The 72,089-nt window shown below is 38.0% G+C and overlaps 1 protein-coding gene and 2 long non-coding RNA genes across 3 annotated transcripts; 2 read left to right on the forward strand and 1 right to left on the reverse strand.

The window, feature by feature from the left end:
* The first annotated feature begins 8,612 nt into the window (after window positions 1-8,612).
* Window positions 8,613-18,432, forward strand: LOC127503751 (uncharacterized). Its single transcript, XR_007927193.1, has 2 exons — window positions 8,613-9,631; window positions 14,878-18,432. It is a non-coding gene; the product is annotated as an uncharacterized LOC127503751 (long non-coding RNA).
* Window positions 18,433-25,524: 7,092 nt separating this feature from the next.
* LOC127503741 (uncharacterized) lies at window positions 25,525-28,705 on the forward strand. The gene is made up of 3 exons (XR_007927191.1): window positions 25,525-25,608; window positions 27,727-27,761; window positions 28,059-28,705. It is a non-coding gene; the product is annotated as an uncharacterized LOC127503741 (long non-coding RNA).
* A 6,182-nt stretch (window positions 28,706-34,887) lies between these two features.
* LOC127503617 (uncharacterized) lies at window positions 34,888-42,885 on the reverse strand. The gene is made up of 2 exons (XM_051877651.1): window positions 36,627-42,885; window positions 34,888-36,523 (listed from the first exon to the last, which is right to left on the reverse strand). Exon 1 carries the CDS (start codon window positions 38,132-38,134, stop codon window positions 37,205-37,207), a length of 930 nt encoding a protein of 309 aa, XP_051733611.1. The 5' UTR covers window positions 38,135-42,885; the 3' UTR covers window positions 34,888-36,523; window positions 36,627-37,204.
* Between the last annotated feature and the right edge of the window lie 29,204 nt (window positions 42,886-72,089).

A 72,089-nucleotide genomic window follows, 5' to 3' on the forward strand; every position in this document is an offset into this window, starting at 1 on the left:
GTCTTCTTATAATATTACCAAGTGGCAGCATGTATATTGAAAATAGCAGAGGGCCTAACACAGATCCTTGAGGCACTCCATAATTTACTATCGTTATCTTAGATTTTTCCCCGTTTAAATAAACAAAATTGTGACGGTCTGATAGATACGACCTAAACCACCGTAATGCCTGTCCCTGGATACCAGTGTAATTCTGTAATCGATCTAGGAGTATTTTATGATCTATAGTGTCGAACGCAGCACTGAGATCAAGTAACACTAGTATTGAGATACAGCCTTGGTCAGAAGCTAGAAGTAAGTCATTTGTAATTTTAACGAGCGCAGTTTCTGTGCTATGATGAGGCCTGAATCCTGATTGAAATTTTTCATAGATAGAATTTTTTTGCAAGAAGGAGCACAATTGGACCGACACCACTTTTTCTAGTATTTTAGATATAAATGGAAGATTTGAAATGGGTCTGTAATTTGCCAATACATTTGGATCTAATTGTGGTTTCTTAATGAGAGGCTTAATAACTGCTAACTTGAACGGTCTTGGAACATGACCTAGAGATAAAGACGAGTTAATAATATTGAGAAGAGGCTCTTCTGCTACAGGTAACAGTTCTTTCAGTAGTTTAGTGGGTATTGGATCTAATAAACATGTTGTTGGTTTAGACGCTGTGATAAGTTTATTTAGCTCTTCCTGTCCTATAGTTGTAAAGCACTGCAACTGTTCTTGAGGGACGATAATTGAGGCTGAATCATAAAACTCTGTCAAGGGTTGTACATTTACAACTGTATTTCTGATGCTTTCGATTTTTTCAGTAAAGAAATTCATAAAGTCATCGCTACTAAACTGTAATGAAATGTTTTGTTCTGGTGATGTCTGTTTATTTGTTAATCTAGCCACTGTACTAAATAAGAACCTTGGATTGTTTTGGTTATTTTCTATGAGTTTGCGGAGATGCTCGGCCCTGGCTGCTTTTAGAGTCTTTCTATAACGGGACGAGCTGTCTTTCCACGCGATTCTAAAGACCTCTAAACGAGTTTGTCTCCATTTGCGTTCTAGATTACAAGTTTCTCTTTTGATAGCGTGAGTAATATTGTTGTATCATGGTACAGTATTTTTCTCTCTAAACTTTTTTAATCTCATCGGTGCAACAGTATCTAATGTACTAGTGAAAGTGGTGCACATACTGCTAGTAATTTTCTCAAGATCATTTGTGTGTTTGGGTACAATGAGCAGGTGAGACAGATCAGGCAGTTTATTTGTGAATTTATCTTTAGTTGTCGGAAGAATTGTTCTACCTAGTCGATATCGTGGCGCAATTTGACAAATATCAGCAGTATGCAGTACGCATGTTACAAGGTAATGATCAGTGATATCATCACTTTGCGGTAGAATTTCTATATCAGTAGGATTGATTCCATGTGATATAATTAAATCTAGTGTATGATTAAGACGGTGAGTGGGTCCAGTGACATTTTGTTTGACTCCAAACAAGTTTAGTAAATCTGTAAACGCAGCCCCTAACGCATCATTTGTATTATCTACATGAATATTAAAATCTCCAACAATCAGCGCTTTATCAACGTTGACCAATAGGTCTGAGAGAAAGTCTGCAAACTCTTTTAGGAAATCAGCATAAGGCCCTGGAGGTCTATAAACAGTAGCCAAAGCAAGAGATAGTAGCGACTTTTTACTTATATCTGAGAGTGTAACGGTTAGCACGAGAATTTCAAATGAATTAAACCTGTAGTTTGTTTTCTGGGTAACGTTAAGAATCTCTCTATAGATTGTTGCAACACCACCGCCACGGCCAACCGGACGGCATTTATTTTTATAACAGTAGCCAGGTGGACAAGACTCATTAAGACCGAAATAATCATTTGGTTTAAGCCATGTTTCAGTAAGGCAAATTACATCAAGACTATTATCTGTGATCATTTCATTTATAATAACCGCCTTAGGTGTCAGCGATCTAATGTTTAGTAGCCCTGGCTTTAGAAATTGTTTTTGTTCAGTAATTTTGCGAATTTCTGGTTTGATCACGATCAGATTTTTTCTAGATCCTTTATTTTTATTGTTAAACCTCACTATTCGGGGAATAGACACAGTTTCTATAGACTGTATTACACTCACATTTCTATCAATTAAGTGGGTAGAACACAGACTGTGATTTGAGGTTTGACTTACTAGTCATACGGCGCGAAGCGTCTTGGAGATGTTGTCCGACAGAAGATCAGCTCTGATTCTGCTGGGGTGCAGGCCATCAGCACGGAAGAGCCTAGGTCGCTCCCAGAAAAGATTCCAATTATTTATAAAGAGCAGCTTCTGTTCAGTACACCAAGACATTAACCATTCATTTAAAGCAAATAATCTACTGAACCTTTCATGTCCACGTCGGTACGTCGGAAGCGGTCCGGACACGATGATCCTCGTCGCGGGCGATGTGGCTCGTACCGTCTCGATCAGGCTCCTGAAGTCCTGCTTCAGCACCTCCGTCTGCCGCAGCCTGGTGTCGTTCACCCCCACGTGCAAAACAACAGCTCCGATGCTCTCAGCGCCATTCAGGATCGCGGGAACCTGCGCAGAGACATCGAGAACACGAGCACCAGGAAAACAGTGACTGCGCACCTTACCTTTGGTTGTGGTAGTGTGGACGTGACAGACGATGGAGTCTCCGATGACCACGGCGTCGCGTTCTGCCTCGCGAAGAGGGGAGAAGCGGTTCCTCGTCGAGACCTCGAAGACCGGGGGCGGCGGAGGGGGAGAGGACCTGGTCCGAGGCCTGGCTCGCGCCTTCCGTTGCTGAAGAACCCAAGGTCCCTGGTGTGACGGCGCCGGAGTGAACGAGGGCTGGGATGAACGCGTTCTGGGTGCTCGGGCCCTGTGCAGAGAAGCACACGGCGTAGAGGAAGCAGGAATGTTAATATCGCGCTGCAAACTTACCGAGGATTGGTGAGCGTTAGCACGGGATGTTTCCAGCACTGTTCGCCGCTCCCGTAGCTCGGCCTGCTTCTCCAGAAGGGTCCGGATCTGTCGTTCCACGGCCTCCAGCTCCAACTGCACCGCATGCAGCTCGAACGTGTCCTCACCTGCACTCAAAGATAGAGACACATTCGATACACTCGCCATTAGTATAGATGAACAATAATATTGTGAGTGAGAAGAGTACAAACGCTAGTGTGACCACGCCGCTATTGCTAACGGGCTAAAGCTAGTAGCGAATGTTCGAGAAGTCGGATAAAACTAGCGATATCAAGGCAATCGGAGTGTTTTTTATATAAAATAGTGTCGGGGATGTGTTCCCCCGCCGTAAAAGAGAGAATGATAGGTTATAAATTTGATTTTAAGAGAGAAAAAAAAAAACAAGCAATTAGGAATCAACTCGACGGAGCTCTAACTCAAACAGCGCGGCAGCAACAAACAGGAAGTGACGTCCAAGTGACGATATGTGGCTTGGAAATTAGCCCGCTCACATATCTCACAAGAATCTCACGATTGGCAAATACAATCAAAACTCTTAGTTGAGTCATTCAGTAGATCCCACACCTTCTGTAGCTGTTCTTTTGCAATGCTGGCATAATTTCTTTCCTCTGATTCATTACCTTCATCAGACTGATCTACAGGAGGAGGCCTGGGGCGGGATATCATGGTCCTGTTAATGGGTGGTTTAGGAAATCCAAATCTGCAGTGCTTCTTGTTTTTTCTACAGGATTTCAAGTGGTTACGACTGTGCATCTGTACTTCACTTACAATTTTATGTAGTTCTGGGTCTTCGTTTGGGTCTGATAATTTGCATGAGATATATTTATCTATGAAATCACACACATCCTGATCTTGATCTTTTTCAAACTCTGGAGCATCTTTCACCCAAAATAAGCAGTGAATGTGTGGAGAGCCACGTAGTTGGAATTCCACTCTCTAAAAAAAGTCAATTACCTCACCAATAGGTCGAGCAGGTGAGTTAATCAAATCTCTCATTAAGGCTTCAACTCGTTTTTTAAACATCCGCATGGCTGTGACTGGGTTGCTTCTCAGGATTTCACATTTTTGTGACCAGTCTAAATCAGCGAAGTTCACAGATTCACCTTGTTGTGCTTTAATAGCAGTAATCACATCAGGCCATCTCATCTCAGCAGCGCTAAATGTACAGAAAAATGTAGGAGTGCCCAGCTGTCACAGCATAGCAAACAAATCACGGAGAGTTTTCTCCCAGTAAGCTGGTGTCCCTCTTAATGGTTGCATGAAACGTGTAGCTTCCTTATCTATTAGAAGATTTTGTAATTCCTGTTTGTCCTGCAGCAGTGAACAGTTTATTCGGCGTCCATCACGTGTCAAGGGTTTTGACTTTCTGAGCTGAATACTCATACTAGAGGTGGCTAAGTTAACTTCAGTAGTGAACTGAGCAAAGAAGAGATAGTTGGTATCCTTTGCACAACGATTGTCAATAGAGAACAGCCTTGTGTTAAAGTATCGGCTGGGCGAAACATATTTTTCTCGACCAGGCTCATCAAAGGTGTTCTTGCCATCTGGAAACTGCACTGGAAATGCCATAGACTCAAGTTTAGAAATTTTGAAAGTGTTTACAGGACTGTTTCTATCTGCTGGGGCTGCTGCTGCTGGCCAAGATCTGGGGGCTGAAGACATGTATCCAAAGGAAAGCCTCTCGATTGCTCTTCTTCAGTATTGTCATCATTTGAATCATTGTTTTCATTCTCATTACTCTGTTCTTCAGTGTTCTCACTTTGGCTCTGGCTGCTGGTCTCAATATCCATTTCCTCATCAGGAGCACTGATGTCATTTTCACACTGTTCATGTTCATTAAACATTTCTTCTTCAAAGAGTGCTGCATTAATGAAGATATCTTTATATTCTGAATGGATTTCTTTTAGCTTTCTTAAAGCAGACAAAACCTTTTGCATGTTCAAAGTTTGGAATTGATAGTGGCCTTTGTAATGCAGACGTCTTTTCAGTTTCACTGTAAGCAGTTGTGATTCGGTTCTTGGTCTGGGTAAACAATTTACTGTTGTTTCTACTTCAGATGCAACTGAAATCACGGCGCCTTTTATTGCTCTTTGTTGGCCTTTTGGAAGTGTTAAAATTTTAGCAAAGGGAATGTACTTTGCAATAATGTGTCTTTCAAGAACATTCAAATCGCAGAGCTCTGGAGGAATGGGAGTGAACTGAAGCTTATTGGCAACAGCAATGTCTGGCATTAGACCTCTTAATAGTGTTGTATGGCAGCAGTGACAGATCCACTCTGTTTTCCTGTGCTCCAAGGGACATTGATCAAGGCAGTCAAAGCAGATGTGAACATAGTTTCCAGTCAAGCATACTGAAGCAACTGTCGGGTTCTTCTGATAGCGCTCACAATCACATGATTTGACTTGATTTGAGAAGAGAGCTCTGGCACAGCATGTACATACATAAGTTGGGCCTTGTTTTATAACATCTCTGAAAATATTTAAGGCTCTTAACACAACTGGATCTTGTACTACGTCGGGTTGACTATTTTGTAACGTGTCTATCTGCTGGTGCATCAGATACATTTTTTTGTATTTGTGCTGTATGTGTTGTGCACAACGTACTTTGTGAAGTGCCTTGTGTGCAGATATTTTGTCTTTAGATTTGAATAAATAATATTCTTTCTGACGAACCATAAAATGTACATCACAGTGATAATGTTGTTTATAAATGTTCTTCCTGTTTTCATAGAAGTTAGGATCATTTTTGCATCGGTTTGTATAATGGTCTTTTGTCATTGCCTAAAAATTGGATCTTTTAAATATCTATCAACAAGTTATTGCATATGCTTTTCCTTATATTTAGAATTGTTCCTGTAATTCTGAATTACATATTGTTTTTTTCTCTCCCTGAATTGTTCATCATTCCTGTAATTTTGAATTGTATATTGTTTTTGTCTCTCCCTGAATTGTTAATCATTCCTGTAATTAAAAGTTATTTTACTCTTTTTTTCTCCTCTGAATTGTTCACTATTTCTGTACTTGTTGGTTGCATAGCTTTTTTGTTCCTGTCTGTATTGTTCACTATTTCTGTACTTGCTAATTGCATAAGCTTTTTTTCTCTCTCTGCATTCATAAATATTTTTATAATTGTTTTTCATTGCTTGCTTGTGTTTTTCTCTGTAAATCTTATTATTCCAATACTTGTTCTACATGGCTCGTTTACTTGTTTTATAATCATATACTTTACGTACAGCCTGTTTTTTGTCATAAACTCCTTGCCTCTGGACTAATTCTTTGTGCCATTTTTTACAGTAAGCCTTTCGTTTTTGAGTCTTGTTCAGTTTTTCTGTCTGCTTCATTGTCGATTGTGCATATTGGTGATTTGGAGCTGACAATGCCAATTGATCCTGTGACAGCATGCCATGAGAAATTTTACTGAATGGTACTGATTCTGAGTCTTGATTCTGAGGGACGGTAGTTAGAACTTCCATTTTATCTTGATAAGTCAAGAGGGCTTGTTCATTAGTTGATGTAGCTCCAATAACAGTAGTCTCAGATGGTTGTTGAACTGGATCTTGGACTTGAACATACTGTTGTGTGACATCAGCAGACCTGCACTGTTCCTTGTTTGACAGAGCTTTGTTCTCAAAAGAGGCAGACGATTGCACATCATGTTAAAGCTCACAGCAGTTAAGGGAGACTTCAGAACATACACTGCTTGCAGTTGTTCTTTTTATGAATGATACTGGCAGCAGATCAAACTGTTGCTCGTCTCTTGCTTGGAAACACCATTGTAGCAGCCTTTCTACCATGTCTTCTAAATGGAAAAAGGTTAGCATCACGGCCGTTCCTGTGCTTTCATCAGTAAACAAGCCATCTGTTGTTCTGCAGTGAGAATCAAAGTAACCAAACCTCCCTGAACGATCTCTGAATACAGCGATACACCAGTCCTTGCACAATAGTAACGCATCAGTTACATCAGCTCTGAGACATTGCAGAGTACTCTCAAGATTTTCATACTCGCCTAGAGCAGATAAATCTCTCAGAAATCCAAACCTCTGAGGATGTTTCAGGACGCTGTACCAGTCTGAGTCTGTCTTAATTGTGTTTGGTAGTTCGTCAAAATTTAAAAAATTACTCACAAATCTTTTTTTGCGGAGCAGGGTTTTTTTTGACAGTAGTGTAAAGTGCATCACCTTTCTGCAAAATGCGATCTAAATCGAAAGTGTGTAGCTCATTATGTTCATTATGGACAGCTAGAAACATTAAGGAATTGCAAGTACACTGGCGGCCTCTGGAGTTAAGGCTGTACGTAGGATCGCTTTGACAGTGGGATGCTGCAACAGACAGAACATACGCGTTTGGATCATTCATACCTGATACAGAGTTGGTACCACTACTGGTGCCACCTGAAGCTTCTAGATTTCTGCGCTGTTTCTGAGATTCACTCCTCTTTCCTTTCCTTGGCATGGTGATGTTTCAAAACTGGGAAGTAAATGTAGTAAATATAAGAATAATGTATTTAATTATTCAATACTGATTATTGAATATATACTTATAAATTAAATGGAACTCAAAGTTAATATATCTTATCAAGTCAAAAAGTTGATGCAGTCGTCAAATGAATGGTCCTTCAAGAATGTGAAAACAGTGTAGAAGTAAATTTAACTGTCTCTCTTACTATATCTGAAGATGCAGCACAGTTTTCTTGCCTGTGGTTGGAGACTATTATTTTTCAGGGTGTGAGTTGGGTGTAAATCTTTGTGGTATTGAGTATGTAATAGAGTGTATCAAGTTGTGTCAAGAATCATAGATTCAATCATAGATCAAAAATCATGGGTTCTGGCCTTTTTTAAAAAAAAAGATGCGTTGGCAAGCTAAGCTAAGGTGCATAAGGGGTTAGAAGCAGATCTGAATTTGCATTGTGCAGTTTATAGTGCGAGCAAGCAAAGCAGCAAGCGGTGCAGCAGCATTTGATGTGGCAGGCCAGTTATCAGTTTGGAAGAAAGGATGGAAGAGGCATTTGTTTGAATTAGAAAGCAGAATAAATGTTTAAGAAAAGAATATAAAGGTATGGACAGGAAAGGATAGAACAGGTCAGGACAGACACACACAGAAAGAAATCAAGTTAGTTACATTGTTAAATGCAAATTGGCAAGTATAATGTATATAAATAACAGTATCAATAAAAAAATCCACTGGTAATATAATTTGAACTAAAATTACATGTAAGAAAGTTACTTACGCAATTAAGGGCGGAAAGAGATTTTTTTCAATTTTTTTGTCATAAACTGTTAAATCATTGTTTCTAGCTCTGGATCACCCCTTACAGTCTGATAAATGTTACAATTTGTTTTAAATTAACAAAATGAGACATCCAATCTACTAGGGAGAAAAACATTTTTTAAATAACAATATTGCGATATTCACAGCTCCAACAATTCTAGCTATACATTCAAGCTGTGATGTGTCTGTCATCACACAATACTACATTATTAGGTTGAAGTGACAGTGTAATGTTTTTATGAATGAAACCTTGTTAATAAAGACAACATCCATGCAGAGGGAATACTTGACTAATGACTCTGATTAACATGAGTTTAAAGGGTTACTTACATAGACACTCAAAGCAGCAATGCCACTTCTGAAAAAAATGAAAAGAAACGACGGTAACACTTTCTATGAAGATCATGCTTATAATGAATTATAGCTCCATTTATACTTATTTATAAGCAAGTATTACTATTTTATAAACATATTTATAAAGACTTATTAAGACCTATACCACATTATAAGAAAAGTTATAGTTACATTTATATTATTTATATAATTAATCATAAGTCATGCATTTGCTTTTTTAATGCTCATGCTCATAATCCATTATACACTGATTTATAAGTATTAATCAGTCAGTCGTATGGTTCCATGAATGTATTTATAAAGATGCAACCTGCATTGTTATTATATTATAGTTACAATTACATTTAGTAATTCAGATTTATTTCTGTCAAATAAGTGAATATATTGTTATTAATAGCCCTGTTTTGTGAGTAATAATTGTTACTACTCTCTATAAATGCATCATTGTTGGCTTTAAGTGAAGTGAAAACATAGGAGCCAATTTTCCTAAAGCAAATGTTAAGAAATCATGAGGATCTGCTCATTATACATTTTAAGTTGCTTACTTGTAAATGTAACTAATGAAAAATAATACCTGTAATAATAATTTTAAAAAATCAGAAATCATTAATACAAACAGTTGGAAAAAAGGCATCTTTTTTAATGTTACATACTTGCAAAACACTGCAACAATATTTTTAAAGTATAATTCCAAATTATTAGCGTAACGCGAGACTCTACAGAGAGGGCGAGATTCATCATGGCGACGTGTTGTCACTGAAAGAGTTGTACTAACTGTAACAACTGTACTAACTGTACTAACTGTACAAAGTGTAACAATACTGTGGAGTATTATCACATCAACAACTACTGGATCAAAACTGCATTCTGGATAAAAAAAACGGATTTAGAGGCATACATTGATTACCGCTACAACTGCGGCAAAATGGACAATACCGTCACAACTCAGCAAAGCACCCCGAAACCAAACAAACGGAAAAAGACTTCATCTACTGACACTAGCGATCTACAGACTACAGAGACTACAGAGGTGGAGGTCAGTTTTCTTGCATCCATTAATAACAGGCTAGAACTACTGATCACGCTACACAATGAAATAAAAGAACTCTGGTCAAGTCTGGAATTTGCATACAATCACATCGACAAACTGGAACAATCTAATAACTCTCTCCAAACTACTGTCAAAACACTAAGCGAAAGGATGGATGAAGTCACAAAAGAAAACAAAATCATGAAAGAAACCATACTGGACATTCAAACTAGAAGTATGCGTGATAACCTGATTTTTTCTGGTATCCCTGAACACCCATCCGACGATCCTGAAGCGGTGATCAGAGATTTCATGAAAACACAACTCAAACTCCCACCGGACACCATAAACCAAATCGCCTTCCACAGAGCTCATCGTCTCGGATCAGGTTAAAAAAAATCACCCCGACCCATCATTGTAAAACTGGAACACTACAAACACAAAGAGCTTATTAAAAGTAAAGGTAAAGAACTGAAAGGAACACACCACGGAATAAATGATCAATTTCCACGTGAAATTAACGACCGACGCAGAATTCTTTATCCTATCATGAAAAAACATAGACTGAACAATACGCGCGCAAATATAATTGTGGACAAGCTTTTCATTGAAGGACAGCTCTACCGGGATTCCAAAGTTACTCCGTGGCTCTTCTAACTCAATATGCTACATTCTACATCCTACAATCAGTGACTATCATATATATCACACATTAATTTTACACACCTCCCTCTCTTCCTGCCCATAAATACATACATGGATCTCACTCCATTCATAATTTCTATGTTTTTGTTTGTCTTGTCTTATTATAGTACACAGTTTTTGTATATGTCCATATGTATCACTTTACACGCTATACATGTACACATATTTTTACATCAAACACCTACTCTACCTAGACTATTATACCATTCTGTAAATATGCATACTTATCATTTAACCACTCCTCTCAAGATGTTACCTAATAATTATGCAATCGCTTAAATTTGTGTCCTGGAATGTGCGTGGCTTCCGGTCTCAGGCGAAAAGAATTACAATAAATAACCACTTAAAAAAATTGGGGGCAGATATAGCTTTCTTACAGGAGACTCACATCTCAAACTCAGATCATGGAACTCTTACATTAAATAATTCTTATAACGTATATTCATCAACATACAATAGTAAACAACGAGGAGCTTCAATATTAAAAAAAAAAAAAGAAAATCCCTCTTACTGTTAATACATCCATTACTGATCCAAATGGGAGATTTATCATTATCAATGCTTCCATATACAATAACACATATACACTAGCTAATATCTATGGTCCAAACAATGATGACCCATCCTTCTTTCATAACTTCTTCTCATTATTACGTGACACAAATAATATTATTATTGCTGGAGATTTTAACACCGTCATTAACCCACAAATGGATCGATCAAAATTAACTAACTGTTCAAGAGTCTCCCATTCTACCGAAATAATAAAACAATACATGAATAATCTTGGTCTTGGTGATAGTTGGAGAATAAACAACCCTTCTCTTAGAAAATGCACCTACTTTTCTCCTCTTCATCAGTCCTATTCCCGAATTGATCTTTTTCTCATCAGTAATTCATTTACCCAACATGTAAAAGAAACTGCAATCCATCCAATTATAATTAGTGATCACGCTCCAATCTCCCTTACGCTAAACTCTCCATCTTGCATTAAGTCTTCTAGCAGATGGCGCTTCAATACTTCATTACTTCATGACCCTGACTTTGACAGTTTGATAAGGAGAGAGTGGGCCTTCTTTCTAGATATGAACGAATCTCCAGAGATCTCACCATTACTATTATGGGAAACAGGTAAAGCAGTGATTACAGGTAAAATAATATCATACTCATCATACAAGAAAAAGCAACAACAACAATTTGAAATTAATGTGGAACAGAGAATCAGACACCTTACTGATATTTATTCTTCTAACCACAGTGAAACAATACTAAGTGAAATGAATAATCTTAAAGCAGAACTTAACAGCATTATGAATAAAAAAACTCAATTTATTATCCAACAACTTAAATATCAACAATATCAATACAGCAATAAAATTGGTAAATATCTAGCAAATCAGTTAAAGCGGAAAAAAGAAAAAGCAATTATCCCATCCATATTCACTGAATCAGGTAAAACAACTCAGAACCCACAAGAAATTAATAATGTATTTCGAACTTTTTATTATAAATTATATTCTTCTGATTATAAACCTGACAAAACAGAAATAGATAATTTCTTAAAAGAAATACAACTGCCAACACTGTCAAAAGAACAGGCAAATGTATTAGATGCACCTCTCACACTAGATGAACTCTGTAAAGCCTTAGACAATATGCCTAATAATAAATCACCCGGACCCGACGGTTTACCAGCTGAATTTTATAAACACTTCTGGCAAATTTTATCTCCACTATTTCTCAAAGTAGTCGCAGAAATAAAGAGTACATCTACAATACAGACACATATGAATACAGCCGCTATGACCCTTTTGTTAAAACCAAATAAAGATCCAATGCATCCTTCTAGTTATCGCCCGCTTTCTTTAATAAACACAGATTTAAAAATCATCACTAAAGCGCTAGCTACAAGAATTGAGTCAGTCATTCCGACATTAATTCATCATGATCAAACTGGTTTTATTAAACACAGGAATGCTTCAGACCACATCCGTAGATTATTCAACTTGATTAACCTTGCCCAACAAAAACAAACCAAAACTATAATTGTATCACTCGATGCTGAAAAAGCATTTGATAAAGTTAATTGGACATTCTTATTCAACACTCTACATAGATTTGGCTTTGGAGATTCGTTCATTCAATGGATAAAAATATTATACACTTCACCCAGGGCCACAATCACCACAAATGGTATCACGTCCAAAAATGTCACACTTCATCGCGGGACCAGACAGGGGTGCCCACTCTCTCCTTCTTTATTTGCTATCTTCATAGAACCACTGGCAGCAGCAATAAGACAAAATAATAACATTAAAGGAATACAAGATTTAAACACACAACATAAAATATGTCTTTATGCAGACGATCTATTATTATGTTTACAAGAACCGCACACCTCATTAGAAGAAACCTTTAAAATTATTAATACCTTCTCCAAAATTTCTGATTATACAATTAACTGGAACAAATCAACCATACTACCCCTCTCCGAAGACGCCTGGGATTCTACAGCCCATAATACGTCTCTTCCACTTCGCACTGGCAACATTACATATTTGGGTATCAACATTTCCTCCAGACTGTCAGAGTTATTTAATCTTAATTATTCACCCCTTTTAAAGAAAATTACAGATGATCTCAAGCGCTGGACTAACCTTCCATTATCACTCATTGGCCACATTGCTACAGTCAAAATGAAGATTTTACCACAAATTAACTACCTGTTCTCAATGCTCCCAATAACACCCACAGATAAATGGTTTAAATCATTAGATACATTAACTTCTCATTTTTACTGGAAAAACAAAACACCTAAAATATCTTTAGTAAAATTTCAGAGAACAAAACCACAAGGAGGCCTAGAAGCTCCAAATTTTCAACATTACTTTTTAGCAAACCAATTACAATATATGATTAAATGGATTAACAAAAACAATTACACTAAATTATGGATAGATCTGGAACAAAATCAGTGTAATAGCACATCAATAGCAGACCTTCCCTTTTTACCTACTTCAATTAAAAAAATGTATTATTTTAAAAATATTACAATCACTTCGACTCTGACAGCCTGGTGGAAAATAAATAAAATTACTAATTCATCACTAGCACCATGTAGACACACCCCATTTCTCAAGCACAATCCTGACTTCCAACTAAGTAGTAAACCTATATATTTTCCTTTATGGCAACAAAAAGGAATCACTCATCTCAATCACTTGTTTCAAGAAAATAAATTGGTACCATTTAAAATATTAGCCCAGAGATACGGTCTTGGGGGGGAACAGTTCTTTCAATACCAACAAATTAAATCCATAATTAAATCAAAGATCAATATAACTAATAATCCACTTAATTCCTCTCAGTTAATGGAAGACATATTAAAAATCACAACATTCAAAAAATTAATATCCAAACTCTATAAACTTATTATCAAACAATAATGACATAATAGTAACACCGATGGCAAAATGGGAAAAAGATTTAGATTTCGCCCCCAATACCGATCTCTGGAAAGAAATCTGTAATAACACTTTTTCTATGACTACCAATACAAATCTCCAACTTATACAATACAAGATTCTTCACAGGACACATATCACTGAAAGAAAACTGTTTAACATGGGTTTGAGGGACACTGATATTTGCTCACAGTGCACGTCGGGAAGCACAGATGACTACCTTCATGCCACATGGTCCTGTCAACCTGTTCATTCATTCTGGATATCTGTCATTAACAAACTCTCTACTATTTTGGGCTATAGAATCCCTCTATCTCCATCACTCTGTTTACTTGGCAATAGTACAGAAATCGATAACTTCCCAAGCAAATATAAAAATACTCTTCTTATTGCTCTAACTATCGCCAAGAAAATAATTCTAATAAATTGGAAATCTAAAAATTGCTTACATATTAACCATTGGATCAACACCCTTATAGAATACATCACAATAGAAAAAATCACATCCACCAGTAAAAAAAAAACTACGCCCTCATTTACCAACATCTGGAACCCATGGGGGTTATTATATATTATAAAATATTGGATATATTATATTATAAAATATTGGAACAAATGGAAAGAAACGGAAGTATGAATCTATATATGTCTGGATATATATGATATATTATGTCTATATATGTATATAATGATATTGTCAATACATTAGTGTATAAATATATGATCATAATTTAAATTGTTAATTATTTAACTATTATTATTACCATTATCATTATTATTATTATTTATTGGAATCTATACACATCCTTATACTCTCCTCACTCATCTAGTTATTTAATTGTTTATTTTGGAATATATAAAAGACTACTACTATTATTATTATTATAAATTGCATTTATTTTGTTTGTTTTTTTGTTTTTTTTGTTTTTTTTCTTGACTATCTTTTTTCCCCCATCTTATGTATATATGTATATCTTTTTTTTTCTCTCCTTTTTCTCTGTCCCTCCTCTCCTTCCGTCCCCCTCCCCTCTTCCCCTCCCTTCTTCCCCTCCCCTCTTCCCCTTCCCCTTCCCCCCGAGCCAGGACTTACCATGGGACTCCCTGCGAATGGACAGCCTTGATTGATCAGGCTGAACATGTAGCACTACATGGAACTCCTTGATGGACTGACTCCCCCCGGGGCTTGAGTGAGGCTTTGTGGGAGTTCGTTGGGCCGCCACCTGTGTGGGGCTCACTGGGGGTGGACAGTGTGGATGAACTGGGCTAAATGAATATTACTTTATCAAACTCCGTAATAGACTGAATTCCCCCCTCATGGCTTGGGAGAGGTTTTGTAGGAGTACCTTAGCCTTGGAATATGCCCTAGTGATACCTCCTGAGCAATGGACAGATTGATCTGTGCCGCCTGAGCATCGAATAGCCCCATGTAAGCCCCCATCGGATTTGTGCCATCCCCCCCCCCCCCCTCCTCCTTTTTCCTCCCTTTTTTTTCTTTGTTTTTTTTTCTTCTTGAAGTATGAAGTGCATGAGTTATATACATAACTTATGCACTTCATATAATAACATGTAAGTTGTGTTTTTGTTGTGTACTTGTGTTGATCTCCAAGTTATCTGTACTGCGCTGTTAATGTCTATCTTTTTATGTTATGTTTTCGTTGTGTGTCTCATTGTCTTGCTCTATTAAAAAAAAAAAAAAAGTATAATTCCAAACTGCTATTAGCAATACCCTGCATATGGCTGAGGATATATAGATTTTAACAAATCAAAATCCATGACCTCTAATGCTAGCCATTAAAGACATAATAACTAATTGGTACAGCAAACTATGGAACTATTTGATATATGATCATTTATAAATCAGTGTATAATGGATTATGAACATGCACATTGAAAAAGCAAATGCATGGCTTATAAGTAATTATAAAAATAATATAAATGTATCTATAACTGTTCTTATAATGCAGTATAGGTCTTAATGAGTCTTTATAAATATATTTATAGAATGGCTAATTACTTATAAATAGGCCTATAAATCAATATAAGCATGGTCTTCATAGAAAGTGTTACCGAAATGACAAGTGATTTGTACACATTTGTTGATTTGAAATATGGTGAATATGAATATAAATTACCTTGAAATGAAGGTGCTGTTGGCCACACTTGGCAGCAGGGAGACGACAGCGGTAGTAGACAGTGGTGACAAAATCTAATAAGTAAAAGAAATAAATGATCTTGAGCTACCACTCTCAAAACAAAAGGGAATATTACATGCTGTATAAAATGGCGATTTAGATTGCTAGACAGTCAGTTGAAAAGAATACGTACCACAAAGGATGCAATGACCTCGCAAGATTTTACAGATATAGATTTACATAAAAGGGAGAAAAAATAAGAAATAACATTTGATTCACTGCAAAATAGGCTAACACATAGGTCTGTATGAATGGATGTACAGAAGAATGTGAACATGTTAAAAAGAATATTATTGACTAATCAGAATCTTATGAATATGTAAATCTGAAATAGCCAAATTGATGTAAAATTTATTTACCGCAAACATTATTAGATGGCAACAAATTTAAGGTGAATGTGAGAGTGAGAAGAAAGAAAACACATTACAAATATAGCTGCAAGCAGCGATGGCGGGCCCAAGCCCGGTGGCTTCAGGGCAACTGTGCACGGCGGGCAATAGGCATTTAAAACGGTTAAACATAAAAGGACTATGTCAAAATCATTTGAATACACCACATTTACTGCAGCAGTTGGTGCCCATATGATTACACACACACACACACACACACACACACACACATACAAACAGAGACCCACACACACACAGAGAGAGAGAGAGAAAGAGTGAGACTGAGGGGGGAGGGGGGGGGGAGGACAGAGAGAGAGAGTGTGTGTGTGAAAAATCCACATTCAAACCAAAATATCTGACTTCCTGTTGGTCGGAGCTAATGACTGTAAATTAGAAAGTTGTCCGGCTTAATGAGACCAATATGTGTACCGAGTTTGGTGACTGTAGGTAAAAATAACGCCCCCACTTTTGTCAAAAGGTGGCGCTACTGAGCCCCTCCACCACGCCCGTTTCTAAGGCTTTGTCCATGTCTACTGGTCGACAATATTGATGTGTGTGTCGAGTTTCATGCAATTTGATGTATGTTAAGAGCCTCAAAAACACTCAAGAATATTATTAAAGTTTGACATGTTGCCATGGCAACAATATTTAAGATATCACAAATACATTCACAGGTTTACATCTGCCATGTTTTGACATTATTGTGATGAAGATTGAAGCAAATCGGGTAAAAAAAAAAGAGGGTGATCTCAAAGCATTTTGAAAGTGACACACTTCCTGCTGCCAGTTGGTGGCACTATAACTTTGACTCACAATAGTCACATCCATGTAATCAGACTCCTACAACGAACACACAGCTGAAGTTTCATAAAAATCAATCAATGTATGCAGAAGTTATAACACATTTCGTGTTTCCCTTTTCTCGCCATAAATCCGTTGCCTCGCCACGGCCAAACCGTTCGAGATATCAAAAATCTGCTGACAATTTTTCATCATCAATGTCTTGACTTCATGCTGACCGAGTTTGGTGGTGATCAGATTAATCGCCTAGGAGGAGTATATCAAATTCCAGAGCATGCGTTTTTCAAACAACCCATAATAACTGACTTCCTGTTGAGCTGGCGTATAACTTAGAGCACGAAAGTTGTTATGCCCGATGAGGTATATATGTGTACTGAGTTTCATACTAATACATGCAAGCATGTTTGATATATGGCCAAGTTTTTGGATCCCATTCAAGAGGGCGCTGTTAAGCCCCCATGCCACGCCCAGGTCCCAGCCTCTGCGGCGTCCTAATGGCTGCAGATTCCAATGTGTGTGCCAATTTTCAATAGTTTTTGAACACATTAAGTACACTGACTGGACTCTGACTCACTATTATTCTGCACCCTGACATTCTGTTTGCACTAATTCATGCTGTACTGCACTGCAAAGGTAAAAGTATACTGTGATAATTGTGTTTATTATTGTTTTCGTTTTGTGTTCTCTGTATAGAATATTGTACCATATATTGTTCTCTACCTGTACTGAGCCCCTTTTGAATACTGTGTATACTGTTAATACTTTGTTGCGAATATATTCAACACTTGTCATTAGTCACCCACACTGTCATGCTGCAGAGTTTGCACAAAATAATTTCATCACCTGTACACTTTCGTTCGTGTTATTGTGACAAAGTGATGTGATTTGAATTGGTCACATCTTTTGTTAATCATTTGTGCTGTACAGTGCCGGATAACAATTTTTAATTGTTTAGAGACATGGAAGATTATGGTAGGGAGATGGATAAGCAAGCAAGAGGAAGAAAACCAGGGGAGCTCTGATGATGAGAAGGAAACTGGACGTGATTCTGTGGTGTTCAAGACATTTCACAATGCATGCATTTGTGTGGCTTCATCAGTTGTGAACTGATTAATGTCATGTGGTTTTAACATAACCCATTTATATTTCTCTTGAATATAATTTGTCTTTATATGCTACTTTAGCTGTCTTTATGCTATATTCTCAAGTAAAGTGTTGTACATGGTGTTGGATAATAAAGTTTGGTGAATATTCTATATTAAGGATGGTGTTTGATGAATACACAATTTGATTTTGTAAAAAAAAAAAAAATACATATAATCACCATGATTGTTTTAATTGAGACATGAACATTTAGCCATATTAATGACATTTGGGACAACAATTTGCTAGAATGCTATCATTGCATATGCTTAGTGACAAAGTAGATGCTGTGTCAAATACAATAGATATGCCAAATTTCAGATACATGCATATATTAATTATGGCTATATTACTAAAGGCACTTCATGCACAACTGAGGGCGATGTACCAGGGAAAGATCAACATGGACCCTGTACAAGATGAGCATGCACAATACTGATGTCCAACACTTGAGGAGGACAAAGATGAGAACATTTTGGCACAGAGTTTTACAAATGAGGTCTTTTATATTATGATTAGATAACTTTTATGACTTTAGCACCATATAAAGAACACACTGTCTGTACCTTGTCATACTGAATCTGAATGGCACATTGGCTTTGTTGAATAGTACAATTAAGTGTCACAATGTTTATTGGTTGTTTAAATTGATGTATTTGTTTACTGTCAACACCCTTGTTCTTATTCTAATGAAATAAATGCAGAAGCCCATTCCAAATGGGCATTTTTGTTGATTTTTGGGGGTCTATTCTTGTTCTGTTATCTTAACTATGACTGGATGAACATGCAACAACTTAAATAATGGCAAGCTGTTGAAAAGACAATATAAATGTGACTCAACACACTTTGTTGTCCATGATGAGAATACACTGTCTGTTTTACTGCCCTACCACCTTCATGGGCCCAGTAGAGTCCCCTGGAAGAGCAAGAAAATGCACATTTCAAATGGCTATAAATCAATGTCTGTTTATAGTATTAAAGAAAAAACTGGTATGACAACTACTTGTCATACTATGTTTACTAAATCACGTTGGACACATTTTTCAATTATATACGTATATAACATTTCAGCCTGCCTCTCAAATATGTCATTTTGACAATGACAGATTATCAGTTAAAGATATTTTTGTTCCCATTAAATATTAGACTAAAATGACAGATTGCATTGTGGGGTTATCCTGATGCAGAAATAGATTTGTTAATTACAGTGAAACATTTTTTTCCTAATGGTTTCCATTGTATACATTAATATTCATTAATGTACAACATTTAAGCAAAAAAAAGTTGCCGCTGTATACTGAATGACAAATAAATATTAAAATAATATTTCCTTTGCTTACAAAAAAACTACTCTGATAATTATTCAACCATGCAGTATTGATCAAAGATAAGTGCAGCTACTATTCAAAAGAACCGCTTCTGTAACATTTACAGGGTATTTATAGTGTATTAAAGGTATACATTTAATCACTTCTGTGTTTCCTGGAAATGGACCTCTTGCCATTCTTAGATCTACCAGTTGAACTATAGGAATAAAAAATTTAATAAAATATAATAATAAATAATAAATGCACACATTTATATATAATTATCAAAAAAAAGTTGATAAGGGCGGAGCCACTTTTACTAAAATGGCTATAACTCAAGAACGAAATGAGACATTTGCAAGAAACTTGGTACACACGTGTGTAGGGGCTCAATCTTTGGTCACGATAAAAAAATCGCGTCGAATGGACACTAGGTGGCGCTATAATTTGAAAAAACTTGAAAACAGCTGTAACTATGCAACCGTTAGTCCAATTGACTTGAAATTTGGCATGCAGTGTCTTGGTCCAAGGGGAGCTCTGTTCACGAACCCCAGTAAATTTCAGTCTATGAGGCGTATCTCAAAAAACATGGCCACCATCCGCCAATGAAGTTTGAGCACCTATTAGACAAGGTTAACGGAGGCCGATCGGAACCAAACTCGGTGGGCATGTTCGACTCGTGGTCCTAGAGGTCTGTAAGAATTTTGAAATAAATCGGCCACTAGTTGGCGCTAATGAGTTTACGCCTCTGTAATCATGTGGCGTTTCACACATACAGACAGTATGCATATCATTTGGTACATCTCATTCTGAACAACTTTGCCTCAAGAACCAATGCTGTCAATCAAATCGTTCATATATTCGCAAATATGTGAAAAACCTACTTTTGTGAACTAGTCCTAGGTTTTTTGCCCAATCGGAACAAAACCAGTGCAGGACAATTCTCTGGACTCTCTAGATCAATAATTATTTTAAAAAAAGTTGAACTTTATCATTTGGGTCGCTATAACAGGGTCATTTAGAAAATGGGTGTGGCAAAATATACTCAAAAGCCTATAAATCCTAAACGAAAACTCTGAACTTCACGAAAATAGGTGAGCATATGCCACATATGATTCTAGATAAGCATGAAAAATTTCGTGGAGATTGGGCAACAGTTATAGAAATTATAAGTTAGAATGATGAAAAATGACAATGTCCCAGCAAACACAATAACGTTGCAAAAACGTTTTTTTCACGTTGTGAAAAGGTCGTGATAACGTTTTAATCTGACGTATTTAATACGACAGATGTCGGGTTTTTTTCTTACGTTATAAATACATTTTTTCACGTTGCTGAAACGTCTTTATAACGTTTTTATCACGTCTGAATGTCTCCTTGCAACGTTTTAAAAACGTACCTACCACGTCCAAACTGGTACTTCACATGCTGCCATCAAAATGTTTTCTTTACAGTGTTCTTTCCAAATAAAATGACTAAAACCATATAAAACAAATATATAAAACATATAGTAAGATAAATACATTAAGTGGTGTATTTTATATTTCTTTATAATTCGTCATAAGCTATTATGTCAGTTTACAACATTTCTGTAAATCTGAATATTCAGCAGCACGTTTTTTACATTTCACCACCTTACCTGTAGCACGGACCTCTGGTTGTCCATTGTATAAGCCTACATTATCATATATGTAGGCCTAATAATTTATACTACACACAAATTTTGTCACTCATATTTATTCACAAAAAAGTAACATGATATGAAAAAATTTAAATATGTAAATAAATAAAACACATGAAAATTATGCAATGACTGGCGAATTTAAATATGGCATCATTAACAAATTCCAAGAAATTTCAGAGCACAGATGTTATAACAAAAGAAAAAAACAACATTTCATTTGTAAATTGAATTTTAACTAGATACAATTTATTTTATTGCGATTATTATAATAATTATATTTTATAATAATATTTTAATCTTATTACTTGTTTGCACTAAAACTAATGCTTATATTTTAAGGATTTTTTTTCAACACAAATTACAGATATATAGGCATCGGAACTTAAATAGTATATATTATATAATATATAAGAAGTTTATAATGGCTATTATTGTTCAATAAATACCTGATTTTGAGAAAATGTATGTTTGCATTTCTCGATTTTTCAGCACTTTCATTGCAGGTTACACTGTTGTGCCAGTAGGTGGCAGCTAGGAACTGTCTTAATGAGATAGTAAACCCAAAAATGAAAATTATGTCATTATTATTACTCACCCTCATGCCGTTCTACAATATTAAGACCCAATACTAATATTAGTAGACCCACTGTACTGTTTTAAACATGTTTTAGTACCTTGGGCACTGAAAGTGTAAATTAAAGAATTAGTTCACTTCAGAATTTCCTGATAATTTATTTAGCCCCATGTCATCCAAGATGTTCATGTCTTTCTTTCTTCGGTCGAAAAGAACTTAAGGTTTTTGATGAAAACATTCCAGGATTATTCTCCTTATAGTGGACTTCAATGGCCTCCAGTTGAAGGTCAAAATTACAGTTTCAGTGCAGCTTTAAACGATACCAGACGAGAAATAAGGGTCTTATCTAGCAAAACGATCGGTCATTTTTTTAAAAATACAACTGTATATGCTTTATAAACACAAATGATCGCCTTTCGAGTGTTTCTGTGTTCTGTATTCTTCAAAAAGCTTACTCTGTATGTCCTACGCCTTCCCAATTCTACTTACGGAAACGAACGCAGCGCCAGTTCCGTTTTTTTTTTTTTGTAAGTAGAATAGGGAAGGCGTAGGAGCAAGCTTTTTGAAGAATACGGAACACGGAAACACTCGCAAGGCGATCATTTGTGTTTATAAAGCATATAGAGTTGTATTTTTAAAAAAATGACAGATCGTTTCCCTAGATAAGACCCTTATTCCTCGTCTGGTATAGTTTAAAGCTGCACTGAAACTGTAATTTTGACCTTCAACCATCTGGAGTCCACTGAAGTCCACTATAAGGAGAAAAATCCTGGAATGTTTTCATCAAAAACCTTCATTTCTTTTCTAACGAAGAAAGAAAGACATGAACATCTTGGATGACATGGGGGTGAGTAAATTATCAGGACATTGTCATTCAAAAAGTGAACTAATTCTTTAGCTTGCTGGCAATGGAGGCCTCACTGAGCCATCGGATTTCAGCAAAAATATTTTAATTTGTGTTCCGAAGATCAATGAAGGTCTTACAGGTGTAGACTGACACGAGGGTGAGTAATTAATGATATTATTTTCATTTTTGGGTAAACTAACTCTTTAAGTGCTGATCCAAACAGTTATAATGCCGAATTCTGTAACCCACTAAATTATGTGACCCTATAACCTATAAGGGTAGGTTATGGAAATTAACCATGGTTTTACCATGATTAAAAGCAAAAAAATATAGTCATTGTAGTAATTCCATGGTTACCACAAATGAACCATGGTTTTGCTACAAAAACAGTTTTAACTATGGTATTTGTGTGATTATACAAATGGTAATCAATACGCCCAAAAAAAAAAAAAAAAAAAACACATGGTTTTACTATAAATATATAAAACCATGGTTAATTATCAAAAGGGTAGGATTAGGGTTGGGTTTAGTAAAAGGTCAGATTAGGTCAATGCAATGCCTATAGTCATATGATTTGGTGGGTCACAGAATTCGACACAACACCAGAAAGAAATAAGGTTATAAACAATTGTCTGCATGCACCTAATTCTGAAGCGAACAAATAATATGCTAGTAGACAGCAATCCATATGAGAAGTCTGGTGTTGAAGGTGGATCTGGAACCGATTTCTGTCCAGGTTGTCACAGCATCTCTTGTCTTCACAAACTGCCCTGAAATGCAATTCAAACATCAACAATTAATATTAATTAACAGTAATTAATATAACGTGAGGCTCTTACATTCACAATGCTCAGTACTTTTTTCATTATCATCTGTGTCTCATTTTGAATTATGTTGGACCTCGCTGTAGATTGCTGACTGTATACCAAGTGTCCTCAATGCAGAGTTAAACAAGATGGCCATAGAGGACTCAAAAAATATTTGATGAATTTTTTGAATACTTGATAAACTTTTGATCAAACTTTAACATGGAAGAATCTAAGAACATAAACAATTTGTCACAGGGCCAACAAAATGTAGTATTCAATGTCAGGTTTATTAAAATAAAAAAAATAGAATAGAGGTGAAATGCAGAAAAGAGAAAGAATAATATACAAAACATAAATAAATTATATATATATATATATATATATATATATGTGTGTGTGTGTGTGAGTGTGTGTGTGTAAAAAAAAGTCTTAAGATGCCAGAATTTACATTTGTAGCTTTACTTATTTAGTATTCCTCATACAATGTCACTTAATTATGTTTGGACGCAATAAATATAAATTATACATACATCTGACGCTCCTGAAATCACAGTGCAATTTTAATCATTATTTACCATGAAATATAAAATAACGTTATATAAATATTTGAAATAACGTTAGTTTCACCCCATTTTCAGGCTCCATATAAGTGACGTCACCGATTAACAGTACACCGCATACTTTTAAGTTATATTTCTAATCATCTATTGACAAATTGCCAGCAAATCATTTACAAAACTATCAAAACCTCTAATCTACACATAATATGTGATTAAAAGCCCAAACTTTCACAAATAAGAGCTCAAGTCAATTGTTAGCCTACATCTTATAGTTAGCCTAACGGTTGAGATGCTAACGATCTTTTTCCAAAGACAACAAACATTTTCTATAAAGAAAATATTCAACAGAAGCTTGTCAATTACATGTATGAAAGTGTCAGGAACAGTTGTATGAACTATTTGTGTAATTTTAGGGCCTAAACTTACCTGAAAGCAGTGAAAATAACAGTGACAGACCATGCTCCTGCTTGTCACTTGTCAGTTGGTTGAGTTGCCGCCCCGTTTCCATGGTGACTCCAATCCGATCGCTCACGCGACTCGAATGTTAAACGCGCACGCCGATTAAAACATGTCAAAAGTTAAGCAGCTAGTGTTTACATATGCATGTAAAGTTAAAACATTACATACTGATGGAGTCAATTACCAGAAAAAGGTCCTGAAACTTGATAACGTATTGTAGGCCTATAGTAGACCTATGTTGGACTACTATCAAACTGGAATGAGAATATGAAAGCTGTATTGAGATTGTAAAACAATGTTTGAAGTCAGTTTATATCAGGCTATAGTAATATAATATAGGCATAATATAATATAATATAATATAATATAATATAATATAATAGCTTTAGAATACTTACGTTTACTTTAGACGTTTTGACATGGTTGTATTTTGGTACTGTCATGACGTTTTTTAAACGTCGTATTCCCCAGCCGGCATATGACCGACCTTCAACGTTGAAATGTGGTTGAAATAAGGTCAGTTGATGTTTCAACGGTGAAACAACGTTGATACAACATTGAATGCTAAACGGTTGAAGCCCAGTCAACACATGACCGAAATTCAACGTTGAAATATGGTTGAAGTAATGTCAGTTGATGTTTCAACAGTGAAACAATTATTAAATGTAAAATGGTTGAAATATGTTAAGAAAATCACTTATAAATCAATGCTGAAATAAGCTCAGACCATACCTTAAAAAAAACAAGTATTTAACCATATATAATAATAATAATAATAATAATAATAATAGGAATAATGTATATGAAATAAAAATGTGTCGATTCAGGCCTATTTTGCCACTTCAGTTTGTTGGTACGTCGATATTTCAGAAAATAGAAATAGAAATTATGCTCATTTTCATTTTTTGCGGTCTGAAGAGATATCGCGAGATTACACGAGACTACCAAGATAGCAAACGCCAGAACCTGGAGCGGATCTGAGTTACCATGGAAACGGGGAAACGTCAAGCAGCAAGACTCCGTCTCGCTGTTGTTTTCACTGATTTTAGGTAAGTTTAGTCCATAAAATCACACAAATAATATATATAACTGTTCCTGATTCCTTTCTGACGTGTAATTGATACACTTCTGTTGAATATTTACTTCAAAGAAATTATTTAGTGTCTTCGAAAAAGTTAGCATCTCAACCGTTTTCAGAAGCGGCTGGCTAACTAACTCTGTATTTTGAGCTCTTATTTAATGAAAGTTTGGGCTTTTAATCGCATCTTTGTGTAGATGAGATGCTATAATAGTTTTGTAAAGGTTTTGCTGGCAAATTGTTAATGGTTGATAGTAAACATTTAATGCATTTAATGTTAAAGTTGCTGAAACCTTGCAGTATCAATAAGCTTGGACATTTATTATTGCTTAGGGCCGGGCGATATAACGTTATATATCGTTACCATGAAATAAAATGTCTATCGTTAGAGACTTTCAGTGGTAGAAAGAGGACTGAAAATTTGTACTTAAGTACAAGTACTTTTACATTGCTGAAATAATACTCAATTACAAGAGTACTGGTGTCAAAAAGTACTTGAGTAAAAGTACAAATTACTCTTCTCAAAAACTACTCAAATTACAAATTACTAATTACTTTTTAGCCGGCGATATTTAATGAATTACCAAACAATATTCAATCAAATCATAGATCTAAGTAGAAAATTGCTACTTTCAATAAAGCACTTTCACCTTATTTATGAAGTGCATGAATTATAGTATAATAATCAATTTGAATGGAGCGGTTTAATTCAAGTCTTCTGAAGAGACACGTCCGCTATATATGATGAACAGATTTTAATATAGGCTTTTGTTTACATATTTAAACATAGCTCAATTACAATTACCATTCTCACTTAAATATTTGCTCACTCTGTATTTCTGTCTTTACAATAGGGTAACTTTGTTGCAATAGCTCACATGCAGCACAAGAAAGCTTGATTTCAAACTGAATTGAATTTACAAAAAAGACAAGTAAACACTCAGTAATAAAATAAGAACAAATAAAACAAATGACCTCAATTCCGTTGAGGTATATGAAATATACCACTGATTTTTTTTATGCCGTGTATCTTAAAGGGTTAGTTTCACCCAAAAATGAAATTTGTCATTAATTACTCACTCTCATGTTGTTCCAAACTCATAAGACCTTCGTTCATCTTCGGAACACAAATGAAGAAATTTTTGATGAAATCTGAGCGCTTTCTAACACTCCATAGACTGCAACGTTATTACCTATTTATGGCCCAGAAAGGTAGTAAAGACTTCGTTAAAATAGTCTACGTGACTACAGGGGTTCAACCTTAATGTTATGAAGCGATGAGAATACTTTTTGTGTGCAGAAAAAAAAACAGCTTTATTTTTTGCACACAAAAAGTATTGTGGTCGCTTTATAACATTAAGGTTGAACCACTGTAGTCACATGGGCTATTTTAACAATGTCTTTACTATCTTTCTGGGCCTGCAAAAATATCTTCATTTGTGTTCTGTAGATGAACTTATTATATGAACTTACTTAATGTCTTATGGGTTTGGAATGACATGAGGGTGAGTAATTAATGACAGAAATTTCATTTTTGGGTGCACTAACCCTTTAAGAGTCATATAATATGTTGTTTATTTAGATAAAAAGAACATCAGAATGGTTTGACCTGTAATGTCTGTATATAGTGATGCAGTTAGACAGACTAGGTTATTTATATGTACAAATCATACAAATGCCCCATTCTGAAACATACATTTACATTATAAAGAAATTAAAGATCCACCTTTGTTTGTTGAAAGACTTTCTAGTGTATTTCACTTATAGCCAATACGATTTCCTGTAGCAGCTATGGGAGTGACGGTAAAGTTGACATCTTTCTCTCTACTGACTGCCGTTATCAATCTCTCTCTATTTTTTCATCTTTTTGAAAGTTGTGAAAACACTGTTTAGTTTTTCTTTTGCTATTTGAGAAAACTGGAACACAAAAAATATATTTAATTTATTCCCTCATTCACCACCATAGACTTTTACCCAAATATAACGACTTCCGCTTCTGAGAAACCCGAAAATATGAAAAGGTCTATAGTAAAAATTAAATTCCTGATTTTAAGGACTTTTCAGTGAACCATTTCTTTCCTTTTTGTAGATTCACCAAACATCTGTCTGATTACTGGCAATTTGGTAAGAGATTGTTGTCTGTCACTGTCACTTCTTTTTCTAATTGATTTATTAACATTTTGTGATTTTCGATTACTTAATTGAATATAAATGTACTTAGGTTGATTTTAATTAGTTTACTTAATACAAAGTATAGATAGGATTCTGTTGTGTAATGTTTCTCCATATGATTAGTAATATATGGAGCCCCCAGAGGAAACAATATAAACCTGCATTGGTAGATGCAACTGAATGAACTGTAAAGTGTAAGTATTAAAATGATAATATGTTGTGATGTATGTTTGTTTTTAATATACACAGCAGTAAAGACAGTGGACAAGTGAAGAGAGTGGAGGGGACGGCATCAGAAAGGACCTTGAGCTACGACTGTCTTGGATCACCCAAACCACAACTACACTATGTGTCCAAGCACTGAACAAGGCTTTTCTCCTTAAATATTAAATGTATTTAATTTAAGGCAGGGTTTATTTTTCCTGCATAGTGAATTACTAGGTGGCTGCCTCTGTCAAATCTGATGCTGTCTCCAGCTATTAACAAAACTCAGGCAGGCAGTCACATGCTCCGATACCCCTTTTCCACCAACACGGTTCTGTTGCAGGCTCCCGGCCCGTGTCCATTCTCAAACTGTTCCACGCACCTCCACTGCACAAAAGGCAGTTCCAGGTCAGAAATATCGGTACCCTCCCTCTTCGACATCCTTCGCCAGTCATCACATTCACAACCACCACAGTCAACGCAAGTCAAGGTCCCTGGTCCACAGCATCAACCATCTTTGTAGGAAGATGAATACTGCATTTTTTGATTTATCTTTAAAATGTACAGTTTTCTTATGAAGTGCAATCCCTCTCTAGACAGACTGAGGTCTATTGGTCTTACAAAATACTGTCAGACACTGCATATGATGTTCTCAAAATAAAATAAAAAAATAATTAAAATATTTAAGAATTTGTGCTTGTAAAGAGTTTTTTTTTTTTTTTTTTTTTTAAATCTAGTTGAAGGTATAGTACACATGAATGTGGGTACATAATACAGATTTTACTTCTGCATCATTTTGAGCTAGAAAAGCCTTGATTTAAGGTTTGTGCTGTAATTGTAGAAGAATAACCCTTTCATTTTCATATTGTATGCTACAGGTTTTTAATATTACCTCTAAACATTGCAAAGTTGAGATGTTTATTTGTTTTATACAGTATTTTTAGTATTAGTACATGTACAGTAATTATTTAGTATTGTCATGTTAGTACAAACGCAAACTAGATTGTAATTTAATGTAAAATAGTGTATTCATCCATGTTGAAGGTAAGAGGGTGAAACAACGTCGCATTTTCAACGTTGATCCAATTTGCAAAATCGAAAGGTAATCCAACATTAATTCAACCATAAGACGGTGAAAGCACGACGCAATATCAACGGTGAAACAACGTCGTAATTTCAACGATGAAACAACGTCACAATATTAACATTGATCCAATTTGCAAAACCGAAAGGTAATCCAACGTTGATTCAACCATGGTACCCGACGTTGATTCACCGGTGAATCAACGTTGAAATGCCGGCTTATTTTAACACCTGAATAAAACGTCTCCCAAAAGTTGCAATTTGGTATAGTTTCGTTTTCGTAGTAGACAAACGTGATATTAACGTTTTTTTGACTACTTAAAGAAAACATACCAGCTTGGTATTTTCACAACGTTTTTATTTTGGTTACATTATTTTTTTTATTTTAAAATACGTTTTTAAAACGTTGTACTACAACATTACCTAATTGCAACCAAAATATAACGTTGTAAAAAGTTGTAAATACGTTTTGTGTTTGCTGGGGTTCTTATGATTATAAATGAAATCTCCACCAATCCAGGCAGCACCAGGCTCATTCAAACCGTCTAGATGAACTCTGTCCACACTATGAATTTCAGGCATTTTTGATGAATTTTCGCCGAGATATTACCCAAAAACAACCGGGCGCCATTTAAAATGGCGGCCGCCAATGACGTCACAATCCCGGTACATTTTTGCCTATAACTCAGGAACCGAAAGTCCCCGCGAGCTCAAACTCGGATGGCAAGGTCCCCTCCTAGCCCTTGAGCGGCAACATCAGTCGCGGGCCTCGGGGACGCCCCCTCGCGGATCACTAGTTCGCGGGACCCCCGAATTTAAGCGGCCGTAACTCCCGAGCCCAACCTCCAAGGACCTTGGGGAAGGGCTCGTTGGAAAGGCCTTATTCCCGACTAGATTCGATTCAAGTTTGGTGCCATTAGCGGCCTGGGCGTTCTTGAGATATAAGCACAAAAAGATATGCATTTGATCAGGCGTAACTCCCGACCCCCACCACTCACTACCCCCGCGATGGTCTCGTTTCACAGGGCTCGTTAAACACTATCTACCCTCTGAGTTTCAGAATTTTTTGACATCCTGTTCCCGAGATATAAGCGAAAAACCAAATTCCCATTCATTTTCATTCATTCAATATGAAACCAGAAATGGTGTTAGAAAGAGAAGACTTGCACTGAGCATTTTCTTACCTATCATGTATTTCAAATATCTACAACAAAATGTGTGTGTGTGTGTGTAAGCATGTTTAACATGGAAAATGTAATTTAAACAAAAAACAGACCATTTTTAAAATGAAAGTCCTTTGCTGCCACCTGCTGGTTAAAGTAGTCTTTTTGTCATATTAATATTGTTCTATAATGCATATTTAGACTTGATAAAATCACTATTATAATGATTACAATCACATTTTGTCAAAATTCGTCACTTAATTTCTGTTGAAGTATTAATGACAATTGTGCCACAGCATGAGTAATGTGAAACTTTAAGAAGACCTTCAGTAAACATTTCGTTACCCATCATATATTTTGTCAATCAAATCCTTTATTCAAGAATATTTTAAAAACCTACTTTTGCATACTAGTCATAGGTTTTTTGCTCAATCTGAATAAAACCAATGCAGTACAATTCTCTGGACTCTGTTGTTTAATAATGGTCAAAAAAAGTTAAACTTTTCCATTAGCGGATATAAAAGGGTCATTTCAAAATGTGGCTTTGACCAAGTGTCCCTGAAAGCCTATATCTCTTCAAGGAATGCTCAGATCTTTCTGAAAATGAGCAAGCACGTGTGACATGACTCTAAACAAGCAATTTCATGGAGATCGGGACAATAGCTACCTCTAACAGTTAAAAATGTGTTGAATGACAATGTTCTTATGTTTGTAATGGCAATTTCCTGAATTTGTCATTTGCCACCAGATGGCAGTAGAAGGCCACTAATAGATCAAGGTTTCAAGGTTTTTTTTCAAGGTTTTGTCATTTAATACCCCTTTTAAACTATATAAATTCTTATAATATCATTACAAATCACATTTTGTCAAGGTTTACCACTTCATTTGTTCATCTGACATATGTTTTTGCAATAATATAACATTACAATGACATTGAGACCTGAAAATGATGATTTTTAAAGTGGAAACCTGGAATAACCATTTTCTTACCTCATTATTGATTTCAAATATCCTTATCTGCAACAAAATGTGTGTGTGTAAGCATGTTTAATTAATGGAGTGAACATGGAAAATGTACTTTAAACACAAAACAGACACTGTTTTGACACAGAATGAAAGTGAACCAGTAAGTGGTGTGTGTGTATGTGTAAGCATGCGTATTATTGTTTAAACCTTTTCTTTCTGTTTTTGGTTTAGCATATATCTTAGCTGTTCATCTGTGATTTAAGTGGTGACATGCTTGCTAAATAAAGCTTAATATTTTTTTACGCATATGTGTTTATTAAAGGCCTTAAATGCTTGAACCCCGGTAAATGCTGCTTGCAGCTTTAATTATTATTATTATTTTATTTCTTCTTCACTAAAACTGATCGGGCAGCCCAAACCGTAAGGCCTAGAGACTTGAAACTTTGTCAAATGATAGTAGTCTTGCTCGCTACTCAGATACCTGGAATCACCAAAATCGGTCAATAGGTGGCGCTACAGCGATCAAATGCACGAAATGGCTCATAACTCCTAGACCGTTTGTCCCAGACTCAAGTCTCTTATATCATTGGAAAGCTGAGTCCATGTTGAACAAAACTTGAGACTTGAAACCAATTTCATCTCCGGTATGCAAATTTTTCCGCCATTTTGAATTTTGTCAAAAAACTACTTTTGCGAACTAGTCCTAGGTTTTTCGCCTGATCGGAACCAAAACAGTGCAGAAATGTTCTCTGGAGTCTGAATATCAATAATTATCAAAAAAAGTTGAAATTTTGATTCACAGTCGCAAAGAGGCATAAAAAAACTAAATGAGATATTTGCACCAAACTCAGTACAGATGTGTAGGGGCTAAATGTTTGGTCATGATAAAAAAAATCCTGTCGACTGGACACTAGGTGGTGCTATATCTTAAAAAAATCTTGAAAACGGCTATAACCACCTGACCGTTAGTCCAATTGACTTGAAATTTGGCATGCAGTGTCTTGGTCGGAGGGGGCATGATAATCTATGAGGACATTGGCGTATCTCAAAAAACATGGCCGCCATCGGCCAATGAAGTTTGAGGACCTATTAGACAAGGTTAACGGAGGCCAATCGGAACGAAACTCGGTGGGCATGTTCGACTCATGGTCCTAGAGGTCTGTAAGAATTTTGAAAGAAATCTGCCACTAGTTGGCGCTAACGAGTTTTACGCCTCTGTAATCATGTGGTGTTTCACAATATGCATATCATTTGATAGATCTCCTCATTCTGAACAACTTTGCCACAAGAACCAATGCTGTCAATCAAATTGTTCATTAATTATTCGCAAATATGTGAAAAACCTACTTTTGCGAACTAGTCCTAGGTTTTTCGCCTGATCGGAACGAAACCAGTGCAGGACAATTCTCTGGACTCTCTAGATCAATAATTATCAAAAAAAGTTGAACTTTACCCTTTGGGTCGCTGTAACAGGGTCATTTAGAAAGTGGGCTTGGCTAATTATACCCAAAAGCCTATAAAGCCTAAAGGAAAACTCAGAACTTCACAAAAATTGATGAGCACATGCAGCATATGACTCTAAACAGGCATGTCAATTTTTGTGTAGATCGGACCATAGGTGGCGCTATAACTGTTAAAAACATATGTTTTTAATGGTTTTGGATGAAAATGCGTATAACTTTGGGTGTGGTCGACTTATTTTCATGGGAATCACACGCGTAGACTCCTGAAACCTTGCTGGATCCAACGATACCAAACTTGTCACATTTCGGCTTATGGTTTGTGCAACGCTGTAATTTAGCGCTTAAAAACTTTTGTGAATATCTTCGAAACCGTTAGTCCAATCGAGACGAAACCAGCGTAGGAAACACGAAACCTAAGCTGATTAAGTAAGAGCCCAAATGTTAAAATATTGAAAGGAAGTGGCAAAAAAATCCAATCAAACATGTTCTTGGGTCATTTTTTATGCTCTCATCTATATAAGTATCTATAACTTCAAAATGAAATGAGATATTTTCAAAAAAATTGGCACACATATGTATGGACGCTCTGAGGACACCCAAAAAAAATGGGCAATAGATGGCGCTATAACTGTCAAAAAACCTTTAAAAACCATGTTTTTCCTTACTGAATTGCCTGTATTGGCTGTAAATGGTCTTTTCCATCTATGATCTAAGTGTTTACATAATTGCTTAATAAAATATAATAACTTTTTATATGCTTAGAGGCCTTAAATACTTGAACCCCAGTAAATGCTGCTTGCAGCTTTAATTATTCTAATGTTAGAAAGACGAGACTTGCACTAAGCATTTTCTTACCTATCATGTATTTCAAATATCTACAACAAAATGTGTGTGTGTGTGTGTGTAATCATGTTTAATGGAGTTAACATGGAAAATGTACAAAACCAAAAACAGACCATTTTTAAAATGAAAGTGAGCCAATGACTGGTCCTTTGCTGCCACCTGCTGGTTAAAGTAGTCATTTTGTCATACTAATATTGTTTTATAATGCATATTTAGACTTGATAAAATCAATATTATAACATTTACAAGGTTTACCACTTCATTTGTTCATGTGACTTATGTCTTTGCAGTAAGACAACTTTACAATTACATTGTGACCTGAAAATGTTGATTCGAGTACACTTGGGTAAGTTATATGTTCGGTAGGTCAAATATGGACTTCTGTATAGCTGATGTAATATCAGAAAGCGTCAATGAGTATATATAAAAAGTTCAATATCGAGTACTCTTTGGCCAGAAATATGTTCAGTAGATCACATATATAATATTCTATGGCTGAAGAAACATCAGATTGTGGCATGTATATAAAGTTCATGATCACTGACTATTGGGACAGAAAAAAATTAATCAGTTTTAATATGTACTTCTGTATGGCTGAAATAAAATCAAAAGTCAACGAGTATGTATAGAAAGTTCAAGATCGAGTACTCTTGGGTCAGTAATATGTTCATTAGGTCAAATATGGACTACTGTCTGTCTGATGTAACATCAGAAGGAGTCATTGAGTAATATATAAAAACTTCAATATCGAATACACTTTGGCCAGAAATATGTTCGGTCGGCCAGATATGTATGTATGGCTTATTTTACATCAGAAAGGAGTCATTGAGTCTGTACAGAAATTTCATCATCGAGGACTAATTTGTCAGAAATACGTTCAGTATTTTGTATTCAAAATTCATGATCGAGGAGTCTTGGGACCAAAAAAAAAATTAAGTAGGTCTAATATGGACTTCTGTATGGCTGAAAAACAAAAATCAGAAGGAGTTAATGAATATGTATAGAAAGTTCAAGAGCTTTTGGGCCATAAATACGTTCTTTAGGTCAAATATGGATTACTGTCTGTCTTATGTAACATCAGAAAGTCAATAAGTATGTTTAGAAAATACATGAAAGGGACTAATTTGCCAGAAATATGTTCAGTTGGTCTAATATGGAATTCTGTATGGGTGAAATAACATTAGATTGAGTATGTATAGAAAGTTCATGATTGAGGACTAATTTGCCAGAAATTTGTTTAGTTAGTCAAATGGGTTCATATATGGCTGAAGTAACATCAGAGTGAATTAATGTATATGTATAGAAAGTTCAAGACTGAGTACTCTTGTGACCTACAATATGCATAAACCACTTTCTAATACCTTGGACCAGATCAGAAGTCTACATTCGCTCTTGAGCCAGCATTGCAGCAAGACAAGGGAAATAATGACAGGAGACAGAATTATAATTGAAAAAGTAAGTATTTTTCTTTTGTATTTCTTGTATTAATTTGTTTCGTTGGGGGAAAAAACCAACAAGAGGAAAAACCCCAAAATGACATGACAAAAAAAAAACAAAAAAAAAAAACAACAGCAATACAATTCACAAAAGAACCCTTTTTGATAAACTCTTGAAAATAAAGCTATTTTAACTCATATAATGACTCTTTGTGTGTTACTTAATTCTGTAGTTATTTATATAATATTTATATACATTATTTTATATTATATTATAATAGTTGTTTAGTTATTTAATTAGTCTGTTATTCTTTAATTAGCTTTAGTACTCCTAATTTACTCAGTTTAATTTCTAGCTTGGTTTGGTTAGCTATATACCTTTAAACAACCTTTTCTTTTTCCCCTTATAAATGGTATAACCAGTTCACACTCAACCCAAATTACAATTATGTAACTCAACCTTTGCGTTTTCTTTTTTCAAAACAATTTCAATAAAAAGTGGAAAAAACAAAAATAACAGCAATAGGGACAATTGTCTGATGTAAAATGTCTGATGACACACCAAATCAGAGTTCCTTTCAATTACTTGTCTTTGATGGAAATGACTCAAGCAAATTAAACAGGAGTTTAGCTCAGTTCAATGTCCTTTGTACTCCTGTTTCAGCGTTCAGTTAAAGAACGCAGATATGCAACTCCAAGATGAAAAAAAAATGAAAAAGGGGGGAGAAAAAAAAAAGGAAAATAGTTCTTGTTCACAGAATACGTGTGATCCTACCACTTCAAAGAAACATGAAATGTTGTCCAAGCTCGGGAAAAAAAAAAGGTTGGCCCGCCAGTTTCCACCAATGTTGAGCACTCCTCGTTGATGGCAGAACAGTTCTAACTCAGAACTCCAAGAAACTCCTCGTTCAATTTCAAAGAGATGTAGAAGGACCGGAAACAACAAGATAGAGAAAAAGGGAGAAGAAAGGAAAAAAAAAAAAAAACAACCTTGCAAAAGACAAGGCAGAAATATCACAATTAATTCCCATTTAACAGCATTAACATTTCAAATGATCATTTTCAGCCAATAAATGCTTTAAATGCATCAATACACATTTCAACACTTATTTCTTTCTTTTATCACATTTCTTAACAGAAATATAACTATATTAATGATGAATAATGTCTTAGAGTGACATATGTGCACTTGATTAGCTCATAGCACATGGGCCCCATGGTTAGCAAAAACTCCACGTGAGCTATGTCACACTCATAAAGTTAGAAAACGGACATAAACACTTTTAAACAGTAAATCAACAGCTAATTTAGGTGATAAGTTAACATATGAACTCATTTCTCAACATTTTTCTCAAAAAACATACATCACAGTATCATTTAAGAACACTTGACTTCACAAAAGACTGGAAAATGCACAAATCATAACCAAATATGGTGATTTATGAACTCACTTACCAAGGATAAATCAACAACGATCAGAAATAATCTCGATGTATCAAGGAAATCTGCTCTATGCAGTTTTCATCAGAAGAATCCGCTCAACTTCTCACTTAATCCTTAGTCAATAAAAACGCAATTGGAACTATTTAAATAACATTTTCCTGTTAACAATGTTTCAAACTATGCATTTCAATAATTAATCTAGTATTTCTCACTTACTTTCTTGACTTTAGAACTGCGATTGACATGCATCACCGCTCAAGCGGCCATTTCGCTTCACTCTGTGACGAGAGACTGTTTTTTTTTTTTTTTTTTAATTTATTGAACAGAGAAAAACAATCCATACAGTTACAACAACAATACAAAAATCTGAAATGCTAGGAGGGATATATAAAAAATAGAAAAATTATAGGAATACATTAAAAAGTGTACATGCTTGCAAAATTCTAATAGCTTGTTTCTTCGAGAGTAATATAGACTCAATATAATATTTCACTTCATTTTTAAATGCTATAAAATATGTTTTTTTTACCTGAAAATTTACATTCATGGATATGAAATTTGGCCATTAAAATAAAAAAATTAATAAAATAAGTGCAAGTCTGTTTATCTTTGGAGTTTACAATAATGCCTAAAAGAACATCTTTCCACTGTAAAATAAAATTTCCATCAACATTTCCAACAATGATTTGGTGAGAGGCATGGAAGTTGCTGATAATTAACTCTTTTTTGTTGTTTATACAACATGCATATTTTAGAAGAAACTGCACCAAAAACAGTTGAAAATTCCTTTGGTGTTATGGGAATATTCTTTTTTTTTTTATGAATTCCTCATATGTAATAAGAAGGCCCTCAGAGTTAAATAGCTGATCTACTAAAACAATATTATTGTGAAACCATTTTTCGAAGAAAACAGATTTTTGTTTATATAAAATGTCCTTATTATTCCAAATAATGTAATGGTGCGGTGAGAAGTTGTGTTTGAAAATCAAATTCCATGCAAGAAAAGCTTGACGATGAAATGCAGAAAGCTTCACCGGTATTTTGTTGATATCAAAGTTACAAGCAAGAAAGAAATGTATGCCGCCCAGGCTGGATAAAACATTAAAGGGAATCATATTCCAAATAGAGGTTGGATATTTAACAAGTTGTCTAATCCAGTTGACTTTAAATGTATTGTTTAGTGTAGTAAAGTCTAGGAAGTTGAGGCCACCATTTTCATATGAGTTCATTAAAATAGTTTTCCTTATATAATGTATTCTATTTCTCCAAACAAAATTAAAGAGCATCTTATCAATCTCCTTTGATATTTTATTATCAACGTGAAGAGCCATAGCTGTATAAGTTAGTCGAGATATACCTTCTGCTTTGGAAATCAAAACTCTTCTTCTTAATGATAAATCTCTTGAAAGCCATTGGTTTAACTTCTTTTGAGTATTTTTAATAATAGGATTAAAATTTAATAAACTTCTCTTCTGTTGATTCTTACTTACTATAATTCCTAGGTATTTGACTTCTGTTTTGACTGGAATGTTACAATAAGATGCCACGGAACATTCTTTAACTGCCATAAGTTCACACTTCTTTACATTTAAGTAGACACCAGATGCTTTAGAAAACTCTTCTATAACATTAATTGCAATGGGGATTTGGTTTTCATTTCGGAGAAAAAGGGTGGCATCATCTGCTAATTGCATTATAACTAATTCTCTATTCATAATAGACATAATTATCAAGAAAAAATAAATCTTTTTTTGGTTTGGGAATTAGTGTGATTAACCCTTGAGTTAAGGTGGGAGGAAGGCACTGATTATTAATACTTTCATTAAACAGTTAAAATGGGGCCAAATCGTCAGCCAATAGCTTATAAAATTCTCCGGTCAAACCGTCCGTACCTGGCGATTTATTATTTTTCAGATGATTAATCGCCTTGATCACTTCCTCAGCAGAAATAGGCATATCACAAAGTTCACTTTCGTTTTTGTCAATAGTTTTCACCTCTATAGAACTCAAGAAAGCATCAGATATAGTTGGGGAGTAATTAGAGGTATATATTTTCTTATAAAATTCACAGCAATAACTAGAAATTAGTTTATGGTCCTTTGTTACAACCCCATTCACATTTAATTTACTAATGTTATTATTAATATGGTGCCTCTCTAAATTAAAGAAGTATTGTGAATTTTGCTCGCCTTCTTCGAGCGACCGTCTCCTTGATCGAACAAATGCACCTTCAGCTTTCCTTCTATAGAGTTCATCTAGTTTAATTTGCAGATCTGATAATAATAATTTTTCTTCATCTAATAAACTGTCTGGACACTTATTTGCTAATTTTGTAATTTCAACAATGTTGGTTTCTTCAGTTTTTTTGTATTTGGCTAAACGACTTCCAAATTTTCTTAAATATCTAGAGACCTCAAATTTCAGAAGTTCCCAATTTGAACAAAAAGAATTCTCCTTGTTGGCTTTACCCCAAAATTGGCATATCAATCTCTTTTTACCTCATCATACAGCAACAATGAATTGTTGAGTTTCCAGTATGATCCATTAGTGATGAGAGACTGTTCACCTCTACTCAGCGCTAGAGATGACGCAACACCCTAAGGGCGGAGCTATTCCTAATTGTTTAATTATTTTTTCAATTTGTGACATTTTCTACATTTCTTCAACAATATTTAATTTTTTAAACATAAATTAAAATTGTTTTAATTTAAAATAAATTTAAAAAAATTGTTTACATGTGCATTTTAAATTTCTCTTTTTTTATAGGTTTGACATGGGCTATAGTAACCTAGGTTACATAATGTTGACTTCTGTATGGGAGAAGTATGATCAAGTTCATGATCAAGGACTGTTGGGACAGAAAAAAATTTTCAGTTTTATATAATGTTATTATATATTTTATATAATTTTAAATAATCAGTTTTAATATGTACTTCTGTATGGCTGAAATAAAATCAAAAGTCAATGAGTATGTATAGAAAGTTCCAGATCGAGTACTCTTGGGTCAGTAATATGTTCATTAGGTCAAATATGGACTACTGTCTGTCTGATGTAACGTCAGAAGTAGTCATTGAGTAATATATAAAAACGTCAATATCGAATACACTTTGGCCAGAAATATGTTCAGTCAGCCAGATATGTATTTCTTGCTTATCTTACGTCAGAATGGAGTCATTGAGTCTGTACAGCAATTTCATCATCGAGGACTAATTAGCCAGAAATTTGTTCAGTAGGTCAAAAATCGGTTGACATATGGCTGAAGTAACAACAGACAATGAGCAGTCAATGAGTCTGTATAGAAAGTTCAGTATCGAGTACTCATGGGTCAGGAATATGTTCAGTAGGTCAAACATGCACTTCTATATGGCTGATGTGACATAAGGTGTCAGTAAGTAAATATAAAAAGTTCAAATTCGAGTACTCTTTGGCCAAGAATATGTACAATTAGGTCAAATATGCAATACTCTATGGCTGATTTTATCATTAGGAGTTAATTAGTTTGTATAAAGTTCATGATTGAGGACTAATTTGTCAGAAATATGTTCAGTATTTTGTATACAAAATTCATGATTGAGGAGTCTTGGGACCAAAAAAAATTAAGTAGGTCTAACATGGACTTCTGTATGGCTGAAAAACAAAAATCAGAAGGAGTCAATGAATATGTATAGAAAGTTCAAGATCAAGAGCTTTTGGGCCATAAACATGTTCGTTAGGTCAAATATGGACTACTGTCTGTCTTATGTAACATCAGATAAAGTCAATGAGTATGTAGAAAATTCATGATCGGGGACTAATTTGCCAGAAGTATGTTCAGTTGGTCTATGTAGTGAACAACAGATGTGATGGAACCAGAGCTTCACAACAGACATTATTTTGTCCCACTTTTCATTGAAACAAAAGAGTCTGATAGGACCCCTCAATGCCCTCAACTAAATGACTATTGTAATCAGAACTGCCAAAGGTGGAGGACAGGAAAGATGACATCAACGGCCCATTGATGATAGGCTAATCTCATCACGAGTTGCCTTTGTTCACCTCAGACCATCCATGCCTGAGTTCAAGGTGTGAATGACCATGGACTCCTAGGGCTGCCAAACTGGTTCTGGCTAGAGCACAGCAAGAACAAAGAAATGCTCAGAAAGAAAGACATTTTCTAAACATATTGGCTTGAAATCACCAAAAATGGACAGGAATACTCTAAGGAACATGTCCTATACATCCTTTTACTCATCCAGGAAACTGTGCATACACAGTGGAAACCACACCTGGAATAAAAGCCAATGCAACTGCACCCACTGAGACAGAAGTGTGATACCTCAACCAATTCACATCAAGTTTGGACTCTACGAGTTCAGAACACTGCCACAAGGACTTTGAGAAAGGTTTGAAAAAGAAATAAAGCATTTCCAAGGTCCTAAAGACATTGTTTTATTTAACTGTGTATTTTGGGACAATACAACAAGTTTCACAGGATGAAAGGTGGGCGTGTTAAGGGACGGACACCTGGAATGCTGTGACCCAATCACATCACCACATCAGGAAAGGTGGGGATTTGTAATCCCCTCCCCAACAGGAAGGAATAAAAGCTTCCCCAATTGAACAAACCCTCGTTCTGAGTTTCTGACCTGACGAGGGAAGAACAACAGCACGACCAAGGTGAGACTCTTGCGAGTAAACCTTTCACCGCACGGATCTTCAAGCAGCCCGAGTGCTTCTGCAGAGGACTTTGACTCCCGACCTGCATAACTCAAGTACCTCCAACCTACAGAAGATCCTATGGACCGACCACCATCTGACCTACAGTTCTCTGGATTACACAAAGACCTCCAGCACTCAGTGCAGCTGTTGGAAAGCAATCCAGTCTCCCACTGCACACGGAAGGATACCAGTGGACAACGTTTCCCATTCCCGGACTGATCACCCGACCAAGTGAAACGTAAATATGAGCTAACCAAACCTTTTCCCAAAGGCCTTGGCATTAGGTTGTTGCTAAATGAGATTGCTATTTGTGTAGAGACTGTTTATCTAGGGTCAGCGTACACAGATAGATACATTAGACACGTTATCTGTATTCATAGTAAATGCTTATTTACTATTTTTAATACCAGCATCCAGAAAGACCACAATTGACTCCCTCATAGACTGATAATTACCCATTCATTGCTTCGTCCAATCCGTTACTCATCTACTTGGCATTCAGTTTTGTTAACATCCATTTGTGTTGTAGTTTGTAGTTTCTGTTTGATTATTGATTCAATTTTCTTAGTAGTTTAGTCATTTTCCTTCGTAGTATTTAGTGAGTGTGATGTTTTACTCTTGTATATCTTTTTGTTAATAAATTCATTTTATTGCAAACTGTCATTTTTGTGTTGATAATCAGAGGCTTTACAAGCTCGCCCTAATCTCACTAAATCCTTCAGATTGGTCAGATGATAAACTTCCTCCAATTTATAAAATTATAATTCAAACAACAATCTTTCATGATTGTTCTTTATTGTCAAGGTGAGAATCCTGACTGGTGCCCCGAAATATTGGAAGGAATCATCTGACTCAATATTAATATTAATACAAAATATTAATATTAATATTTAAGACCATAAATAACTACATTTGTGGCGCCCTCATGTGAGGCGAATCCAAAATCACTACATCTAATATGGACTTCTGTAGTATGGGTGAAGTAACATTAGATGGAGTCAATAAGTATGTATAGAAAGTACATTATCGAGGGCTTATTGGCCAGGAATATGTCCATTGGGTCCAATATGCAATACTCTATGGCTGATGTATCATCAGAAGGACTCTGAGTTTATATAAAAAGTTTATTATCAAGGACTACTTCGCCAGAAATTTGTTCAGTAGGTCAAAAATTGGTTGACATATGGCTGAAGTAACATCAGAATGAGTCAACGAGTCTGTATTGAAAGTTCAGTATCGAGTACTCATGGCTCAGGAATATGTTCAGTAGGTCAACTATACACTTCTATATGGCTGATGTGACATAAGGTGTCTGTAAGTATATATAAAAAGTTGAAATTCGAATACTCTTTGGCCAAGAATATGTACAATTAGGTCAAATATGCAATACTCTATGGCTGATTTTATTATTAGAAGGAGTCAATGAGTTTGTATAAAAAGTTCATGATTGAGGACTAATTTGTCAGTAATATGTTCAGTATTTTGTATACAAAATTCATGATCGAGGAGTCTTGGGACCAAAAAACAAAAAAGTAGGTCTAATATTCTGTATGGCTGACAAACAAAAATCAGAGGAGTCAATGAATATGTATAGAAAGTTCAAGATCAAGAGCTTTTGGGCCATATATATGTTCTTAAGGTCAAATATGGACTACTGTCTGTCTTATGTAACATTAGGAGTCAATGAGTCTCTATAGAAAGTTCAAGATTGAGCACTCTTTTGCTAGAAATATAGCAATTACTATTCAGTAAGTGTTGCACTGCACTGCATACAAGAACGAACTCTTTCCTTTGTGCATTGAAGAGAAAACAAATCACATATGCTGTTGCTCTGCAATAAATACAAGAACTAATTGTTTCATTGTATGCAATAATAAACTCATTATGTTGCGCATAGAAAAAATGTATACATGTCCTGTTGCATTGCAATAAATACAATAACTAAATCATTTCGTTTGTGCATTGAAGAGAGAACTTAGTGCTATTGCATTGCAAATAAGATCTTATTCCGATGTGCAATAAAGAGGTAACATATGTGCCATAGCAATGCAATGCATAAAGAGTGTACGCTATGCGCTGTTTCATTACATTGTATACAAGAACTAACTTATTATGTTGTGCATAGAATAAGTTACTGCAATGCAATGCATGTTATGTGTTATATCTCAATGCATGAGGAAGAAGTTAGCTTTTGTACATAATGAGGGCATAACTTACATGTTTGCAATGCATGTTATGTTATATTAATTTCTTCTATGCACAGCGTAATAAGTTAATTGTTGTATGCAATGCACTGAAACAGTTCTTGAGGCATTGCAATGCAACAGCATGTCATTTGTTTTCTACTCAATGCACATATGAAAAGAGTTAGTTCTTGTATGCAATGCAGTTGCAACAAGCACCTGTCGTGTTATCGCTTCACTGCAAAATGGATTAAGTTACTGCAATGCAACGCCCATTTTATGTGTTATCTCTTCAGTGCACAACGGATGAGTTACTTCATTCATCGCAACACCACATATGTTATGTGTTAATATCTTTAATGCTTAAGGAGTAAGTTAGTTCTTGTATACAATGCAAGGACACCGTGCATAACTTACATGTTGTAATGCAATAGCACATAATGTTATATTAATTTCTTCTATGCACAGCTTAATACGTTAACTATTGTATACAATGCAATGACAACTTTAGTTCTTGTATTTATTGCAATGCAACTGTTACATGTGCACTCTGTTTTGGACTTGTGTTGTGCCATTTCCCGCCACTAGTTTGTTCCCATAGTTACTTATCACCTCATTATCACCTCCAGCTGTGTTCCAACACCCACCTTGTTATCCCGTGTATATTAGCCCTGTGTTTTCAGTCCAGTGTTGTCCGGTATCGTTCGTGTCTATTGTGCTTGTCTCTCCTGTGAACCTGCCTGTGGATTTATTAAAAGACTGTTTTCCTTGATCTCCTTCGTCGTGCGTATACTTACAACCAGCTGATGTAACAGAATACCAGACCCAAACAGTTATACAGATTGCGGCGTGTTTTGTTGTTTTCCGTGTCAGTGTTTTTCGTGTTTCACTGTTCGTTTTCGTCACCATGTACACACCCGCTTTTCTGTTACTCTGCCTTGAACAGAAGGACCGCTCCCTCGAGGCACATTTGGACGATTTTTTGTTTTTAGTACCAGCTACACATTTCCCGGACAGCAGCCTTTGCAACTTCCTGTATGCCGGCCTCAACACCGCCACCAAAGCGCAGCTGTCCGGGGAAGGGCCTCGAGGGAGTTTCCCGGATTACGTGGAGTGGGTGCTGGCGTCATGTGGATCTTCGATGACCGTGGATTTCTGCGACAACGACGCCAGTCCCAGTCCCAGTCCCACTCCCACTCCAGTGCCCAGCCATCAACACCCTGACTGCGAGGATCGGCAGCATGAGCCCACCGCAGACCGTGAGAAGGACTTCGCAGCGATGTTCGAGCCTGCGCCAAAGGGAGCGACCGAGCAGAACATCACCACAGAGCCGGAGCAACACGGGACTGACCAGCTGTGCGAGCCGGCTGTACCATCCGTCACCGAGGGAATTCTAGTGGAATACGAGGGTATGGAAGTGAGCCCCACCCAACCCCCTGCCACTGAGAGTGAGTTTTTGGCATGCACTGGTGACTCTTTTTTTGATTTAGGAGAAGTTAACCTTCTACCTGTTTTACTACCGTCCGAATCTACCTGGTATGTGTCTAGTTCTCTGGCCCCTCCCAGCCTCCCTCTCCCACATCCTCTCCAAAATCATGTTGAGACTCGCTCATCTTCTGAAGGATTTTGCTGCACTCTCCAAACCTCTCTTCTGTCCCAAGCCATGCCTGTCAACCAGTCATCACTGTCTCCCATCAGCCCTTCAGTTTCTCCATCTCCTCTCAGTGGTGGGGATCCACCTCTGGACTGCTGGGAGCCACCTCCTCCTGGGCGTGAGGAGCCTGGGGTTCCGCCTCCAGCCTCAGAGCTCTCCACTCCCCCTCGACCCGTCGACCTGGCTCCTACACCTATGCTCCTTCCACCCTCGTCGTCAGCAGGTACCTTCATTCGGCCTCGCTCGGCACGTCGGCTCCGCCTGGGTCAGACATCGCCACGCCTCTGCTGCGGACTTACGGGCCATTCGCTGCTCTCTGGCCCTCCACCCCTTCTGCTACGGCTAGCTCCGCCCTCCCTCAGGCTCCACCTCCGCCCTCAGTCGCTCCAGCTCCACCTCTACCCTCTGGATCCGTGCTTCCACCTCGGGGGGTCATCGCTACGGCTCAGTCGCGGTCGCCCAGGCCATCGGGGTTCCTTCGAGTCTTCGGCGCTCCGGCTGCGCGGTGGGCTCCAACTCTGATGTCATCGTCGCTTCCGGGCGTCCCCATGGTGGCGTCTATGACTACATCACCATGGCTCCTCCCGCCTGCGACGCCGCCATGGCCCTGTGTTTTCAGTCCAGTGTTGTCCGGTATCGTTTGTGTCTAGTGTGGTTGTCTCTCCTGTGAACCTGCCTGTGGATTTATTAAAAGACTGTTTTTCCTGATCTCCTTCGTCGTGCGTATACAACCAGCTAATGTAACAGCAACACCATATGTGATTTTTCTCTTCAATACACAGAGTTCGATTTATTATGCAATGCAGTGCTAATAGCACCTGCCATGTGTTATCTCTGCACTGCACAACGGATTAAATTACTGCAATGCAATGCACATATTATGTGTGTTATCGCTTCAGTGCATAACCGATGAGTTTGTTCATTCATTGCAACACCACGTGTTATCTCTTCAATGCATAAGGAATAAGTTAGTTTTTAGTAGTATACAATGTAAGGAAACTTGCATAACTTACATGTTGCAATGCAATGCAACAAAACATTGTTATATTAATTTCTTCTATGCACAGCCTAATAAGATAACTATCGTATGCAATGCACTGAAACAGTTCTTGACGCATTGCAATGCAACAGCACGTTATACTATTTCTTATATGCACAACGTCATAAGTTATTATATTCAGTGCAATGAAATAGTTCTTGTGTTTTTTGCCAGCATATGAATGAACCAGTATATTTGATTTGTTTTCTCATCAATGCACAAAGGAAAGAGTTAATTCTTGTATGCAACGCAGTGCAACAGGCACCTTTCGTGTTATCTCTTCATTGCAAAACGTGAACCCATGTTTGACCATATGAACATATTTCTGGCAAATTAGTCCTTGATCATTTAAACATACTCATTGACTCCTGATTGTACGTCAGCCAAAGAGTATTGCATATTTGACCTGAGGTAAATATTTCTGGTCAAAGTGTACGTGATCTCGATCTTTCTATACATTATGATTGCCTCCTTCTGATGTTAATTCACCCATAAAGAAGTCCATATTATAACTACCGAACATATTTCTGGCAAACTAGTCCTCGATCATGAAGTTGTATAGATACTCGATGCCTCACTCTGATGTTACTTCAGCCATACATGAGCCCATGTTTGACATTCTGATCATATTTCTGGCCAAAGAGTACTCGATCTTGAACTTTTTATACATTACTATTGACTCCTTCTGATGATACGTCAGCCATAGAGTATTGCATATTTGACCTAATGAATATATTTCTGGCAAATTAGTCCTCAATCATGAACTTTCTATACATACTCATTGACTCCATCTGATGTTAGATCATCCAGACAGTCATCCGTATTAGACTTACTGAACATAATTCTGGCCAAAGAGTACTTGACCTTGAACTTTTTATACATTACTAATGACTCCTGACGATATGTCAGCCAGACAGTAGTACATATTTGACCAGCAGAACATATTTCTAACCAAACAGTTGAACTTTTTATATACTCATCAGCCACATCAGCCAAGTCCACATTTGAACTACTGAACATATTTCTGACCCATGATTCCTAGATCATCAACTTTCTATACAGACCTACACAGATCTTCTTGACTGCTTCTGATGTTACATAAGACAGACAGTACTCTAAATTTGACATAATGAACATATTTCTGGCCCAAGAGTACTCGATCTCAAACTTTCCATACATATTTATTGACTCCTCCTGATGTTACATCACAAGAACAGTAGTCCATATTAGACCTACTTCATTTTTTTCCTATCCCAAGAGTCCTTGATCATAAACTTTCTTTACATACTCATCGCCTCATTACGATGTTACTTCAGCCATACTTGAGCCCATGTTTGACCTTCTGAACATATGACTGGAAAGTTAGTCTCGTTCATGAACTTTTTATATATACACATTGACTCCTTCTGATGATATGTCAACCATAGAATATTGGATACTTCACCTAATGGATATATTTCTGGCCCAACATTATCCAAATCTGAACTTCATATACATTTCTATGCAGTCCATCGGATTTTACTTCACCCATACAGTCCACATTAGACCTAATGAGCATATTTCTGGCAAATTAGTCCTCAGTCTTGAACATTCTATACATACTTATTGACTCCATCTGATGTTGGATCAGCCAGACAGTAGTACACATTTGACCGTCAGAACATATTTCTGACCATACAGGATATTAAACTTTTTTTATATAGAAGCCATAGAGCCATAAAGAAGTCCATATTTGACCTACTGAAAATTTTTCTGACCCAAGATACCTTGATCATGAACTTTCATTACAGACTCATTGACTCCTTCTAATGTTAAATCAGACAGACAGTAGGCCAAACTTGACATAATGAATATATTTCTGGTACTCGAACTTGAATTTTTAAAAAATACTCATTGACTACTTCTGATGTTACATTAGCCAGACAGAAGTCCTATTTGAACGACCGAACATATTTCTGACTCAAGAGTACTCAATCTTAAACTTTATACATATTCATTGATTCCTCCTGATGTTTCTTCAGTCATAGAAAAGCCCATATTTGACCTACTGAACATATTTCTGGCAAAAGCCGATCATGAACATTCAAAACATAATCATTCACTGCTTCTGATTTTACATCATCCATACAGAAGTCCAATATTTGACCTTCTGAACATATAAAGAATGAGAAATAAGAAATAAAAAAAATAAGAAAACTCAATCTTGTACTTTCTATTTCTACTCATTGCCTCTTTCTGATCTTATATCAGCCATACAGAAGTCCATATTTAACCCACTGAACATGTCTCTGGCCCAAATGTCATCGATCATGAACTTTCTACGCATACTCATTACCTCCTTCTGGTGATAAGTCAGCCATATCATAGTTCACATTTGACCAAGTGAACATATTTCTGGCCAAGTGTACTCTATCTTGAACTTTTTATACATCCTTACACATTTTATACATCCTCGACAATGAACATTCTATACATACTGACATATCGACTCATTCTGATGATATGTCAGCTATACAATAGTGCATATGTGACGTAATGAACATATTTCTGGCCAAAGAGTACTCGATCATGAGCTTTCAAAACATACTCATCAATCCCTTTTGTTGTTACACCTGCCTTACAGAAGCCCGTATTTGACTAACTGAACATATTTCTGGCCAAAAAGTACTCGATTTTGAAATTTCTATATATATACTCTTTGCCTCTTTCTGGTGTTACACCAGCTATTCAGAAATCAATATTTGAACAACTGAAAATATTTCTGGCCAAAGAGTCCCTAAACATGAACTTACTATACACTCTCATAGACACCATCAGATGTTACATCAGCCAGACAATAGTCCAACATTGACCTACTGAACATATTTCTGGCAAAAGAGACCTTGATCAGGAACTTTCAAATCATAATATTTGATGCCTTCTGATCTTATATCAGCCATGCAGGTCCATATTTGACCTACAGAACATATTTTGGCCAAAGAGTACTGAAGTAACAGAGTGAGGCAAAGAGTATGTTTAGAAAATTCATGATCGAGGACTCTTGGGACAAAAAAAAAAAAAATTAAGTAGGTTTAATATGGATTTCAGTATGGCTGACATAAAATCAGAAAGAGTCAATGAGTATGTATAGTAAGTTCAAGATCGAGTTCTCTTGATCAAGAAGTATGTTGAAGGAGTCAAATATGCAATACTCTATGGCTGACGTATCATCAGAAGTAGTTCATGAGCCAGGACTAATTTGCCATAGATATGTTCTGTAGGTCAGTCATGGGCTCATGTATGGCTGAAGCAACATCATAAAGAGGCAAAGGGTATGTATACAAAATTCATGATCGAAAGCTCTTGGGACAAAAAAAAATTAAGCAGTTCTAACAAGGACTTCTGTATGGCTGAGAAAAAATCAGGAGTCAATGAGGATGTATAGAAGGTTCAAGATCAAGTGCTCTTGGGCCAGAAATATGTTCTTTAGGTCAAATATGGACTACTGTCTGTCTTATGTAACATTAGAAGGAGTCAATGATAATGTATAAAAAGTTCAAGATTGAGTACTCTTGAGTAATCTTGAGTTCATTGGGTCAAATATGCAATATTCTATGGCTGACGTATAATCAGGAGTCAGTTTGTATGTATAGAAAGTTCATAATCAAGGACTAATTTGCCAGAAACATGTCTATTAGGTCAAATATGCAATAATCTATGGCTGAAGTAACATCAGAGTGAGGCAAGTATGTAAAATTCAAAGTTCATAATCAAGGACTCTTGGGACAGATTTTTTTAAAATTAATTAGGTCTTATATGGACTTCTGTATGGCTGAAAAAAAAAAAAAAAAGGAGTCAGTGAGTATGTATATGGAGCACCGTCTGTCTATAGAAAGTTCATGATCGAGGGCTTATTGGCCAGAAAAATGTCCATTGGGTCCAATATGCAATACTCTGTGGCTGATGCATCATCAGAAGGACTCTATGAGTTGATGTAAAAAGCATCATCGAGGACTAATTTGCCAGAAATTTGTTCAGTTGGTCAAAATGGGTTCATATATGGCTGAAGTAACATCAGAGTGTATTCATGTATATGTATAGAAAGTTCAAGATTGAGTACTCTTGGGCCTGAAATATGTTTAGTAGGTCTAATGTTGACTTCTGTATGGGAGAAGTAACATCAGAAGGAGTGTATAAAAATAATGTATAAAAAAAAGTTCAAGATCAATTAATCTTTGGCCAGATATATATCCATTCGTTCAAATATGCAATACTCTATGGCTGAAGTAACATCAGAGTGAGGCAATGAGTATGTATAGAAAGTATATAATTGAGTACACTTGGGTAAGAAATATGTTCGGTAGGTCAAATATGGACTTCTGTATAGCTGATGTAATATCAGAAAGCGTCAATGAGTATATATAAAGAGTTCAATATCGAGTACTCTTTGGCCAGAAATATGTTCAGTAGGTCACATATAACAATACTCTATGGCTGAAGAAACATCAGATTGAGGCATGTATATAAAGTTCATGATCAAGGACTATTGGGACAGAAAAAAATTAATCAGTTTTAATATGTACTTCTGTATGGCTGAAATAAAATCAAGAGTCAATGAGTATGTATAGAAAGTTCAAGATCGAGTACTCTTGGGTCAGAAATATGTTCATTAGGTCAAATATGGACTATTGTCTGTCTGATGTAACATCAGAAAGAGTCATTGTGTAACGAGTCATCACACGAAGTGGGATCCATATGCTGGCTTTTATTAAACAGTGTTTGTAGTCAAACAGGCAATGGTCAAACAACGGCAGACTGGTACAGCAAAGAATAGACAGAATCGTGGTCGTAGTACAGACAGTGGGTCAGGGCAGGCAGATATCAATCACAGGTCAAGATCAAAGCAAAGAGTCCAAAGGGCAGGCAGCAGAGAATCGTGAACGGGTAAAAGACTGGGTCAATAACAGGCAGGCAAACACAATAAAGAACGCTCAGAAATGCAAACCGTAGTAGTACAAGACCTCGCAATGAATGCGAGTTTGAGAGCAGCTTAAATAATCCAGTAAATGCACTACAGCTGGGTGTGGTGACTAGTGCCAAGGTACGGGGCTGATGGGAAATGTAGTGTATGAGTCTGTGTGTGTGTGTGTGTGTGTGTGTGTGTGTCAGTATTCTGGTGAGGGCGCCCTCTGATGGCCAGAGGAAGGAATCATGGAGTTCGTCTCTGTGACACATTGAGTAATATATAAAAACGTCAATATCGAATACACTTTGGCCAGAAATATGTTCAGTCGGCCAGATATGTATTTCTGGCTTGTCATTGAGTCTGTACAGAAATTTTATCATCAAGGACTAATTAGCCAGAAATGTGTTCAGTAGGTCAAAAATTGGTTGACATATGGCTGAAGTAACATCAGAATGAGTCAATGAGTCTGTATAGAAAGTTTAGTATCGAGTACTCATGGCTCAGGAATATGTTCAGTGGGTCAAATATACACGTCTATATGGCTGATGTGACATAAGAAGGTGTCAGTAATGAAGGGGTGGATTCTGGAATCCACTGCCGCTTCAATATATATCTTTTAAGTTATTAATCAACATTTATCTTTCTGTTAAATTATTTGAATGGCTTCTTCAACGTATGTTAAAGCATTTCTTTTCCTTTTCAAACACTAGAAAATAATTTTGAATATTGTCTGTACCTCTCACTGAGAGAAAAGAACATGTTATTAGTGTAGCGAATCTGTACAGGTATTTAATTAATTTATGGGTGAAATATATGAATATAATAAATCATAAAGCTTTATGATTAATTATAATACATATACCGACCTGAGAGGGAATTATACATATATTGTGAATTAATTACAACGAATTATAATCAATTACATATATGATTAGTTCTGGCTTGATAATAATTTAGAGAAACTAGTTTGTCCAGCAAACCGTTAGCTCTTCATAGCCGATTATAAAAGGAAGGTTTTTCTCTGGCCACGAGAAAGACTTCCTATTCTAGCATCAATGCGTAAAGCAAGGATACTGGATCGAAACGTTAAAGTGACCTGGGTTTGTTGCATGAGCAAAAAAAAAAAAAAACAATCGAGCATGAATATAATGTATTTAATATATGAAACTACGGATACAGAGACTATACTACTAGACATACACAAACAATACACATATATAGAAAGCGAAAGTAAAGTCAAGAAAACAGAGGTGATCAAAGGAATGGCAACTTACGAACAGTTAAAACCTTTGAGAGCCAGCAAGGAAACTCAGCTTACACATCGAGCTTAAAACGCTTTGGAAAGAATGGTTCTATACTTGCATAGGTTCAGGTGCTGTGGTCGTTTCGTGTTTCTGCAGGAGTTTCGGTGCGTGCGGCTGAAGCGATTGGTCCTTTTCCGAGAAGGTGTTCTTCGGCGGGATTTTCAAACAAGGGTTTAACTTAAGAGTAAGATAACCGGAAAATAAAGAAAAAGAGTCTGTCTCCTAGGCGATGAAGAGTGAAGACTTAGGGCGACGGATGAAGAGGGTTTGACAAAGAAACTTGTTGCCAAAAGATGGTCGTCCCGAAGAGAGGGGGCGCGTGATGGAAGCGCGGTCGCCGAGACGTCCGGGAGAGACGGGTGTGAAATGGCGAGAGACAATCGAGAGACAAATGAGAGATGCGTGTCATTGTGTTTTAAGGACAACAGGCCAGAACGCCTCCTGGGATACATCAGCCAATGATGAGGGTGCGATTTTGGCGGGCAAACTCTTTCTTTGTCTCCATTTATGACCTAATTTGCATGGTTTATGAAGTGTCCGATCTGAGTACATTTTCTTCAAAGTACCATTAAAAATAGAAGAATGCATTTTACAGTCATGTGACATACATTTTCAATTAGAGCATAACGAAAGCTTTACAATGAGACCAAACTTGTCAGATGGCAAAGACATAAAAGGGGAGATACAGTTTATACTTGAGTTTTATCGTTTAGAAGAAAACTAATACAACTACAGTCATAGCTAAGCTTATATACTAGGGATAAATACATGCACCTTTAAATACAGCGACGGGTACACTTTGGCACAGTCATATTTGGAGGATAAATGCACATTCACAATCTCCATGCGTGTTTGTGAGTGTCTGTATGTGTGTGTGTATTGGGGTTGTGGCCAGTGTCTGTGACCACATCACCTTTAGTCCCACCAGGGTGACTCTTTGAAGTCTCTGGAGCTGGTGAGAATATGTTTTTCTTTACTGGGGTAACAAAGGTGCCAATGGGGCAATTGGTCCCGGACTTGCCGGAGCCGATTCGTGATTTACATGCACAGTTCAGGAGGCTAAAAGCATTCTGAAGATTCTAAAGTTGACGGGCAGATCCGATTTTGAACAGACACTATATTAGTATGTTCTGGGAAAGTTTCCTGCTCAGAGCAGAACACAGATCAACTTCAACCTTGAAGAAGCTGTGAAACATGTGTATCTGTGTATGTGCGCTAAGTGTTCTGTGCAGGTCCTTTGTACTGGTGGACAACTGGCACTCTGCTTGAGACCAGCAGACGCCATGTCATGAACTCAAAAGGACATCCAGTACCTTAATCCTGGGTCCCCTCATCAGCATCCTGATGAATGGAGATATGCTTCTGAATATCTGTCTATGTGTGGTAGATTACTAATTTTGTCTATTTTTCTTAGCCAATCAGAATCATTCAACCTGAAGTAATGACGTAGTTAGTAGACTCTGTTAGAATATAATTGTTATGGAAATGTGAATGTACGCAGAGCGGCCTACGAACTCCTTGCGAGACCTGAAGCTGGCTTCTGCTGATGAAACTGCAAACTATTCTTCAGTAAAATTCTCTTCAATTTATTATTTTTTTTAAACTTTGACTCCGGGTCTTTATTCAACATATCTGGTCTTTTGGGTCTTTAACTGTAAAATTCCCCTACAGTTAATGGTGGAGGGAATGCGAGCAATCATTCTTTGGTGACATCCCTGGCTAAACAACAACCAAGGTAGGAAGCTGTTTTATTATTTTGTTAGGGCTATCTGAGTGGAAGAGATTGGGGAAGGAGAGTGGCAGAGCTTCACTCAGACGTGAGTGAGGAGTACCGCTGAACTGGATTTTGAGGCCAGGGAGGTACATTAATTATACTAGCTTTATGATATTAATGATCATTGAATTTAATAGTATAAGAAGTCGCTGAAGCCATGGAACGGCAGGCAGCGCATCGTACGCACTCCAATACAGGGACACAGAAGTGACTAGGACACGGCGTGGTGTACAGAGGTACCCCTAAAGGGAGTGTAGGGCACTGGATAGGTAGATCCGGTGGCACCGTGAACCTGACTCTGTCTCTTCCACATCAGATAGGGGTACCCCGAACTTAGTGATTCAGACAGTTAGGGATTAAGCTATTAGTTAATTACAAAATAAAAAATAAATAGATATAGGGTTTCTTGTTTGCCTGGGATGCATCTAGAACGATTCCGAGAAAAGTAAAAATTGTGACCCTAATTGGCTTGGACCAGTATGTAACTGTGATTTTGAAGGATACTTTGCAGTTTCATCATGCAGAAGACAAAGCTGTGTTGTTCAAAGATCGCCGCCTCCATCTCTTTCAGGTGAGTATTAACTTTGACTAAGATATGGCTGACAAATTGATTAACTTGATCAGTAACTTGATCAGTCCTGATACAGATAATGAGACGGAAGAGAGCAAATGCTGTAAGGAGCTCTGCTCTGAAGCCCTCACTTCAAAGACATTTGCAGAGATTATTAAGAAAATGGTTAGTCAGGGTTTTGATTCTGATTGGAAAGTTAAACAACAAATTGACTGGCTACAAACAAAGAAAGAACCAGAAAAAAATTCAAATTTTTAGCTGTTTGTGTTTATTCATGGATTTGTAAAATGGGCGGAGTGCAATTAACCCCTGATGGAAAAATCCCAGAAGTAACTGAGGGATGGTTCAATTTGATTACCCAATGTGATAAAGATGACAAGGAGTGTTTTAATTGTGGTCAGCAGGGCCATCTCGCCTGTAATTGTAAAAACCCACCTAAAAGGTGTAGACAGTGTGGGAAACTTGGCCATATTGGAAAATATTGTAAACAAAAGAAAGAAAAGAAAGGGGAAAAAAAGACACTTCCACTCTGTCTGAGAATGAGCTTGTGAAATTGAGAAAGAAGATAACAATAAGGTCACAAGATTGTAGTCTTAAGGAATTCCTTTTGAAGGAATCTATAATAAGTTTTATATTGAATGGATAAAAACAGGTTGATGTAAAATAACAGACAATAAATCTAAAACGTGAGTTACAAAAATATATAAAAAGTAAGTATAGGTTGAAAATAGGGATGATTGGATCTTCTGAAAGAATGTCTCACTTTATGGAAAAATATTTGAACAGTCTCAAGTATGTTTTCTTGTGATGAGCACATCACTACTGTAGTGTAAATAACTAAATGATATAGGATCTCTAAGTTTGTAATTTCTAAATTCCCTGATATGTGGGTAAATGACAAATATAAACAAATATGTTTATTTGAAAACAAATGTCAATTCTGGCAAAGTCTTAAACTGGGCCAGAGTTAAAAGATCTAGGTAAAGTTTGATGTTACAAGTTTATGAAAATGCAGTGTACTAGTGCTGAATGCCTCAAGAGTCTCTCTCTCTCTCTCATTAAAAGTCAGCTAAATGCTGCTATCTGAGCCTGTGTCATAAGTGATAAGCTATTTATAGTAAAAGAACAGAGTTTCAGTTGAAAATCATAGACACAGTGATGTTAAAAGAAATGATTGCCATAAAGAGGGGAATTAGTTAAATTTGTCAAAGGAAAACTCAATGAGTATAAAGAGGTCTTTAAAATGGTAAATACAGACCTTGAATGATAGAAGTGACTGTTTTGACGAATTTATTCTATGACCAGTAACTTGTTTGTCTCATCCTAGTCACCACCATGTGCAGGGCCGATGGCTCCAATTACAGATGTAGCAGTAAATTACACTGAATGGACGACTGTGATAACTAAATTCACTGAGTATAATGTCAGCACTGTGTGTTGCTGCCGAGAGAATGTCTAATGATTTTAGTGATTAAATACTGCTGTCATTAACCTGTCTCCATGTTTTGACACTATTAGGCAGTCCAATGGCTCTGGTGGCTCTTGAATGCATCTTCCCTAAGCTCCAGAAAACGTCTCGGTTACGTATAAAACCCTCATTCCCTGAAGGAGGGAACGTAGATGTACGTCAGTAGTGACCGACGAATTGGGATATCGCTAGAGAGCCCTATCTGCTTCGAGTAAACTACAACAAGCCAATGGAATTGGCATGTGATATTTGCATAATGCGCACCGCCCCCGTCAGGTGGTATAAAATAGGGAAGCAGATGCAATCGCACTCTGTTTTTCGCTGAGGAGACAACCTAGGTCTGCACTACAGCGAGGGCACAGGAACTGTGGTGAGGGGACGTACGTCTCCGTTCCCTCCTTCAGGGAATGAGGGTTACATACGTAACTGAAACGTTCCCTTTCAGTCGGTCACATTCGACGTACATCAGTAGTGACCGACAAATTGGGATCCCAAATAAAACGTCACAGTTACAGACCCCTTCCAGCGCAAGCTCTAGCCACCCGGCGCACCAGGGGGGCGGAGAAGGGGGCAAGCTTACACTGAGAGAGTCTACTGCTGTTCCGCAAGACCCACTACAGTAAGACTTAGACAACACTGGGGAAGCGAACCCGTAGGGGACGCTGCAGAGGCCACAACCTACCCTACGGGGGAGGAATTTACGTGGAGATACACATATGGACTGGCCGTGGGCAGTACGCATATGGAGTCCCTGGGATGGCTCCAGCCTAAGCATAGGGGGAGACTCATCTGACAGGTGACAGCAGAGCTGGCTCTGCTAAGGGAAAGACACAGGCTCACCGTGGGGAGTTGACATATGGGACCACTCACGTGGAGGAGTCACGACATATGGCACCCAGCCAAACATCAACGTCGGTGACGGACGTTTGGCCTGGCATCAGACACTCTGCAATGTCCGAGCAGCAAGGGGAGGCGGAGGAACTCGACAGGGTTCGCCAAGCGGGTAACTCCACTGGAGTAATGGATGCACATATCCGGCCCAGGGGGCGGGAGTGGCATTGCAAGCCGACACTAGAACGGGCTCTTCGTGTCTACCGGCTGCTGGAAGCGAGTACACCGGAAGATACCGGTTCCACACGAAGGCTATAGAATCTAGCGAACGTGTTGGGTGTCGCCCAGCCCGCAGCTCTACAGATATCTGTCAGCGAGGCGCCGTGCACCAGCGCCCAGGAAGAGGCCGCTCCTCTAGTGGAGTGGGCTCTCAACCCGAGCGGGCAAGGCACGCCTTGGGACTGATAAGCCAAGGCGATGGCGTCCACTATCCAGTGGGCATCCTCTGCTTGGAGACAGCCTTTCCCTTCTGCTGGCCTCTGTAACAAACAAAGAGCTGATCTGAGGTCCTAAAGCTTCGCGTTCTATCCACGTACAGGTGCAGAGTGCGGACGCTACAGAGCAAAGCCAGGGCTGGGTCTGCCTCCTCCGAAAGCAGCGCTTGCAGGTTCACTACCTGATCTCTGAAGGGAGTGGTAGGAACCTTGGGCACATATCCAGGCCGGGGTCTCAGGATGACGTGAGAGTCACCGGGCCCGAATTCCAGGCACGATTCGTCGACCGAAAATGCGTGCAGGTCCCCTACCTTCTTGACCGAGACCAATGCAACCAGGAAGACGGTCTTAAGGGACAGTACTTTTAACTCCACTGATTCCAAAGGCTCGAAGGGATGACCTCAGAGAGATGTAAGAACCAGAGAGAGATCCCAAGAGGGTATAGAGGAAGGGCGAGGCGGATTTAGTCTCCTCGCCCCCCTCAGGAACCTGACGATCAGGTTGTGCTTCCCCGACGACTTACCTTCAACTGCATTGTGATGTGCGGCAACAGCGGCAACATACACCTTCAGGGTGGAGGGAGACAGCCTTCGCTTCAAGCCCTCCTGCAGGAAGGAAAGCACAGACCTGACCGAACATGATCGGGGGTCCTCTCGGCGAGAGGAACACCATTCGACGAACAGGTTCCACTTCAACGCATAGAGGCTCCTAGTAGAAGGAGCTCTAGCAGAAGTGATAGTGTCTACAACCACTTGCGGGAGATCACTTAGAACCTAAGTGTCCCATCCAGGGACCACACATGGAGTTTCCACAGGTCGGGACGTGTGTGTCAGAAGGGCCTTCCTCAGAGGAATAGGTCAGGGAGGTGCTGTCGCGAGGAGCGTCAGATCCGAAAACCAGGTCCGAGTGGGCCAATACGGAGCCACTAGCAAGACCTGCTCCTCGTCCTCCCTGACTTTGCACAGGAGCTGTGCGAGAAGGCTCACTGGCAGTGGGCAGTGTCCGGGGAGGCAAACAGATTTATCTGTGCGGCCCCGAAGCACTGCCAAATCAGCTGGACCACCTGGGGATGGAGTCTCCATTCGCCCGGAAGCGGAGGCTGCCGTGAGAGCTCGTCAGATGCACATTTGAGCACGCCTGGGACATGAATGGCATGAAGCGACCTCAGATGCTTTGTGATTACCTCAGATGTTATTGTGCCTTGTGAAAACTCGCCTGTCCGAACGCCAATATTCCTGGTTAAGAAAATCAGGAAGATTGGCCAGTCAACAGAATGGCGTTTCGTTCAAGATTTACAAGCAGTTAATGCGGCAGTGCAACCTCGGGCATCTAACGTACCAAATCCGTATACAATATTGTCACAAGTATTGCCGAGTGGTTCTCTGTGGTCGATCTTTCAAATGCTTTCTTCTCTGTGCCCGTACATGAAAAAAGTCAATTTTGGTTTTCATTCAATTTCCAAGAAAAAGCGTATACATTTACAAGATTCTGCCAAGGTTATTGCGAGTCACCAACCATCTATAATGAGGCACTGCGAAGAAGCTTAGAGCCATTACAGTTGACCACTGGCACTGCGTTGTTACAATACGTGGACGATTTAATGATTTGTAGTCCTACCAGAGAGCAATGTGAGCGTGACACAATCAACCTTTTAAAACATCTAGAAGCAGAAGGCCATAAGGTGAGCCTTCCAAATTGCAGTACGTGCAAAGAGAAGTGACATTTCTAGGCCACGTAATCACCAAAGATGGAAAATCTCTCTCAAAGAAACATGTAGAGGCCATACAGAAACTTCCAAAACCACAAAGAAACAATTACTTTTGTTTTTAGGCATGTGCTCCTACTGTCGCACGTTCATTCCAAATTATGCACTCGAGGAAGCTCCACTGAGAGTGTTGGCTCACACCCCAGGTCTGTGACCACATGATTGTCTAACCTGGTCTGATGAGGCAACGCTGGCTTTTAAGACCTTAAAAAAAAGACTATGATGACATCAACATTGGGGCTTCCTGATCCAAATCTTGCGTTTATGCAGACAGTTGATAAATGAAATGGATGCATGACTGTTCTGTTGCAGGAGCATGAGGGCAGATTGCGCCCAGTGGCATATTTTTTGTGTAAATTAGATCCTGTGGCTGCAGGTTTGCCACGCTGTCTTAGATCGGTTGCAGCAGCTGAGAAAGCTGTCTACGCATCAAGAGAAATTGTAGGGTATAGCAGTGTCACTTTGCTTGTGCCACATGCAGTGGCAATGATTTTGCTGGAACAAAAGACATCACATCTTTCCACAGCCAGATGGCTTCGGTACAATAATATCCTCCTGGATATGCTGAACATCAAGGTAAAACGTTGTAATGTGTTAAACCCAGCAACTCTGCTTCCCATTGAGGGGGAGGGAGAAGAGCACAACTGTGTAGCTGCCCTAGAACAAGTTTGTACACCGCGCCCTGATCTGTTAGAAGTGCCTCTACAAAACGCTGATTTAATTCTCTTTGTAGACGGCTCAGCATCCCGTGACCCTCTAACGGGCAAAAATAAAGTGGGCTATGCTGTTGTAACTCTTCATAAAGTTCTGAAAGCTGAACCCCTACCCTCTAATTTTTCAGCTCAAACTGCTGAGTTGGTGGCCTTAACTGAGGCCTGTAAGCTGGCTGAGGGAAAATCTGTTACCATCTACACTGATTCCCGTTATGCGTTTGGAGTGGTCCATGACTTTGGAGCCCTGTGGAAACATAGGAAATTCCTGAAATCAGATGGCAAACCCATTTTGAACCATTCCCAGATATCTGACTTATTGAATGCTATTCTTCTCCCTAAGTCAATTGCAGTCTGCAAATGCACAGCACATAGAACCGAAACTGACGAGGTGTCAACAGGAAACCACAAAGCGGATGTAACTGCTAAGTCTGCAGCTTTGAAACCTCTGCCTTGCTCCGTCTCAATGGTTACATTAACCACTTCCCCTTCTGATTCTATTTCAGAGATGCAGTCTCTCGATTCTGCAGACAACAAACTAAAGTGGAGAAAAGCAGGCTGTGTATTGAAGAATGGGGTCTGGTTGGGGCCCAACAATAAACCATGTCTTACAAAGCATTTTTTCCAACATTATGCTAAATTGATACATGGGAAAGACCATGTATCAAAAGGGGCAATGATACAGGATATTACAAAACTTTGGTTTACAAAAGGGTTTGCTGCTTATGCTGAAAAATGTTGTCTTGTATGATCTGTTCCACACTCAACGCTGGCAGGGGAATAGCGCAACCACAAGCTGCACACCCACCGCCAGAGAAAGCATTCGAACATTTAATGATGGACTTTATAGAGCTAAAACCTAGCGGAGGGAAAAAAAATATTGTTTAGTCATGATTGACATGTTTTCGAAATGGGTTGAAGCCTTCCCTACATCTAAACAAGATAGTGCTGCAGTGGCAAAGGCCCTGCTGACAGAAATAGTTCCGAGATGGGGAATACCAGGCAAAATTAGTAGTGACAATGGCACACCATTTGTGAATGAGGCAATTGACCAGGTGGGAAAGTTTTTAGGCATAAATGTGGCATTTTTTCTCGTTTCACCCAGCCAGCGCAAGAGCAGTGGAGAGGTCAAATGGTATATTAAAAAACAAATTGGCTAAATGTTGTGAAGAGACAGGGCTACCATGGACCAAGTCCCTGCCTATTGTGTTAATGTATATGCGCATGCGGCAGAGATCCAGAATTAACCTGAGTCCCTTTGAAATTTTGTTTGGCAGGCCTTCCTCCATAGGAGTGGGACCAGCACCTCGACCACTTCCTTCTACATCCCTGTGTGAACATGACATGTTGCAGTATTGTCAATCTTTGTCTGCTGTTCTATCTCAAATATCTCAGCAAATAAAGAACGCTCTTCCTGAGCAGGCGAGTGCACCGCTGCATGACATCAAACCAGGAGACTTTGTGGTCATCAAGGACCTGAGGAGGAAGCACTGGAACAGTAAGAGGTGGAATGGGCCATTCCAAGTCCTGCTAACCACCCACACAGCGGTCAAGGTGGCCGAAAGAGCGACGTGGGTCCACGCCAGTCACTGCAGGAAGGTACCAGCACCAGCACCAGCAGAGTAGTCCAAGAGGCTGCCCATGCCAAAGGTGACGTCTGGCTGACAAAAGGGAGGTGCATGTCAGTACAGGCCAACGTGCCGTGGGAAAGAGTTATACCACTATCAGCAGAAGAACAAGGTCTGGAGTCAGTCCACACGCTGTAGAACAGAAGACATACATTTTCTCCTGTGGGGGTGCAGTGCTACCAGAGAATCCTAGGACGAGAAGGGGTAAACAGGATCAGACACGCTGTTTTCTGACTCAGCTATACTATCAGTGTTCTCTCTCACTAGCTGGAGAGCACTGTACTTAACCAAAGGACAAACAGCAGTGTTGGCTCACCCCTGGCTGGAGACCACAAATAGACAGAGAAACAGGGAAAATCATCCTGACTCCCACCGACCTGTTGCATGAACATTGGCAGTATTTAACCGCTTGGTATCCTCTGAACTGAACTGAGAATGGAGAGAACGAGGCCGTGGCACCCTATGAGACTCCCTATCAGTCTTCCTCTGTGGACTGAGAGGTACCACATGCTTTCTTTTTGCATTGACATTATTAATTAAACTGCCCCTGACCCTGGTGAAAATAGATGTGCACAGAAACGAAACACAGCCACTTTCTCTTGACAATAATACAAGACCAAAGAGAGCAGTCAAAAGCAGAAGTAAACACTGGTTAAATCACCCAGATCCACCCCACCCGTATGCCAACAACATATGGTGGAGATTTCTGAACCACACAGTAAGGTCAAAGAGGAGGTGGTGATTGTTATGTGTGTGCAGAACTGTATCACAGCGCTCTGGCAGAAGTGTATTGGGCCACAGGCTTGGGAGAAGGTCCACTGGAGGAATGTGCTCTAGCAGTGACAGTGCACGCAGGCTAGTGTGGCACTGGTCAGACAATAACACAAGGGCAAAATGTGCTATGAATTGTACCACTCCCATAGTGCCAGGCGAATATGGTACAGGGGTCACAGAAGGGTGGTACTGGCTCTGTGGACACAGTGCCTACACTCGCCTACCAAGACATTGGTCTGGCACGTGCGCTATGGTAAAATTAAACGGAGGAGCAATTATAATAGGAACACACCACCTTGTAGCTAGTCAACAACCGAGAAGGCGTCTGAGAGCTGCAGGGAAAGTAAAGAACCGTGGAAAGACCAGCAGCTTATCAAGGGACAACCCAGTTCCGCAGGAACACAGACTATGGACAGGTTGAAAGGGTTTTTGAAAGTTTGTTTGCATCAGTGAGAGTGGCCTCTCTGCAGATTGAAGTTGAGGTCACCAGATATGAATTGATCTCATTTATAAATACCACTGAGGTTGTGCTGGAAGGAATAAGAGAGGAATTAAGAGGCCTGAGACTTACTGCCTTACAAAACAGGTTGGTATTAGACCAGTTAACGGCCTCACAGGGGGGTGTTTGTGTAATGGTTGGTACTACATGTTGTACATATATTCCAGAAAATGACGAAGACGGCCATTTAATTGACGAGGGTATTAAAAATATTACAAATATGGTTGAAGCCCCGTCTGACAGAGAAGTAAATTGGGATGATGTATGGAGTTGGGCGTGGCTGACTGGGCTGATAACAAAGGCTGAATATGTAGGTGTCATAGTTACATGTGTCATCTTGATAATATTGATATTGATGTGTGTTTGGCCTTGTATTTTGAAACTAATAAGAACCACTGTATCTAATCTTGTGGGTTATCAAATGATCAGACTGAACAATGTTGATTAATTTCCTGATCGGTATCCAAGACCACCCTGGGTGCCAGAAGGGCCCCATGGCAGAGAAACTGATAATGACGACTGTTATTCAGAGGATGATGAAATGTAAAGAGGGTCAAAAACAGCTGTCATCCATGTTACGAGATGGCGTACAAGGAGAAGGAATGTTTTGAAAGAATTTTATTTCAATTTTTTTTTTATTTTAAGCTTGCTTGAAAAACCAGAGATGTCTATGTCTCGAAAAAACAGCAGATTGCATTTCCTTCCTTCTAAAGAGTGATGATGTGTTTTAAACCAAAAGGATTAAAATGTCTGATGAATGTTAGAGGGAATGTAAAAACTTTAAGGTGATTAAGAATAATCAAAAGGGAGGAGTATGTAGAGGAATTTTTATTGTTTATCATTTATTTTCTTGATTTATAGAATTATGCATTGAAATTTGTTTTCTGTCTTATGTGTCATTGCATTCGAAAATGCGCTTCTGCGTAAGCATCTTGATCGGCAGCCTGTGAAGGGACCGATTCAGGACATGCAGATCCAGGATTGGCCATAGCCCACCGCCCTTCTTGGGTACAATGAAGTAGGGGCTGTAAAACCCTGACTCCATATCAGCTGGAGGGACCGGCTCGATTGCATCCTTCGCCAGGAGGACAGCAATCTCTGCCCAGAGAACAGGTGCATTGTCCAGAGACACGCGAGTGTAGTGGACACCCCTGAAGACTGGGGGAGGCCGGGCGAACTGAATCGCATAGCCGAGTCTGCCAGCGGGACGGGCTGGGGAGCGCTATCCAGGCTTCCAGACACTGAGCCAGCGGGACCAAAGGCGCCACAGACGTACCGGGAGTGGGGCAGTGAAGCAGAGTGCTGGGACCCGACTCGGACGGCATAGCGGCCCAAGTGGGGTCAGACTCTGCGAGGTGGCAGTGTGCATGGGAGACGGCTGGGAGGCGGCCTTGACCATCACACTGGAACCTGTTGGCGAGATGAGAGGGGGCTGAGAGTGGCAAGGCGGGGCCTCGCACACTGACAGCCGTGCCCTCTTGAGACCTGGAGGATTGGAAAACTGCTCTTTTTGTGAAAAGGTGGGTACCGCTGGACTCCGGAGAGCCAGCAGCGGGACATGACAACACACAAATTCCCCCCGGCCCTCCTCCGGGGGTGGGAGAGATGCTGGAATCCTCTCCCGCAGAGCTGAATCCCTCTCCTCCAGGTCGCCCATCTCAGGGCTGCTTCTTCAACCTTTTGCCACCTGGTTTGGCTTGAGCGGGCTGGGCGCCGCGTCCACGACCGGCTCCCTGCTGTTTGGCGGGTGTGGGCTGCTGCTTTGCCGACTTAGCAGGGGCAGAGGACGACGCAGGCGGGCGCCCTTGGCGACGAGCAGACTGAGGCTGTGCGGCCGGCGGCGGGGTGGAGGCAGCAGCGGACCGCCGGGGCAACACGTTTAATAGCCTCAGCCTGCTTCTGTGCGGCCGAGAACTGCTGGGCAAAGCTCTCGACCGCGTTGCCGAACAGGCCGAACAACCGGAACAAACAGGAACACCACGGTTGGCTCCGAAGCGAAAGACAGAGTGCGATTGCGTCTGCTTCCCTATTTATACTACCTGACGGGGGCGGTGCGCATTATGCAAATATCGCACGCCAATTCCATTGGCTTGTTGTAGTTTACTCGAAGCAGATAGGGCTCTCTAGCGATATCCCAATTCGTCGGTCACTACTGACGTACGTCGAACGTGACCGACTGAAAGGGAACACCTGATTCTGTTGAAGAAAACTAAGATTTCATGATGGGGAAAGAGCAGTTACCAGTGTGCACGAGGTGATTTCTCAATGACGGGTAAGATCCTCTTTGGCCAGACAGGGGACAACCTAAGGCAGGGGGTTACCGCCGCCACTGGGCATCTACCCTGATGGGAGATGTTTTATGTGAGATGGGTATGAGAATTGAGCGGATGTCTGTGAGGCCAGCAGCAACATTAAGGGGGGATGACCTGTGAAAGGTACAGCAGTCTGCCCCAAAAATGTTCCTCTATACCACTCACCAGAAACCGCATTCCTAGGATGGTTTGTTTTTCATTGTGACAAGTCCACAACTTTATGCAACTATGCCAGGGGACAAGACCCTGAGGAAAAGGAGATTACTTTATAAAGAGCTGATGGGAATGAGCTTTCAAGAGCTGACTGAGACCATGAGCTGATTGTCCGTAATTTCTGGGAAGACAATAACAAAAATGTATTAACATGATGTTGGTTGCCCTATTGGCAAGAACTGCATAGAAGTTTCAGATTCAGCAGTACTATAAATCCCTGAATCAGTGAGGCAGTGTTTATTTTGAACTAATGTGTCTATATTATAGTTTTTACTCCTGCAGGTCATTAGACATGGCATAGGATAATTCGTAGACATGGTGGTGGTTAAAGATGAAGACTGCTTTTGCAGATTCAAGAGAAAGATAAGTGCATTCAGCATTTAAACTAAAGATAACCTCAAACATGGCTACTAGCATAACATATTTTAGTAATGGTTTTTATTTGAAAGTTAAACATTTACATTTTAACCTTTGTGGATGACCAAGGGTTCTATATAGTAATTTAATATTAAATTCTGTCTAAGTTACAGACTTGTGAGGCTGTTGAAAAGATTATTTGTGCAGTAAGAGAGAGACTGCTTGAGTGGAGGCAAGGATGGTACTCTGTCTGTCTGTTATCAGCCTGCTAAAGCTTAAATAAAACAAAGATATTAGAACTAAAACAACCCAGCTGACTTTTCTAAAAAACAAATTATCGTGAAGAGACATGCTTTGAGATTGAATAAGAGTAAAACCTACAGGAAAAATGTGAAGTTTAAATATGTTTTTAGAACACCAAAAGCAAACCTTGACAATGAGCGGTTCATATTCATGTGTCTAGTGTGAGTGTGTGTGATGGTGGCTGAACTTTATGTTTTGTATGTGTTCGTTTGGGGAAATATTCTGTCCTCATTGTGTGTATATGTCATTAACCTCTGGAATGAGTGTTTTATCATTACAGATGGGTTAAGTGAAATGACAAATTTTGACAAGCCGTTATTTCGGATTGAATCTGATGAAAAGACGATAGAGAACATGGGACGAGCTTTAAGTGGATTCGATATCCAGCTCTGTCTGCTAATGGTAATTATGACTTTTGTCATTTATGATGTTGATTTGAATTACTCTCTGGATTAGTATGTTTAAGAACATTTATATAATTGGAATTGTGAAATTGAAGATTGCCGTCCATGGGTTAAATTCAACTGAGGGTCTAAATTTAAACACTGTCTTCTTTGTTTGATCAGAATGATACACGTAAATGTTATAAGATTTGACGGCAGAGACAAAGTGACAAATTGATGAAGTCACTAGTAAATTATCCAGAGAAACCCCTCAAATTTATGGAAGGCTGGTGGGCAAACAAAGGAGGAGAGAATATAACTGATAAAAGTTTTATTTTTCATCCATTAAATGGATGCATGACATTAGATGTCTAGAGAAATAAATGTATGTAATAAGGGTTGAAGGAGAAAGCAGCTATAAGTCTGTCTGTGTAGTCAGGTTGAGATTTGAGTAAAATAATACTTTGGTTTCTGCAAAACAGTAGAGATAATAATGGGACTGAAACAATGATAATATATTTTTGGATCTACAGACTTAACAATTTGATAGAGGAATACAGTGACAAAATTATAACAAAAAGTAAAGCAGTTGAAATTAATGTGATGAAAAAAAAGATGTAAAACTGTTTCAAAAAACAGCTTTAAAGAAATTGATAATGTCTTATAGCACAAATTTGTATAATTTATAAGTGATATGGAAGATTATATAAAAAAAAAAAAATCTGTCCGTTTGTGTTTATGTTTATGACAATTTTGGTGCAGTGGCAAACCTAATGAGATGATAAGTATCACTGCCAAAGAAAAGGGTTAAGAGGGTTTTTTGGTAGTTTAGCCTAAGCAGTTATAATTGACAAGACATTTGAGTTTAAAACTGACTTTAAAGGAAGTCTTGATTTCAAATGCTGTACTGTTGACATGGTCTGAGTACTGTGAAATGTTGTGAAAATTGAGTTTCAGATTAAAAATAATTAGGTATTGAGTATGATTAACAGTGATGTCATGATAAAGATCTATGCAAGGCAAGACAAACAAGTTGTTGCTATAATTGAATTTATATGTTTTGATACTTATGTCATTTTGATGAAATGTTTTAAGATTATTATGTTTAGGTTTATGGTTATGTTTTTTTGTGGGCTATAATGGATCTGTTGTGAAAAGAAATCTTAACAAAAGGGTTATTACGTAAAAGTAACAATTCTATTTTTTATCAAAAATGATGATTGAAATGATATAAATTTGTTTTCTTTTATTTCTATTTTTAAAAGTGTTTTAAAAAGAGATTTAAAAGATGTTCTGCAAATTAAGGTGGTACATGATATGTCTACAGACTGTAAACTGAAGGATGATTTAAGAGACTTAAAGTACTTAGATGGATTATGATGGGTCTTATTTATTTTTCGTTGTTTATTTTGAGCTAGACCACAATTTTGTTTTTAATATTAAAAATTATCTATGAGGGGTATATTGAAAGGAGTGGATTTACGGTCCATCTTCTTGTATTATATAATGAATTGGAAATTATAGTTTTTTAAAAACCAGTGTATACAGGTGCTGGTCATATAATTAGAATATCATCAAAAAGTTCATTTTTTTATTATAAATTATTTTTAAAAATGAAACTTTCATATATTCTAGATTCCCTACATGTAAAGTACAACATTTCAAAAAAAAATTTTTAAATTTTGATGATTAGAGTGTACAGCTCATGAAAGTCCAAAATCCAGTATTTCAAAATATTAGAATATTTCCTAAGATCAATCAAAAAATGGATTTGCAAAACAGAAAAGTTAAAGTTCTTTAAAGTATGTTCTTTTGTGCACTCAATACTTGATCGGCAGGACATATTACAGCAAATAACTTGCTCCTAGCACAAATTACTGCATCAGTGAAGTGTGGCATGGAAGTGATCAGCCTGTGGCACTGCTGAGGCACTATTGAGCCTTCAGATCATCTGTATATTGTTGGATCGACTGTTTCTCATCTTTCTCTTGAAAATATCCCATAGATTCAGGTCAGGCATATTGGCTGGCCAATAAAGCACAGTAATATCATGGTCAGCAAACCACTTGGAAGTGGTTTTTGCACTGTGGGCAGGTGCTAAAGTCCTGCTGGAAAAGGAAATCAGCATCTCCATAAAGCTTGTCAGCAGATGGAAGCATAAAGTGCTTCAAAATCTCCTGGAAGATGGCTGCATTGACTTTGCACTTGATAAAACACAATGGACCAACACCAGCAGACGTCACGCCCCCCCCCCAAATCATTATTGACTTCAGAAACTTCACACTAGACTTCAAGCAGCTTGGATTCTGTGCCTCTCCAGTCTTCCTTCAGACTCTGGGACCATGATTTCAACATGAAATGCAAAATTTACTTTTATCTGAAAAGAGGACTTTCGACCACTGTTCACTGTCCAGTTCTTTTTCTCCTTAGCCCAGGTAAGATGCTTCTGACATTGTCTCTGGTTCAGAAGTGGCTTGGTAGTCCTTTTCCTGATGATGTCTGAGTGTGGTGACTCTTAGTGCGCTGACTCTGGCTTCATTCTACTCATTGTGAAGCTCTCCCAAGTGTTTGAATCGGCTTTACTTGACAGTATTCTCAAGCTTGCGGTCATCCCTGTTGCTTGTGCACCTTTGCCTACCCATTTTCTTCCTTCCAGTCAACTTTGCATTTAATATGCTTTGATACATCACTATGTAAACAGCCACCCCATTCAGTAATGACCTTCTCTTTGTGGAGGGTGTCAATGATTGTCTCCTGGACCATTGCCAAGTCAGCAGTCTTCCCCATTAGTGTGGTTTCAAAAAACAAAAGATACCCGGAATTTATACTGTAGGGATGGTCATTTAATGAAACTCAAATGTAAATATTCTAATATTTTGAGATACTGGATTTTGGACTTTCATTAACTGTACGCTCTAATCAACAAATTTACAAAAAAAAAACTTTTGAAATGTTTTACTTTACATGTAGGGAATCTAGAATATATGAAAGTTTCATTTTTTAAAATAATTTACAATAAAAAAAATGAACTTTTTCACGATATTCTAATTATATGACCAGCACCTGTATATCCTGGTGTTTATGATTACAGGCAATGTCTGTATTTAGTATCTGAGGAGTGACTGAGGGTCTGGCCCATGCCAGGAATGCAGTAACAGTGCTTACTCATTTAGCCTGGCTTCCAGAGAATAAATATGTATTTGTTTTGTAGTCAAGGAATTTGATGATAAACCGAATAACCAAGATTGATGTAAAGACAACTATGTGTAAGGACTGCAGGTCAATAATGCACTCTGTGCTCATGTGCTCTGTAGAATATTCTGTTCTAGTTAAGTCCTTCGAGGGAAAACCTATTGACTATTTTATACAATTGTAACCTGCCAGGGGAGCATGGGTCAGCAATGTTAAATTTTGAAGCGGCCTAAATTGTTAGACCAGACGTGGTGTTTAGGACTCCACATTGGCCTTTTAAGGGGGGACTGAAGGGGTGGATTCTGGAATCCACTGCCGCTTCAATATATATCTTTTAAGTTATTAATCAACATTTATCTTTTGTTAAATTATCTGAATGGCTTCTTCAACGTATGTTAAAGCATTTCTTTTCCTTTTCAAACACTAGAAAATAATTTTGAATTTTGTCTGTACCTCTCACTGAGAGAAAAGAACCTGTTATCAGTATGTTTTGGGAAAGTTTCCTGCTCAGATCAACTTCAACCTTGAAGAAGCTGTGAAACATGTGTATCTGTGTATGTGCGCTAAGTGTTCTGTGCAGGTCCTTTGTACTGGTGGACAATTGGCACTCTGCTTGAGACCAGCAGACGCCATGTCATGAACCCAAAAGGACATCTAGTACCTAAATCCAGGGTCCCCTCGTCAGCATCCTGATGAATGGAGATATGCTTCTGAATATCTGTCCATGTGTGGAAGATTAGTAATTTTGTCTATTTTTTTTAGCCAATCAGAATCATTCAACCTGAAGTAATGCCGTAGTTAGTAGACTCTGTTAGAGTATAATTGTTATATTGTTATATTGTTAATTGAGTATATTGAAAATAGCTGAGTTTTCCACTTTCACACATGCAACTAGAAATTGCAATACAATTCCAGTACTACACTTATTATTCCAATTAACACAAGATACATGGCCTAGAATGGATAACATCTACAACCTTTAACCTAAGTGTTTCATACAACACTTACAGTAAAGCAATCAAGTGTTTTAAAGAACTCAGCTAGTCTATGTGTACATATAGTATCACAAACAACTTTAATGTGTGTTCTATGCGCACAATGTGTTTAGCACAATTACAAATTTGAAAATACAAACAGGATCATTGTTATTGGGCTGCTAATCCACTAGCAAGTGAAGTTAATATTTGGAGGCCTTGCATGAACAATGCAGTTAACTCACTGAGAGTTTTACCTGCAATTGAGCGTTGATCTTTGCTCTTAGAAAGTGGTTTCCTATTTTTCTGAAAATAAGGTGGAGGTCTACCCCTACCCAGTGACCAGCATTTTTCCTCTGTATGGCCTATTTTCTGACAGGAACTGCAAAACCTGTTCTCTTTGCCACAGGGTTGTTTGCTGTGTTCTCCTGGAGTTTAAGAATTTTCATGACTCTCTAATGCTCGCACACCATGCATTCTGGTACATGATTCTGCACTATTACGGTGCTGCATCACCTTAAGAACTGAAATGGCACATTTTCTTGAGCAGTGGCCTCTGAACAAAACATTCCAGATTCATTAGAGCAAGTCACCTCATCTAAGAAGTGAACATGCTTTTTAGCCCCATCGCTGTTAAGCATTTTGGGAGACTTTTTAGCATTTAGCTTAGCCATGAGATCTGCAATGGTCTCCTTGTGTTTTTTTACACTTTTCAGTCAGGTCTAACTGCTCAGCTAGTAAATTATCTAGCTGTGTTTGAAGATCCTGAATCTTTGCCTCTGACTTTTGGGCCTCTGCATTTTTAGAATGCACTTCTTTACATTTAGCATCTATACTTGAAAATAGATGTGTGGTCACATCACGCTGCCGCCCACAACTTATGAAGTTTAAAGCCTCAATTATTTCACCGTGTTTTGATTTCTTTTGGTGTTTGCCAATTATGTCCCACCATTTGAGCATTTCATCATCTGAACATTTAATCCCAATATATTGTTTCTTGAGTTTGCACAATGTGGGCTCAACTTTTTTGCTCCATAAAGCAAACAATGCGTTACTCTTTTCAGAAATTTTCCCTTCCATCCCTGAGGAGATCTGAATATCATACCATTAAACAATGAAAACAGACTTACCCATTCCTTATTGAGAATGTCAGCTTTAATCCATTCACAAGATCAACTGAAAAAATGTCCTCATTCTGATGACCGATCAAACTAGATTTCAGAAAACTCACTGCAAGGGATCCTGGGTTTCGGCACCATCTGTAAGGGTGGACCTCCTACAGGGGTTCAGGCTGTAGGGTTGCTGAGCAACTAAAGAAACGTTATCAGCAAGATGGCAGAAAACTGTACATTTCTTGTCTATAACCACCCACTGCAACTTATACCAATGATGGAAATAAGCGCAGTTATAACAAGCAAAATATGTGGGAGAGCGTTGCTACAGTGTGACAATATTGTATTGCAATAGGGAGCACATTAATGTTAATACTAAATCAAAACTAGTTAGCACATCATTTGTAATACAAAGGGTTTAATGACAATATCTGATTATGGTTACACTTAAAATAATTGCAAAATAGATGTATGAGATGATAAAATCATATACCAT

This window comes from Ctenopharyngodon idella, chromosome 2, assembly GCF_019924925.1.
Source record: "Ctenopharyngodon idella isolate HZGC_01 chromosome 2, HZGC01, whole genome shotgun sequence".
Lineage (NCBI taxonomy): Eukaryota > Metazoa > Chordata > Actinopteri > Cypriniformes > Xenocyprididae > Ctenopharyngodon > Ctenopharyngodon idella.

Excerpts from the sequence above, each read along its gene's own strand:
- LOC127503617 (XM_051877651.1), bottom strand. The coding sequence starts at position 38,134 with ATGTCTATTATGAATAGAGAATTAGTTATAATGCAATTAGCAGATGAT.